The following is a 72,089-nucleotide window of genomic DNA, read 5'->3' on the forward strand; positions in this document are numbered from 1 at the left end:
GTCCCGATAGGTCGAAGCCCATAAATCCAATATTAGGGTTTTCCAAACCCTAATTAGGGTTTCCAACCCATCTTAGCCCAATAGGCCCATTAGCTAGGTCCTTAAGCCCATTAGGGTTTCCTAAGGTCAATTAGGGTCCATTAGACCCATTAGACACGTGTTTGGGCTTTAATGTCAATTAGGGCTTCATTAGGCCCAATAGGGTTTCACTAAGCCCATTAAGGCTTCTTCGGGCCCATTAGGGTTTTAGTCCCTTCTCCAAACATCCAAACCAAATCACAACATCAACGAGGCACACCGCCACCCGACACGGCGGCCGGTGGCGGCAGCCACCACCCTACGGTGGTTGTTTGAGTTTCTTTTCATTATTTTTAGCTAATTACACTTTACAATGCCTTAACCAAAAATAAACACACACTAACTACATTAAACACACACAATGGTGGTTCATGGCGGCTGCCACCACCTCACGGTGGTGGTGGTGGTGGCTATACTCGATTTTCCGGCCAAACTAACACCATACACACATATCCACCAAGGAAACAAAAGCACACCCATCCATACTTCCGTTTGAATCACCCAGCCACCCTCCTGGTGACATACGACGGCAGCAGCGGCCGTTTCACGGTGACAGCCACCATGGCCGGCTGCCATGGTGGTTCTCGCGACCCTAACACGACAGATCTCCCCCACAGCGCATTCACGTCGCAAACACAAGCCCTGAACCATGCCCTTATTCTCCGGTGATAGCAAGAACGCCACGAGCTCCCCCACCCACGAGGCGGCAGGCGACGAGGTAAATAGAAAAGAGTAAGATGAATAGCGATCTGGACAGCTACAACAGCCGTGGTGGTCGATTTGAGTCCTCATCCACAGTGGCGGCACCGGCGGGACAAGATTGCGACCTCGCCGATCTTCACAGCCACCAGCGGCGGTAGCTTGGCAGGGCTCGCGATTGCAACCATGGTTCAGAGGCGATTTGATGGGTCTTCCGCAAGTCACAGGTTCGTCGGCACTCGTCGGGGAAGCATCTCCGGTGATAGCAGCGGTGTCACGGCGGCTAGAAGGTGGCAGTCGAAGATTGAAGGTGGAGAGGGTGACGGCTCCTCAAAGAATGCTAGGGTTAGGGTTTCCCTTAAGCTATATACCCGACACCCATTAAACCTTTGCCATAATACCGAGATCAGTCCTCCCCCTTCTATTTTTCTTTCAAATAAGGTCCATATGTTACCCTTTTAACCCCCAGCATTATAATTCTTTACAATTCAGGTTCAATATTTACTAAACAACCCCTTAGCCCCCAAAATCCCTTCAAATGAAGTCCCAGAAGTTACCATTTAGTCCCTGCCTTCATAAATAATTTCGAATCCGATTCGAAACTTACACTTTTAACCCCGACTTCTAAAATAATAGCAATTAACTCCTCGAGACCAACACATTGCCATATAATTATTGATTTTTGGGCTACTATACTTTCATTAATTTCTTTATTTATTTATTTAAATAAACAGGCGTTACAATAACTATAATAAAAAATATGAATAGCCACCCATTCTTCCTCTGAAGTTTGACAATCTAATACATCTTCCACATAACAAATTTTAGCAGACCGGAAAGATTTTTTATTTCCGTGTCAAAAATAGTTCATATTACAATTCAATACTCTTATAAATATAAAATGAATTATAAATGTAATGACAACATACCTCACAATTTATTTTCGGAATAAGCGGAGTTTCCTTTGGCTTAACAATTTCCAAATCTTTCTCAAATCCATAAACCTCAACCGAGCGGAACACAAATGTAACATCCCAATTTTCAAGTCAAAAAATTTCTTTTTAATTAACCGACTTATAAAAACATTCACAAGAAAATACTTTGAAAACACATCATCTCATAAATAATGAATCATGTCTGAAAACCCAAGTCATAAAGTAATAACATATCAGAGTACAATCCCAGAAAATTCTATGCGGAAATCATGTGTGTGTGTGTGATGCGATGCTACGCCGCCGGCTCCTTCCCCTTAGACGAAGAGGTACCTGAAACCAAAACCGAAACCGTAAGCACAAAGCTTAGTGAGTTCCCCCATCATACCACATACCATACAATATCATCACTATCTTTCAACCGGTACTCATCATCGGTATCTTTCAACCGGTAACCATCGTCGGTATCTTTCAACCGGTAATCATCATCGATATTGTTCAACCGGTAACCGTCATCGGTATCTTTCAACCGGTAACCGTCATCGGTATCTTTCAACCGGTAACCATCGTCGGTATCTTTCAACCGGTAACTGGGGACTATTCCACCCCCTACCACTAGCATACAACAACAAGGTACAAACACACAGTCAGGCATATCCGGGTACTGACCTACCCTACGGCCCTCAGGGCCGCTGTCAGGGAACCTAATCCCTACAATACACGTAACATATCATGCAGATAATACTCGTGACCAAAGCACATAACCAACCCAAGATAATTATCACAAAGACAATCATCTTTCTAATACTCCTCTTTGGTGGGCCGGCATTGTGGCCTTAGACCTACCCCTACTGGAAGGTAACTCACCTCGTACAAGAAGCTGCTGATAATCTGTACGGGAAACCTCCGTCCACTGCTGCTCCAGAAATCCTCCGGCTACAATCCCCACAAACACTCAGTTAGAACTGATATCTACTCTTAGGGTAAAATGACCATTTTACCCCCAACCAAGTCCAAGTCAAAAGTCAACTTCTAGTTGACCGGACTCGCCGAGTTGGGCCGTCAACTCGTCGAGTCCCTTCCCTTTACTCGTCCTTATCCACGATTCTACTCGTCGAGTTTAGCGACGACTCGACGAGTTCCTCTCCGATATGAACATCGATTGAGCCTTCATCCGACTCGCCGAGTCTGATGAACACTCGTCGAGTTCATCTTCAACAGATAAACAAGTCCTGACTTCGACTCGCCGAGTTGTATGAACAACTCGTCGAGTTCATCTTCAACCATAAGAAGATTTCCTTGGACTCGCCGAGTCTGTTCTAGCACTCGTCGAGTCCCATGAACTCCAGGTCTAAAATTAAGTCCAATGCGTTGGGTCACTCTTTTATGTCTTGTTACAACCCTTATAACACCCAACTGAGCCCTTTTGACCCTCATCAGATATGGGACTCAAAGCCTTGGACTCGTCAAGTCCCAAGAACGGACTCGCCGAGTCAATGACATCCACACACTAAATCCTCGGTTTCTGAGGTACAACACTTGACCAAAAGGTAGATCTAAGCTCCTTCAATCGTTCTAGCACGTAAAGTTACAAACTTTATGTGCATGCATGGGACTTTAAGCTCAAAAGGACATAAAATAAGCTCTTATGATGCATGGGACCTTTCTTGGGTGTAAAAGCAACCCAAATCTGCCTTGTGACCCCTCCCAAGACTTAGATCCGAAGTCTTGACCCCCAACCATGTTTGCAATCATGGTTGGCTACCTCATATGGCTTAAAAAGCCCTAAATCTCCCCAAAAAGGGATTTATCAAATGAACAAGCAAGTTAGCAACTTTATACCTTATGATGGCTGAAGATGAAGCACAAACTCGAACCCTTCTAGTCTCCTCTTGTTTCCTCAAGCCTTTCTCCTTCCTTCTTAAGACTATCAACACCAAAATCCACCAAAATGGCTTAGATTGCTTCAACAACGGCTAGGGTTTTCTATAAAGGGTTTTTGGGAGCATAAAGGGGCGATGGAGGCTGTATAAGGTTGTTTAAATAGGGTGCAAACCCTCATATTAGGGTTTTGTCCATACAGAGCCTACTCATTGAGTCCGGGACCCGACTCGACGAGTCCATCACTTAAATCCCGCGTCTCATCCCGCTTCTACTCGGCGAATTGGTCCTTCAACTCGCCGAGTCCAAGGCCAAAAATGCAAAATACTTAAATAAAAATACATACCAAGAACCAGGTGCTACAAATCTCCCTCACTTATTTTAGACTTCGTCCTCGAAGTCTGCTGCTCGATCCTGGAACAGCTCTGGGTAATGCTCCATCATCTCATCCACCGGCTCCCAAGTCCATTCCGAGCCCTTCCGGTGCTGCCACTGCACCTGCACGAGCTTCACCCTCTTGTTCCTCAGATCCTTCGATTTCCGGTCGAGGATCGCCACTGGCCGCTCAATATAATTCAGGCTGTCATCGACCTGAATGTCCTCTAAGGGTACCACTGCTGAGTCGTCCACCAGACACTTCCGCAGCTGAGAGACATGGAAAGTGTTGTGGATCTGACTGAGTTCGGCTGGTAGATCCAATCTATAAGCCACCTTGCCCACCCGGGCTATAACCCTGACGGGTCCAATATACCTGGGACCCAACTTGCCCCGCTTCTTGAATCGGATAACGCCCTTCCATGACGACACCTTCAGAAGAACCATATCCCTGAACTGAAACTCCAGGTCCGATCGGCGCTTGTCGGCATAACTTTTATGCCGACTCTGAGCGGTCCGAAGCCTGCTCCAAACTTGCTGGATCCTCTCTGTCGTCTTGAGCACCACTTCGGTGCTCCCCATGACCCTCTGGCCCACCTCACCCCAACATATCGGGGTTCTTCACATCCTCCCGTATAACATCTCGAAGGGAGGACGGTCAATACTCGCATGATAGCTATTATTATACGAGAATTCCGCCAACGGAAGGTAGGTATCCCAGCTACCTTCGAAGTCTAAAACACATGCCCGCAGCATATCCTCTAATGTCTGGATGGTCCGCTCGCTCTGACCATCCGTCTGCGGGTGAAAGGCGGTGCTAAAATGCAGACGAGTACCCAGTTCGTCATGAAACTTCTTCCAAAACCTGGAAGTAAACCGAACATCTCTGTCTGAAATCACCGACACTGGCACCCCGTGTCGCGCCACCACCTCTCTGATATAAATGTCGGCCAGCTTCTCGGCCGAGATGCTCTCCTGAATCGGAATAAAATGAGCGCTCTTGGTCAATCGATCGACGATGACCCAAATCGAATCCACCCCTCGCGCGGTCCTAGGAAGCTTTGTGATAAAATCCATCGTAATATCCTCCCATTTCCACAGCGGGATATCCAACGGCTGTATCTTGTCGTGTGGCCTCTGGTGCTCGGCCTTGACCTTCATGCAGGTCAAGCACCGCTCCACGTACCATGCTACGTCCCGCTTCATACAGGGCCACCAATAATCAGGACGAAGATCTCTATACATCTTCGTCGCTCCGGGATGGATAGAAAATTTGGATTTGTGTGCCTCCTCCATCGGGATCTGGCTCACGCCTCCATGATAAGGGACCCACACCCTATGGTGAAGAGTCAATAACCCTCGGCTATCATAGTCGAAGGAGGAAACCTGCCCCACAATCCGCTCGCTCTACTGATGTTCCTCCTTCATGGCCTCCTGTTGGGCCTCCCGAATCTGCTCCAACAGCGGAGTTACCACCGTCATCCTCAGACAGATATCCCTGATCGGTGCTGCCTTGCGGCTAAGCGCGTTGGTCACCATATTAGCCTTTCCCGGGTCGTAGAGGATCTCACAATCAAAATCTTTTACCACATCAAGCCACCGACGCTGCCTCATATTCAGATTTGGCTGGTCCATGAGATACCTCAGGCTCTTGTGGTCCGTGTAAATCGTACAGCGAACCCCATAGAGGTAATGACGCCAAATCTTGAGGGCGAACACAACGGCCCCTAGCTCCAAATCATGTGTCGGGTAGTTCGCCTCGTGAGGCTTCAGCTGCCTCGAAGCGTAAGCAATAACATGCCCTCTCTGCATCAATACTGCGCCCAAGCCTGATATGGACGCATCACAGTACACGACGAGATCCTCCATGCCCTCTGGCAGGGCTAAGATTGGCGCCTCGCACAATCTCTGTCTCAGTGTCTCGAATGCAGCCTGCTGCTCAGGCCCCCAACGAAAGACCACGGCCTTCCTCGTTAGCCTGGTTAGGGGTAAGGCTATCTTGGAGAAATCCTGGATGAATCTCCGATAGTAGCCGGCTAATCCCAGGAAACTCCGAATCTCAGATGGAGACCTCGGAACCTCCCATCTCATCACGGCCTCCACTTTGGCCGGATCTACCGAAATCCCGTTCTGGTTGACAAGGTGCCCAAGAAACTGCACCTCGCGCAACCAGAACTCACACTTGGAGAACTTAGCATACAAGCTCTCCCTCCTCAAAGTCTCCAGAACCTCTCGCAGATGCTCCTCATGCTGCTCTCGCGTCTTGGAGTAAACCAAGATATCATCGATAAACACTATCACGGACCGGTCTAACATCGGTCTACACACGCGGTTCATGAGGTCCATGAACGCGGCAGGAGCGTTAGTGAGCCCGAAAGGCATCACCACGAACTCATAGTGGCCATAACGCGTCCGAAACGCCGTCTTCTGTACATCCTCCTCTCTGACCCTCATCTGATGATACCCTGAACGCAAATCAATCTTGGAGAACCAAGATGCTCCCCGTAGCTGGTCAAAGAGGTCATCAATCCTCGGGAGTGGGTAACGGTTCTTCACCGTTACCTTATTCAGCTCCCTATAGTCTATACACATCCGATGCGACCCGTCCTTTTTCTTCACGAACAGAATCGGGGCTCCCCAGGAGAACTACTCGGTCTAATGAATCCCTTGTCTAACAGCTCCTGCAGCTATGTAGACAACTCCTTCATCTCGGGAGGAGCCAACCGATACGGTGCCTTGGCTATCGGAGCCGCACCAGGGACTAGGTCGATCCTGAACTCCACCTGTCGCTCCGGAGGTATCCCAGGCAGCTCCTCGGGGAATACGTCCGCGAACTCTCGCACCACGGGCACATCGCCCACCGTCGCCCTACCCGCCTCCCGGGTATCCACAACATAGGCGACATAACCTGTGCAACCCTATTGGAGGTAACGCCTAGCTCTCGCTGCTGAACATAAAGCTGGTCCTCGCTGTGGCCTCTCGCCCTGAATCACCAGCTCTCCCCCACTTGGGGTCCTGATCCGCACCAACTGCTGCGCACAGTCAATCACTGCCCAATTGGGGCTCAGCCAATCCATACCGATAATAACCTTGTTCCCCCGCAAAGGTATGGGAACCAGATCTACCAGATAACGCTCCTGAAACAGTCGTAGGACGCAATCTCGGTAAACCTCCGACGCTCATACCGACCGGTCGTCCACAATCTCGACCTCTAGAGGGCAATCCAGCATGCCCGAAGACTCAGGAAACTTCTTGCTAAGCGCAAGAGAGACACATGATCGGGTGGCACCCGAATCAAACAATACCTGAACTGGGATACCGTTCACATGGAACGATCCTAAACAGTGCACATACATAACATATCAAGATCACAGCGCCATATCATAAAAGCATAAGAAAGGAACCATACCCGTCACTACATCAGGTGCAACGCGTGCCTCCTCGGCTGTCAACTGAAATGCTCGGCTCCGCACGACTGGAGCCTCTGTCTTGGCCTTCCGGTCATCTGCAACTCGCGTTGTCGCTGAGACCGGCGCCACTGCTGGCGCCGCTGCTGACGCTGCTGACAATCTCGGGCAGTTGGCCTTTTTATGGCCCCTCTGATTGCAATGGAAGCAAATCAGGTCTGTCATCTGTACCGCAGAAGTAGGGGTGGTACAATCTCTGCCAAAATGCCCAACCTTGCCGTACTTATAGCAGCCTGAACCCGGCCCAGTGCGGCAAGCTCCCTCGTGTGACCGACCGCATTTCCCACAGCGGTCCCGCCCAGATTGGTCTTTCGGCCTACCATCGGATCCCTTGGGCTTCTTCCCCAAAGCCCCCATCGTCAGTCCCTCCGCTGCCTTCCTTTTCCGGATGTGCTCCAGATCAATCTCCCTCTCCCTAGCCCTGGCAATCATGGAATCCAGGGTAGGGCAAGCTGAGAAACTGACATGCTCCCGGATGTCAGCTCGTAACATATCATGGTAGCGGGTCCTCCTCATGTCCTCATCACCCGCATACTGGGGCACCAACAATGACCTCTCCCGGAACTTGGCGGTGATCTCCGCCACAGTCTCCGTAGTATGTCTCATGTCCAAGAAATCCCTGGCCAGCTGCTGAAGCTCCACAGCTGCCGCAAACTCCACCCTGAATCTGGTCACAAAGTCTGACCAGGTCATAGCCTCAACAGCTGAGGCTCCCAATGAGTCACCAACAGACTCCCACCAATCTCTAGCTCTGTCTCTCAAACACCCTGCTGCATATCTCACCTTCGACCCCTTGGGGCAGAAGCTGGTCAGCTGCGCAGACTCGATGTCTGCGATCCATCTCCTAGCAGCAATGGGGTCTTTCACCCCATGAAAATCCAGCGCACCACTCCCACGGAAGTCCTTAAAGGACAGTGTGCGCGTACTCGTCTGGCTAGACGCCATATCACTCCTGAATTCTCGGAGGCGATCCTCCATCAGCTCAACAATCCCTTCCTTGATCGACCCGAAAATAACCAGCGTCGCATCAAGGATACCCCTCGTGATCTCGGACGCGATGAACTCGCGTAACCCATCATCAACCTGCTCGGATCCTGCACCCGAGCCCGATCCTGATCCTGATCCGGAACCTCCTGCTCCATGTCGTGTGGTCACCATGCTGAAAATACACGCATAAATGTCAGGATCATACATACTTCCGAGAGGCCTAACACACTCTCCAAGGTTCCCGATTCCATCTAGGCCCTCCTTGATTTGAGTACGGGTCCTATGCTTTCGGTAGTACGTGCCCATACTACCTTCCACATCTACCCGTACTTTCCCCAAGGATTGCTTCGACTTCACCAAGTTCCTTTTACCGATACCCTTTCCACTGACCTCATCCTAGGCTTCCCTAGGGCACTCTCCGACCTACCCTCCGCCATCAGCTGCACTAGGAGTCCCCACCACTTCCCCCTAACTAACTTGCGGATACTGTTACACATCCGTTTATTAGCTAGTTGAAAATGGCCAGAACCCCTATAGCACAAAGCAAGCAGCATTCGTGCATTGGGTAACCAATCAGGCATAACCTACACTGGCTATCCTACTGCTGACTAAACAGTCCTAGCATACAGCTCATACAACAGGCATATAAGGCATCCTCCTAGATCCTTAGCCCTAACTAGCATGCAATTCTCAGAATCATATATCAGGCACACAAGCCATCCTCCTAGATCCTTAGTCCTATTCTAGCATGCAGTTTTCTGAATCAAAACCATATAGCAAAACATATCAAGTATGGGTATCTTGGGGGAAAACTTACTTGAGCCCGGCCGGTCGCATGCATCACACACTTCGTCTTTCTTAAAATCCTTTCATTTAGATTTTAGAAAACTATTTTCCTTGTAAAAACCTTTTAGCCCCCTCAGTTTGAGTCCAGACACCCCCGAGGGTGTGTCCGAATCCCTCAAACCAGGGCTCTGATACCAACTTGTAACATCCCAATTTTAAAGTCCAAAAATTTCTTTTTAATTAACCGACTTATAAAAACATTCACAAGAAAATACTGTGAAAACACATCATCTCATAAATAATGAATCATGTATGAAAATCCAAGTCATAAAGTAATAACATATCAGAGTACAATCCCAGAAACTCCATGCGGAAATCATGTGTGTGTGTGATGCGATGCTACGCCGCCGGCTCCTTCCCCTTAGACGAAGAGGTACCTGAAACCAAAACTGAAACCGTAAGCACAAAGCTTAGAGAGTTCCCCCATCATACCACATACCATACAATATCATCGGTATCTTTCAACCGGCACTCATCATCGGTATCTTTCAACCGGTAACCATCGTCGGTATCTTTCAACCGGTAATCATCATCGGTATCGTTCAACCGGTAACCGTCATCGGTATCTTTCAACCGGTAATCGTCATCGGTATCTTTCAACCGGTAATCATCATCGGTATCTTTTAACCGGTAATCATCGTCGGTATCTTTCAACCGATAACTGGGGACTATTCCACCCCCTACCACTAGCATACAACAGCAAGGTACAAACACACAGTCAGGCATATCCGGGTACTGACCTACCCTACAACCCTAAGGGCCGCTGTCAGGGAACCTAATCCCTACAATACACGTAACATATCATGCAGATAATACTCGTGACCAAAACACATAACCAACCCAAGATAATTATCACAAAGACAATCATCTTTCTAATACTCCTCTTTGGTGGGCCGGCATTGTGGCCTTAGACCCACCCCTACTGGAAGGTAACTCACCTCGTACAAGAAGCTACTGATAATCTGTGCGGGAAACCTCCGTCCGCTGCTGCTCCGGAAATCCTCCGGCTACAATCCCCACAAACACTCGGTTAGAACTGATATCTACTCTTAGGGTAAAATGACCATTTTACCCCCAACCAAGTCCAAGTCAAAAGTCAACTTCTAGTTGACCGGACTCGCCGAGTTGGGCCGTCAACTCGTCGAGTCCCTTCCCTTTACTCGTCCTTATCCACGACTCTACTCGTCGAGTTTAGCAACGACTCGACGAGTTCCTCTCCGATATGAACATCGATTGAGCCTTCATCCGACTCACCGAGTCTGATGAACACTCGTCGAGTTCATCTTCAACAGATGAACAAGTCCTGACTTCGACTCGCCGAGTTGTATGAACAACTCGTCGAGTTCATCTTCAACCATAAGAAGATTGCCTTGGACTCGCCGAGTCTGTTCTAGAACTCGTCGAGTCCCATGAACTCCAGGTCTAAAATTAAGTCCAATGCGTTGGGTCACTCTTTTATGTCTTGTTACAACCCTTATAACACCCAACTGAGCCCTTTTGACCCTCAACAGATATGGGACTCAAAGCCTTGGACTCGTCGAATCCCAAGAACGGACTCGTCGAGTCGATGACATCCACACACTAAATCCTCGGTTTATGAGGTACAACACTTGACCAAAAGGTAGATCTAAGCTCCTTCAATCATTCTAGCACGTAAAGTTACAAACTTTACGTGTATTGATGGGACTTTGAGCTCAAAAGGACATAAAATAAGCTCTTATGATGCATGGGACCTTTCTTGGGTGTAAAAGCAACCCAAATCTGCCTTGTGACCCCTCCCAAGACCTAGATCTGAAGTCTTTAACCCCAACCATGTTTGCAATCATGGTTGGCTACCTCATATGGCTTAAAAAGCCCTAAATCTCCCCAAAAAGGGATTTATCAAATGAACAAGCAAGTTAGCAACTTTATACCTTCTGATGGCTGAAGATGAAGCATAAACTCGAACCCTTCTGGTCTCCTCTTGTTTCCTCAAGCCTTTCTCCTTCCTTCTTAAGACTATCAACACCAAAATGGCTTAGATTTCTTCAACAACGGCTAGGGTTTTCTATAGAGGGTTTTTGGGAGCATAAAGGGGCGATGGAGGCTGTATAAGGTTGTTTAAATAGGGTGCAAACCCTCAGATTAGGGTTTTGTCCATACAGAGCCTACTCGTCGAGTCCGGGACCCGACTCGACGAGTCCATCACTTAAATCTCGCGTCTCATCCCGCTTCTACTCGGCGAGTTGGTCCTTCAAATCGCCGAGTCCAAGGCCAAAAATGCAAAATACTTAAAGAAAAATACAGACAAAGAACCAGGTGCTACAACAAATCATCATAAAAAACACAATCTATTATAAAACACGATAAAAATCAATATAAGTATTTACCTTTTATCCAACGTTGAATGAACAGGTGATTATACGTCACAACTCAACTATTGATCCTGACTATATTCATTAGGTTTAACAATTGCAAAACTCCAACCGATCTAAAACAATATGACATCAAAAAACCACAAACTCAACAAAACAATTATAACAGTATAAAAGTGTATGCATATTGATATGTAGTATTAAATGAAATTCTCTTTTCTCACTTGATACATGCCATGGAAAAGAAAATGCCGCTGAACCAAATACTTAAAACTTGATATGTAGTGGAAAGATATATAAATACATATATCGAGTTTCTGAAATCGAATGATAGCAATTTCAAATGAAATATGAAAAAATATCAATAACCACCGTCTTTCAACACCACAAATGTATTGGATCTTGAAACTTATTGTAACAGTCCCCTGGTTAGGATAAAAATATAAACTAATTATCTTAGAAAAAACACCACAATTCTTCCTGAGAAGACACAATAGCCAACCCAATTCCCATAAATTCTTCCTGGCAAGCCATAATAGCCAGCCCAATTCGCAAAGATATGGGTATCAATTTACATATATTATAAACTAAGGAGAGCTTTGACCTCCAATTCCAAAAACAAGTCAACATATACTGTATTCATGTTTTTTGGATTCAAGTTTAAGGCAACAGTTAATGCTCTTGAAAAAAAAATTGGGACGACAAGCTACAGATTGGGTACAAGCCCAATCATAAAAGTATCTTAATATAAGTAATAAAGGTAAAATGACTAAAGTAACTTCATGTTGGATGAGATTTTATGGAGTCTGCAAATTTGGACCCAATATCATTGACAAACATGTAAAAAGAAACAACATAAATGATAGGACCAGTTATGGATGGCAAGTCCCCTGTAGAACTAGATAAGAGGGATAGATAAACCATCGATAATTGAAACAATTTTATGCTCTATTATCCAATGCAACTTACAATGTATTTAAAGGAAGGAGTGCACTAACTATGAATTGTAAACATGCACGGTTACTGGAATGAAGGAGCTAACATGATATTCCTAAGAAAAGGGAAACGTGGCAACATGCATAATGGAAAAAATAAAACATGAGAATTAGTCTAATGTATGATCAGATCGTGGGAATCACTTCATGGGTTCGTATCAATACTCTGACCCTGAAAAACGGCCCTGTCCTCAAGGCCGAATTTGTTTTGTGTCATTGAAGGCCAAGGTGGATTGGTCTCTGATTGAAGGAGGAGGAATTTCAGTGGGTTGCATTGGTGGCCACATTGATATTTGGCGGGACAATTATAACAAAGGCCTTCAGCCCAACGTTTTTGCATTTCTATGGGGGTCAGTTTCTTGATCGGAAGTGGTGGGGAAATGGGGGCAGGCAACAAATGTGGATTTGTTGGTGGCGTTTCAGAGTTCCCATCCGCAGGAAGAAGTGGAACACGGAGCTTGTCCTCAATGAGTTTGGCAAGACCATATGGTTGGTGAAGAGTAGGAGGGTTGTGTATAGCGATCTCGTTTTGGATGTCTGATCGGAGACTATAAATAAAGCAATTTCGAAGAGCTTCCGATGATAACCATTAACACAATTGTTGAGTTGTTCGAAAGCGACTTGATAGGATGCCGCCGTTGATGTTTGCTGCAGTTTGAAAATATTGGCTTGATGGTTTTCGTAGGAAGACGGACCGAAACGAAGTTCGAGTGCCCGACAAAATTCTAGCCATGTGGTCAATAACTGGTTGTCAGCGAGGTGTTTGTACCAGCTAAGAGCCTCCCCAGTGAAATAAAAAAATAGCCAAAGGAAGTCGTTGGCTGTTGGGCATTTGGTAGTAATCAAAATAGTTGTTGGCTTGGAAAAGCCAATCCAACAGGTTCAATCCATCAAAGGTAGGCAAACAGATTTTTGGGGGTCGACGTTGCTCGTTGTTATTATGGCGCGGAGGCGGTGCTGGCGGTGGTGGCGGTGGAGGAGGCGGTGCCTGGTTGTTGTTGTTGGCGGCGTGGATTTTGACAATGTTGTTCATAGTGTCGGATTGTTCAACGAGATGATTGGTGATGGTGTCTAGGCGGTGGTGAGGTGGATTAAAACCTGCAATTGATCATTGAGGGCGACATTAGGGTTGTCGGAGGTGGAGTCAGACTCGATTTTTAGAGGCATTGAGACGATGATGAAAGCACCAATGGATAGGACCAATTATGGATGGCAAGTCCCCTATAGAACTAGATAAGAGGGATAGATAAACCACTGATAATTGAAGCAATTTTCTGCTCTATTATCTAATGCAACTTACAATGTATTTAAAGGAAAGATTGCACTAACTATGAATTGTAAATGTGCACGGTTACTGGAATGAAAGAGTTAACATGATATTCTTAAGGGAAACGTGGCAACATGCATAATGGCAAAAATAAAACATGAGAATTAGTCTAATGTATGATCAGATCGTGGGTATCACTTCATGGGTTCGTATCAATAAATTACCCAAAAGTTAATGTAAAGAAAAAAAAGAACTTACCAATGGTGGTGGTGACAAAAAAACACAGAATTACAAGATCAAATCATCGAACAGTTGGCAGACGTTAACCAAACGAGAGAGAGAGAGAGAGAGAGAGAGAGAGAGAGAGAGAGAGAATCGTGACTTTTTGCCCTCCAAAAATTAAATTTCAATCATCATTGTTCCAAAGAAAAAAACAAAAAACAGAGCCAATGCATTCCAATCTTCCTTCGATGACCTTCAGGTCTATACATGAGGTTTGCAGTTCTAAAGATGGTGACATGAAGAAGAAGTTTGTGGTGGTGTTGGTTAAAAAACAAAATCGTGATGACTGGTTTGACGAATCTATGATGGTAAATGGTTATGGTCTAAGCCGATGTTAGTTATGGTTGTGAACTTGTGATGATGTTGAACGAAACATAAATGGCATGGGTGGTGAGACGTTCTTGTGATTTGAATTGCCAAGATAAAAGGATTTTAATTTGATGACAATTATTCAACTTTCCTAAATTATATGTTTTTAAATTTGATTATCTAATTAATTCTTCAATGGATTTTACTATAATACCCCTACGAAATGATTGGTTGAGAATAGGTCTTACATTCACACAATATATATACTTGAACCTCTCTCTCTCTCTCTCTCTCTCTCTCTCTCTATATATATATATATATATATATATATATATATATATATATATATATATATATATATATATATATATATATATATAAAAGGTTTTTTCTTATGAAAACTTTCAATATTTCACGTTTACGAAATAGTTACAAATTAATTTATTATCTGTTATAATCGGTAAAATAGAGTCTGAATGCAACATTTTACCTTCTTTTATGCATTTTTTATATAAAAAAATTAAAAAAATAAAAAAACAATTAATTTATGACCAGAACACCGAACAAAAATTTTGGGACTTGGCTGCACATTCCTTAAAAAAAAAAAATTAAGTTCCAGTCTCATTAGATAGAAAAGAAACATTAATCAGTCAAAGTACCTAATAAAAACATATTGTTCGAAGAAGATTTTAGGGATGAAACGTGGCCCACAATACAAACACGTTTTATGTGTCATTGTTTCTATTTTCTAGAGATTCTCTTTTTTGTTATGTTATTATGTGTCTTCATGTGGTAATTTTGAGGGAGGGCGTGCACCTTGTTTTATGCTCCTTGTTTCTCTTTTCTTTCAGTTACAACACCTCGTACAACTCTCACACGATAATGTTAAACCCACTCACACCATTACTCGAAGTCGGTTATAACTTATAACTGAGACAACATCATCGCATACATATATATTGTTCACTAAATTAAAAAAGAAATTAAAACAAAACAACATACACATTACTACTAATTAACAAGTTCTTAACCCTAAAATAAAACAACCTCAGTTCCCGATTCCAAGAAAGTCAATAAACGGTGGTGGTAGCGGTTGATTGGTGGTGGTCTGAATGGTAGTTAAATGACTGCTTGTTGCGGTGCTCAAGTTAATGTCATTGGGAGGATTAGTGAATGAGAGACGGACTTCCGCCATATAACCACCATCTGTCTCCATTGTTTCATTGCAGTAACCACCGGTTCCACCACTACCAACACCATCGGCCACCGCTAGTGACATCTTAATCTCTTCCCCACTACACACTGCAAAACAAAAGATAGTAAATATGATCAGGTACAAGTATATTAATATAACTTCAAACAATAATAACTTTTGCTAAAATGAGTTGTAAAAAAATGTTTTGGTCTTCCTTGTTTAGGATTTCATTTCAACTATTTTCCAATTTAATTTCAGTTTTAGTGTAAGCCAATTCATACCAATCTTTGGTAAAATAAATAAATAAATAAATAATCAATGTTATCTTTAAATATGATTTTATCTACCGAACATGCTAAAAATAGAAACATCATATTTAAATGGCTAGAAGAGCCATGAAAATAGAGATAGTAATAATTAAAATGACAAATACAAAATATCATCTTTTTTTGAAGCTGTGAGAAAATAATCATCGCGTTTAGTTAAAAAAAAAAGCTCAGCATTTAAAATATGAACAATTTCATAAAAAAAATTACAAAATTATTCATATTTTGCAAAAAGGTAGCTAGAAAATTAGTTTTACAAATTAAAATAATTCTACAAAATATTCATTTTTTTAGAATAAATCGGTGGTTCATCATAAATATATACAGATGATCAATTAATGATCATCCAATGTTATAAATACCTTTCGTTTTGATATGTTGATCAATATATATTTTTTAAAATATATCATTTTTTTCTAAAAAGTTATAATGAACATAATTTATAATGTGTCTAACCTGAATCGGGTGTATTCATGCATAACATACTTGTACCCTCGTTGATCACAGTTGATTTCCCCATGAGAGTGATGGTACTACCAGAACTGCCATTGGTACTATCACCTGAAACACAACGAAAAGAAGAAGAAGAAGAAACGCCAGCGATGTGTTTCCGTCGCCGGGATGTCAAAACGTGCCAGTGATTCTTGATTCCGTTATCGGTTCTTCCAGGAAAGAACTTAGCGATGTGAGACCACTGGTTGCCGAACACCATGTGAGCCGCCATTAACGTCTCATCTTCTTCTCTAGTGAACACTGTCGTCTTTATTTGTGGATCTAACTGATTCACCCATCGGAGCCTGCAACTCTTCCCTGAATTCAGCATTACATGGCGCAAATAATCAAAAAGAATAAAAACATATGTATACAATCGATGAATTATTTGAAAAAAAAAGTTCACCGCTTCTTCCAGGAAGTTGCTCCGATATCATATTCCAGTTTTTCGGCCCATGAAGAGCGACAAGCTCTTTTAATTTACGGTCCTCCGATGGCTTCCAATGGCCTTTCACGACGAACAGCCGACGTGAATCACTGTCTTCTCCATGTTGACTGTGGTAAACAAGATTAAAAATGTTGTCTTTAGTGTTTTAATCAAATACCCATGTGAAATTCTGGACAAATGTCGGTTCTTTTTGTATCTTTTCGCATACCTGTTTGGTTTTTCTGCACTCTTCGTCATTTTATCAAGAATACCAGGTTGAGAACTGCAGATTTTGAAAGTAAAATGTGATCTTCTTCTTATGGTTATTTGATCATAAACCCGATTTAGATTTTGAAAGAATTGATGCAAAGTTGAATCGAGATATTACCTTGGAGCAAACGACACTGGCATGGTGGTGGCTGTTCTTGGGGCGTTCGTGGTTCTTCTCCTATTAATAGAGAAAAAGTTCACACATACACACGCGCGAAGAGACTCATGAATTTTGGAGAGAGAATGTTCAAAAGATACGAATACACATGATGCATGGATATCGATATTCAGAAATTCTAAAAAGTTAATTTGTATGGGTGTTTAGGGTGGTAATTTGGTAAATTATGATGTGTTTCTGTCTCACACTATACCACACCACACGGTTTTAAGTAATATTAACAAGACATGATATGATGTTGTATTTTTTAACTAATACGAAAACGAACTGATTAAAAAACGAAAAACGCGACATAGCACAACAAAGACAACATATGATAAAAATTATTTTATTTAATTAATATTTAATCATACATAACACGACAAACACGAAAAACACAACAGAAAAATGTTAAATCGTGTCAATCTCGTGTCAAATTTTGAACACTAAAACGATACGATACGACGTCATGTCTTTTACACTTAACACAAACCTGACACGAACAAGAATTCGAATTTAAGTTTCGTTTCGTGTCGTGTCATCAGTTGTCACCTTTATGTGTGTTTTTATACACGAGTCTAAAAACAATAAAATGAGATAAAAGACTACGAGTGAGCTACCCACCGGCACCGGATCGGTCCTGGTTCGTACGTATTCGTCGAGTCAATTATCGGTTCTCATTAATACACATATCTGGTTCCGGTTTTTTACCGTTTTGGTTCCCATCAGTTCCAAATAAAAACGCTTTTGACCGATTCTTGATAATGTTGAATCCGTGGAATTCGTTAAATTATCATAACTCATTTGAATGTAGATTGATCTCTACAAAAGTCATTAACTAATTATTTTTTTCCTTAATAGGGGTTGTTATCCGCATGTTGCATTGAAAATGTCTGATTCTTTTAAAAGAAAAATTGTGACATGCATGAAAACGAATATATATATATATATATATATATATATATATATATATATATATATATATATATATATATATATATATAATACAAAAATATAATTTTGTAAGAAAAATATAATCTGTAAAAACAGAAAAATATTTAAAAATAAGATAGAAAAACCAAAGATGTAAAAAAGATAAACCTTAAAAAGACCATTAAACATGCAAATTAAAACAAATTCATACAAACTAAATTGCAAAATGGCATGTAAAAATAAAAAAATAAAACTACAAAAAAAATATTAAGAAAAACATAGTTGTAAAACTAATTTTTAGAAAAGGTTGAAAACAAAGTTAGTAGAAAGGTGGAAGAAATTTATATATATAAATAAAAGACCGAGAGCAAATTTGTGAAAAACTGAGAGTAAAAAACTATACAAAAAATTTTAAAAATGATCAAATTTGTAAATGTTGTCTAAAATTTCGGAAATACGTAACATATATTAAACAACCAAAACCATTTTCTTAAAAGTAACATAAATATCTATTGGGTTCAAATATCATAAAAACATAATCAAGGCTTAAGCGGAAGTCTCAAAATCATAAACAAGATGTGGATACAATCGTGTTGCGCCCTTTCTTTCTCACCGGAATAACATGAAAAATATTTAAATGTAACGAGTAAGACCAAAGCTCAGTGAGTGACCTAGTATACCATATATTCAACCACACATACAATGCATACCCTTATGAATGTTATAGTCGAACTATAGTGTCACACCAACATTCGAATGTTATAATCCAACTATAGTCTTTCATACTCATGCTATAGTCCACCATAGTCTTTCATACCAATATTATAGTCAAACCATAGTCTTTCATACAATTTATATAGTCCAATAGTTTTTCATACAAATGTTATAGTCCAACTATAGCCTTTCACCAACATACAAATGTTACAGTCTAACTATAGTCTAATAAACCACACAGACAATCTACCACATAAAGGATATATAATGTCATACATAGTATAATGAAAAAACTCATTTGAAGCTAGAATTCTGAGTCTCACGTGAAAGACTTCTCAAATGCACCAACTAGCACGAACCACCTAAATTTACCAATTAGAGATCAAACATCGATCCAAAACTCATGTCCCTCAAAGTTTGACCAAAAGTCAAACTGGTAAAATAGTCAACGATCGACGATCAAAAGTCAAAGATGAATGTGACAATGCATCACAAACAACCTCTGGTCGCATCGCGGCGACTAAAATCTAAAATAGTCACGAACCAGACCAAGCTTTACATCGCTACGTACCCAGCCTTGGTCGCATCATATATCTTGGGCAAAACAACAACTTCTTATTAACTGCTTAATATGTTAAGTCAATTGCTACAACTTTCCAAAAACCTTCTATGGAGGTACTTAATGGATAAAAATATAAACCTTATAACCATGCAAGCCCCTGACATGCTAAACACTGACCCTAGATCTAAAAATAAGCCAAAAAGGTTAAGGTTTTCTTGCATCATTCAAAGCGAGCATATGCATGCACTATTTTCACTACATTGAACCAAAACATCCCACCAACCTAGAGTTTTCCAAAATCCAAGGAAATCATACCAAAAAGGAACCAAAGTGATTAAAACTCTAGATTTATAAGCATAAAGTTATAAATATGTAAACTTGAACACTTAAAGAGGTTAAAGAGATTATCAGAAAGTTAAAACTCTCTGGATCTAGCTTCATTTGCACCAAAAACATCTAACTTCATCTTCAATCTTCACAAAAATGGCATCAAAGATCAAGAATCCTTGGAAGGAGGCTAGAGTTTCAAGCTCTAAGTTTTTTGGAGGATGGAAGCTAATAAGAGAGGAAACGGTAGAAGTTAGTGCCTTTAAATGAGGTATAAAACCCAAGACCTATGGATTTGAGTTGTGGCGGCGACGTGTCACAACCTACTTAAGGTCACATCACAACAAGCACCTGACCGCGTCAATAAGTCCAAAACACTTTCTTATTTTCCTTAATAATTAATAAATAAACATACATGGAATCAGGCATTACACAAGAATGATAATAAGCCATATACGGATCACATTCACCGGTTTCTAATTTCATCTGTGTAGGTTCACACACTAACAAGTCATCAGTGTTTTCTTGAAGAACCACCAAAGTCAAAAATGTTCATGGGTGCACATGATTGATCAACATGTTGTGTTTGGTGTCCATACATAAACAAGGATCAAATGTGTTGGTAACATCATAAACCTCGCAATTAACATGAGTCCTCATAATATCATCTTAACTCTAGTGGTGAAATTCAAGATTTTTTCCATTTTAGCATTCAATATTTATAATATATAATCCAGAAAGTTGAGAAAATTCATATTGGTTGGCAACATGTTTCGTAAATTTCATCTTAGCCAAACATCTCATTGGTTACATGTCTTTCATATATCTGTATTTGTTGTATGTTTTCAATATATGTCCTACACTCTCACTAAAACATATGATACATATTATAAGATAGAACCACAACACAATGTTTTTTTATGCCAGTACGTGTAACATGACTATACGTATATCAATATCATAATACCACATTCTAATTCATAGTAACAAAAGAATACAAAACAAATTAAACAATTAAAATTAGGATAATCCAAGAAAGAAAATATGTCAAGGGTGGTGACATTGTTTTAAAACTTAGCTTTTTGAAACGCCTAACGAATTCTCACCCAGGAAAAAAAGAGAGTAGGTAATAATATGTCTTAATAGTGAATCACAAGTCAAAATACATTTACATATACATTAATTTTTTATAAATAAATAGTATAACACCAAATTTGGTGTTATAATATTTATGTACATCGAAATAATGTAAAACTTTCATATGTTACTTTTAGTCTCTTAATTTTGATGTTTATTGAATTCTATTTTATAAAATATGAATAGGTATATATCCTAAATATACCTATTAATTATTATAATATTATCTTATATATGAGAATGATATTAATTAATTATAAATATAAATCTTAATCTTAATATTTCGAATTTATTTAAATATGTAATCCTAAATATATGTTTTTATTTAACAAATATTGTTTTTATATCATAACACATAATTTGAATTAATAATATATATAAATAATTAAATTGGTTATCATTTATAATAATATATATTTTACAAAGTTTATATATATATATATATATATATATATATATATATATATATATATATATATATATATATATCCCATAAAAAATGGATAAATGGTGAGGATGTAAAAAGGAATAGTAGTCATTTTAAATTGATGGGAGTTACAAGTTGTCAATTTAAATTAAAAAAGACACATTAATTTGAGAATTTAATATGCCCATTGGTTAAAAAATAAAAGATCATGAGTAAATTTGGACTACAACAATGACTAATTTCTTATAACTATCATTAATTCATTTTTAAATTAAATAAAATACATTTATTTGGGGCCCGACTATTTCTTTATAATTATTACTGGTTCATTTATAATTTGAATCATATTTATAAAACAATACAAAAATAAGCATGATTCAAACTAGTTAAAACTAAATCAAACTTCTACAAACCATAAAGGTTTTACGAAAACGGATCATGATTTAAACCGTACAAAAATGAAATACTTTTTTTTATTAATGAATCATATAAGAACTGAATCATGATGTACAATAGTGAACCAGTTCAAACTGTACAAAAATGAATCAGTTTTTTATTCATGATTCATATAAAAGTTGAATCATTGTTATAGAAATAACGAATCAAAAACACGAGTTTGTCTTCCTTTTATTGTGTCACTTAAGCTTTTATTGTGTCACTTAAGTTATACATGTTATAGAAATAATGAATCATGTGTATTTTAACTACTTAAGGCAATATTGTATTGGTTAGAAGGATTAAGTGAATAATTTTTTTTTTTTTTGCAAAATGAGTAAGCTAATGATGAATCAAACTGTTACAACATGAATAGGTAGAATTCAATATTAATTTGATCCGCTCATGATATATATAACAAAATATAAACAATGTGAAAAAATTAACTAACTTATATCATAAACAAATTGTTTTTATTGAGGCAATTATATTATAAAGTGATCATTAATGACCATTAAATTTGCAACTTTGAAAACTAATGAATGCTTTGTTTTTATAATTTGTATTATTATGTCATTTGAATTAGACATTAAATGTATTTATCTAAGTAAATAAATATAGATATTAAATTATTTTCATAATTGTATGTATATTAAATGATATCCATAATTATAATTATCTTTTTTTATGGAAACTAATTAAATTCGTCATTAATGTCAATAACATTTTTTAGAATGAATTCGTACCTAGGTTTTCATGTATAGATTCGTATTTTGTTTATGGACTCACTTACTTAAAATATAACAAATTTCCATAGAATATGAAGAACGAGAGTGTATTCTACTAGAATACACTCTTATTCTGTTAGAATATACTTTCATTCTTCTAGAATAAACTTTCATTCTACTATAAAAGACTCTCGTTCTCCATGTTCTAGGCAACTTTGTTGTATTTTGAGTAAGTAGGTCATGAAACAAAATATGAACACATACATAAAAAATTAAATGTGAATTTATTCTGAAAGAATATTATTGCTGATATTAATGACGAATTTACATAGTTTCCATAGAAAAAGAATTATAATTATGGATATCATTTAATATATATATATATATATATATATATATATATATATATATATATATATAATTATGGAAATCATTTAATATATGTCTTTATTTGATTAAATAATAATTTAATTTTTACTAAATTCTTATTAATGCATTCTAACACATAATAGATGTGAAAAACATTTGAACCTAGCTCTCTCTCTCTCTCTCTCTATATATATATATATATATATATATATATATATATATATATATATATATATATATATATATATATATATATATATATATAGAGAGAGAGAGAGAGAGAGAGAGAGAGAAAGAAATTCTTCTGAGAACTTAAAGATATGCAAGAACTCGAGAACTCTTAATTTGACCAACATTTTTCAAAGCAACACGACCAAACTACTTGAAATCCAACGTCTAAATCAAATGTAAGCTAAAAAAAATTGACGATTTTTTTGTTGAAATATCTATATATACATGTTTGTGTGTGTGTGTGTGTGTCTGTAAAATTGAATGAGAATTTGACAAGTGGCAAAAAAACATTTATTTATTAGAAAAGATATAATTTTTAATATAAAAATTATGTAAAAAATGATAAATATTAAAAATAAAATATTATTTATATCATTTTGATGTAAATAGATAAACCAAACCAAAAATGAACCATTTCAATTAGATATCACCTTATCTCATTTTAAATCCTAAAGTATACGAAATTAAATATCCTCCTATATTTTGTTCCTACAAATCCCCCTACCTTTTAAATATGTCATATTAGTATCCTAAAATATTATTAAATTTTATTAAATAAACATTAAATGTTACACATATCACCATTTAATTGGATAAGATGCTATATAGAAAAAAAATAGAAAGATATTTAATTTCATTCTGATGTGCATTTTCAAATATATTATACAATATATACCTAAAATAATATAATATTATTTCTTTTTCTGCATGCATATATATGTAAACATGGTAACGGTGTTCTAGTCTATGGTATGACTTGTGGTTGAGAAAAAGTACAAAAACCACACGATATGCATGAGCGTGGAGTACACATGCACCATCATTACCGACAAAAGCCGTTACAAATGTGGGATCAGCTAAACGGTGGATTCATGTAAGGCGAGTGGGATTCGATTTTTCAGGTCACACGTGTGGGTTGTGTATCACAATGACCACAGCCAACAGGCAAAACGCCTGCCTTAAAATCAGTAAAGCCCATGTCACCCCCCTCATGTGTTTCATCGACCTTGAACTCCATTTGACCACTTCAAACTCAATTTGAATTAGACTATATAATTTTACTAGTCCTTATAATATGATTTTGTTTCTAAAGATTGATTAGCTTGAAAATTTTATGAAAGTTAAATATTAGTGTTGGTTAAATAGTTAAACTTATGTGATATGAGCCATTTTAAATTTACAATAGTATTTTGTGTACAATAGCGAAGTCAATACACTAGCTTTATTATTATAATTATAAAATTTAAGATATACATTGTGATTTACTAAAAGGACGACTCTTAAATTCCTACCGCTATCAAAGTGGCCCACTTATGATCATTTTATATTTAAACGAAAAATGATTGATTTTCTTAAACATTAATTTTGAGATGATATGTCCTTAAATGAATATGGTAATACATTGTTCATATATTTAAAGATGGTAAAGCAATAATTTTTTGAGAATATCATATAACAATATGAAAATTAAATTATAATGTTGGTTAAACAGTTAAACGTATGTGATATGCGCCATTCCAAATTTACAAGATTATTTTGTGTAGTAAGCTTTATTTTTATAATTAGTTGTAAGACTTTGTATTATATGAGTTTATTTAAAAAAAAAAAAGTAAAATATAAAAGTCTAAATTTATGTAATTTGAATTAACATTATTTCTATATTTGTAATACATTATTCATAGGGTAAGACAACACTTTCTTGGAGTATCATAATATGATTTGTTTGTGATTTATTGTCCCCAACAATTTATGTAATTTGAATTAACACGGGTGTTTGATGAAAATTTAAGTATGCGATCCAATATAAGTTAGATGGTTGAAAGTGCACACTTATATATAAGGTGGGTTTGATCCCAAACACAACGAAAGGCAGGGGCAAGCCCCCCCCCCCCCCCCCCCCCCCTTATAGGGTCCAAATAGCATAGTTAACTCTAGGTGTATGGTTGTCCAAACTGCATGTGACATCTCCAACCCAAGCTGCTTATGGAAACTTTAGTCAGGTAGCTCGAGCTATTTGGGTAGTTTTCCAAAAGTGGTTTTCAACGACATATTATATAGTTTTAGTCAACCTTATCTAATTTTTAGATATATGAGTATGTGTACTCATATTTCACATGTTTTGGAACATAGCTAAGAAATCTAACATCCTATATAATCTCCAGAAACGAACTCACTGTTTTTGTGCCGAAGACATTTAGTGTTCCCTATAGATTATCCCAAGTTATATCTCTCACTAACCCATGCATTATATGAGAGAAATGTAAATACATAAAGTAACCATAAATGATTTGTGAGATATTGGATTCATTAATTACAAAAACTTTATTTCATATCCCTATTTTCTAACAATCATATTGATATTTTATATTGGTAACCATGGCTGAATTTGTTAAAGACGTGACTTCAAATTTTGGGAAGTTGGAAAATTTTGAAGAACATAGTTTTCATAAGATTGCAAAAAAGATGCATTTTATGTTAACAATATTGAAAGTTATATATGTGTTATCAACCCTTATGCCATGAATTATGGAAGGTGAGACACTAGAACAAGTAGGGGTGGTAAATGTGGGAACGATGATTACATATACAAATGAGAAGTACTGTGGAGTTTAATCATATATGTACATGAAGTGCCACGCCCCTTAGCTTTAAACTTATTTAAGACATGCACACTTTTAGTGTCACTTTTCTTCGTAGTGGAAACATATTTCCTCATCATGATTATTTGGAGGTATCTCAAAGTCAACCTTTCTTTTTCCCTTAACGTTAGGGTTGGATTAGATGCCCTAAGCTTGCCCTTACATTTACCGTTGGGGTAATTGGATTTCTTCTTCTTGACATTTCCCTCCCTAATAGCCAATACAGGAGCAGTGGAGCCGGAGTTCTAGGCTTAGCCATGTTAGTTTTAGCAGTCTTTAACATGTCATGCAACTCCATGTTGGTCTTTTTCAAGTTGTTCATATCAAAATTCAAGATGAATTGATGATATAAACTAGTCATGCAACTCCATGTTGGTCTTTTTCAAGTTGTTCATATCAAAATTCAAGATGAATTGATGATATGAACTAGTCAGCAAGTTGGCGATAATATTTGTAGCCAACTCCCGATTATATGAGTTAGTCAATGTATGATTTCGTTTTTAGCACATGTACACTGGTAATTGCTCCCTCGTGTACCTTACAACCCATCAGGGATTTGATTGTATCAAATCGCTCTTGTCTAGCTTGCTCTTGGAACATTTCCTTGAGCTGATTAGCCATGTCAAACGCCCCAAGGGTCTCGAAGTTCTTTTAAAGCATCAGGACAATGGTCGTCAACATTAGACACACCACCTCATTTGATTCCCTTATATGTTTTTCATATTCGTCTTTTACGGTTGTAGTTGCATTAGATGGAGGAGCCTCAGAAAGAGCTTCATCCAGGGCACATTCTTTCTTATTGTACATGAGAGTTATTCTCAACACACGAATTCAATCAAGTTAGTTCGACCCATTCAACTTATCCATTGAGAGGATTTGTAGTAGTGAAAATTTTGTATGAGTTTGTGTTTGGACACATTTATTAAAATAGAATTTAGCTAGTTTAATTAATCCGTAAAAAATAATTATCCAATTTAAAGTATTTTAATTAAGGTAGTGACCCATATTCACCTCTAGTTGTGAAAATGTATGTCATAATTAATCACACAAGAAACTATTTAGTAGACAATACTTTTTAGAAATTTTATCTCTATGAGATTCCTAGATTTGTCGGAATTCATTATCCTTTTGGTCAATGACATGTTTAATCCCTGCAATGCTCATCCTCGCTCGTGACCGGAATGTCGTAGATCACGCTTGGCTGGTAAACCGACAATGCAAAAACCGCATGACACTTGGTCCAAGATTCTTGAGTTATAACGAGTATCACATCACTATGGTTAAATTCAGACTGACGAGTTCGCTATGGCACTTCCCATGTCGAAAGACTATTAGTTAATTTTGTGATTTTTCATGGGTAGCATGAGCTTTGTATTTTTGTAAAAACATGTTTTTATTTTTTATTTAGTTAAAACATTTTCTCTTTTCCTTTTAGAAAATGGCCATTTTAAACATTTAAAATCCGATTTTATAAATATTATATATTGTTTGCAAAATCCATTTTTAAATTTTTAATAATTATTGTTTGTGTTTTTATTTTAAGCAACCATGGAACAAATAAAATAAACACAACACATATGTAAAGAAAATAATTGTAGCATTTTCCTCAATCCTATGCATTTTTCTTGTGAGCCAACACACGAAAATAATAATAATAATAATAATAATAATAAAACATGGTCATTTCTAGGGACACCACAATCGCATGGATGTTTGACTCCTACTTGTTTCATCATCAACTCTTGATGTACAATGGAACTCCATGAAACTCCAATATCCATTGTCCTCGTTTGGTGGTCTTCGGTCTTCTTTTATTATATTTACTATCACAGTACAATTTCCTAACTAATTTATTACGATGCACTTAAAATGAAATTTAGATTATAAAATTAATATCTAAAACCACACACAGGTCATTAATTTACAATTTTAAAATACCCAAATAAACATCACAAACCTAGGTCTAATCGAGGCAAAGTATATCAAATCCATAAAATTTAAAACAACACTTTTATACAATTAAAAGTTTATTTCAAAACTTTTGCGACAACATCAAAGTGTTACAAAGAAACCGATCAACAACAATATAGACTAAATAAATAGATTTAAAAGCGCTAAACCCCATCATCAGTCATCACTATTTCAACCCATTAATAAACTCCATTAGCATTAGCGACAGTTTTAATATTGTTCCTTTAAGCATGGTGTGTCATAAAACATGTTTTAAAACCATTTTTGATTAAGATCAAATACATATATTTTGACACTTATTCTTTGATCTTTGTTTATAAATTTTTATGTTATTAAAAATAAGTTAACGACCATTAAATTATATACACATTATATATAATTATTTTATAGTTTCCATGTTACAACCATGTAAATAACTCATATCTCACCAAATCCATTTAAACTTTTAGAAACCAATTTTTATTCGAAATGTGAAATATAATGTATATAGTTCAAACACGAGTTTCCCATTAGTGTGTACAAGTTACACCTCATTATTTTTACACAAAAAAATTGGCTACACTTTTGTTCAAAAAACATGAACTAGTGATTTTGATACCGTTGTTCGAATATGGTGACACTTTAAATTAAAATCCAACACACAGCAGAAGAAAACAAATAAAACCATATTCCACAATGACACAAGTTCCTAACTTTAATGCAACAAACTAGAACCCTAAGGAGAGGACATAATACTATACATTTCTTTATAGTTGAATTCCTCTAGTTTCTTAGATGATTGAGATCCGAAAATCAAACTCTTCTAATGTTAAAGTTGATGGTTTTCTTAGATTACAATTATAGTGCTAAATGCGGAAAACACTTAACAATTAAGATTGGGCACATGCAACCTAATAGGATTTATGTCTTCAATTAAAGGCAACATACTTTAAATTAATAAAACTATGATGAACCCTAGTAATTCCGAAAATCACAAAGTAGAGTTACATACCTTGAACTTGTTATAGCAAACAAGTTAGTTGTTTCATTCCTTGTAGACTTGAGAAACTAGCACCAAAGATTTAGTGCCTCTAATGGTTTGTAGTCAAACCCTAGCAACAAGAACATACAAGAGGACAGTGGAGAGGATGCAAAATTTCGACTCTTCTAAAGGAGGAGTAGTGGACGAAATCAAGGCACCCAAAGGGTCCTATTTGTACCTGATAGGATAACCCTGAATAAAATAATATTATTTAATTCTAGGTGGTTATCCAGTTTCCTTATCTTATAAGGAATATTCTAGATGCTCTTTTGGCATCACCAAAACCGTCCACCCTAGTGGAAGGTTCTAGAATTCCTTCTTGTTCAACTATTGAATAACTACAATTCAATCCTTACACCTTTAATTAATTTTAATTAACCCAGAGTTAAATCCAAATTAATTCTGACTAATTCTTATTAGTTATTACTATTACAAATTAATATATTAACTATATAATCTATTAACAAATTATTTATTGTTATTTATTAATCATATAATAAATCAATAAATCAACCTCTCCTTCTAAATCCCATGTTTTTATTAGTTACTAGTTCTGTGGGCAACCCAAAAAGGATTTTGCTTCTAATTACAAGTCATACCAATTTATTTATGGGCTTAGACACCTTAATCCAATAGTCTCCCACTTGGATAAGTCAATAACGACAATTACAAGTATAACCTTGAACGAAACAGCAAAATGTGCTTCCCAAGCCACTACCAAACTCTGATTCAAATCAAGCGTTGGCCCTAAGATAAGTGATCAACTATCCTTTCGTTCTTCAAGATATCGTATAGATATGAGGCATGGAATCCAATCAATCTCATGGTCCAAGATTCTATTTCCCGAATTCCCGATTTGTGATGACGTCATTAGACTACAAATTAAACACATCAGTTCATTCATGGCTGAGCCCAACACTATAATGTCAACACCAAATCACTGAGGAGCCCAAAAATATCGCTTTTCCTGTTAAGGCAAAAGGAACAAATAAACTTTGTATATATAACTGTGACCTTTATTCACCAAATCATACATAATACTGCGTTTTGTGACATCATGTTACTGATGCATTTTCGCAACATCAATGCATAACCGATTTATAAATCACAACTTATATATCTTCGTTCGAAGAATAGTAGATATTATCGTCTTAGAATTACTCGTGACTGAATCCATGAAGTAATCTCTAAGCGTGGGTTTATCCAATACTTAAAATCTCTATTTTCAAAGTATTCATGAATATTGTAGCAAACCCATGCAATGTCTAATCTCTATAGACAATCTACAATCGATTCATGACAATCTTAAATCACTACTAAATTACTCAGGAAGTTAAACATGCAAAAAGAAACACGAGAATAAATAATCAAAGAAGGCGATACAATACTCATATTATTCAATCACTAAAATCAATTACATTTATTTTGTTACAATGTTCCAAAACTATCAACTAAATACTAAAACTAATATCATTTCTCAAGCCAATGCTCCTAGCATGATGGTCGTGTTTGACCTTGCTCAGAGCCTTTGTCAAAGGATCTGCAGTATTATCTTTTGATGACACCCGTTTCACCAGGAGATGCCCTTCTTCAACCTTATGTCTGATGTAATGGTACTTTATATCGATATGTTTAGATCTGACATGATCCTTTGGTTCTTTGGTCAAAGCAACCACCCTTCATTATCGCAGAATAGTTCCAATGGCTCTTGAATGGTCAGGACTACTCTAAGATCTCTGATGATATTCTTCAACCAAGCCGCTTCCTTCGATGCTTCACTCGCTGCTATGTACTATGACTCACAAGTAGATTCAACTACCATCGACTGCTTGGAACTTTTCCAAGTTACTTTTCCACCATTCAACAAGAATACCCAGCCAGATTGAGAACAAAAGTTATAACGATCTGTTTGAAAGATGGTGTCACTATAACCAGTCACTCTCAATGTATCATTACCACCAAGAATTAAGAACATGTCTTTTTTCTTCGTAAATACTTAAGTATGTTCTTCACTGAAGTCCAATGGGCTCTGTCAGGATTTACCTGAAAGCGACTAACCATGCTCAAGGCATAATCCACATCAGGGCAAGTACATGTCATAGCATACATGATCGATCCTATAACCAAAGCATATAGGACTTGACTATTGTCATCTATTTCTTCTTCAGTGTTGGGACTTTGAGTCTTACTCAATTTAACAGTACAATGAATGGGTAAATCCCCTTTCTTGAAGTTCTCCATAATAAAACGCTTCAATATTTTGTCCAAGTATGTACTCTAGCTAAGACCAATAAGGCATCTCTTTCTATCCCACAAAATTCTTATCCCAAGAATACAGGTTGTTTCCCCTAGATCCTTCATAGTGAAACACTTCCCAAGCCAAGATTTCACTTCTTTCAAAGTTGGAAATGTCTTTTCCTATAAGGAGTATGTTATCAACATAAAATACTAGGAAATTTACTATACTCCTACTAGCTTTGACATACACACATGACTCATCCTCACTCCTAGAGAATCCAAATTCTTTGACTTTCTCGTGGAAGCAAAGATTCCAGCTGCGAGATGCTTGTTTCAACCCATAAATGGATTTCTCAAGCCTGCACACTATATCTGGATATTTGGCATGTACAAAACCTTCTGGTTGACTCATATAGACGTCTTCAGTTAACTTCCCGTTTAGGAAAGAGGTTTAACATTTATTTGCCATACCTCATAATCATAAAAGCCAACAATATCAAGCATTATCTTCATAGAATTTATCTTATCTACTGGTGAGAAGGTCTCATCATAGCTAATCCATGGGGTTTGAGTAAATCCCTTCGCAACCAGCCTAGCTTTGAAAGTGTGTACCTTTCCATCCATGTCGGTCTTCTTCTTGAAGATCCATTTGCAGCCTACTGTATTGCGACTAGGTTCTTGATCAACCAAGTTCCACACTTGGTTATCATCCATGGACTAGATCTCACTATCCATAACCTCTTTCCATATGGCAGTTTCAAGGCCTGCCATTGATTCCTTGTAGTTAGCATGTTCTTCCAAATTTACCAGTGTTCTATCACTGATAAACGCGTCCCCATCAGTAGTAATATGGAAGCCATAACACTGAGGTGGCATGCTAACCCTGCTGGACCAAAAAAGATGTAATGAATTGTTAATGGGCTCAACAAGACTCTCATCCTCTTGTTGAGAGCTAGTGTTTTCTAAGGTTCCTTCATTAGATGACTCTGGAATTTCTTCCAGATCAATAGCACTCCCACTGTCCTCTTTGAAAATGAGTTCTCTCTCACGAAAGACTCCTCTTCGAGCTACAATGACCACGTTTTCACTAGGTCTGTAGAACAAGTATCCAAAGGACTTTTGTGGGTATCAAATGAATATACACCTCTTGGCTCTGGGTTCGAGTTTGTCATGAGTCTCTCATCTTACGAGAGCTTAACAACCCCATACCTTGATATGTGTGAGTGAGGGTACTTTCCCCGTTCACATCTCATGAGGTGTTTTGGCAACCTTCTGAGTGGGAACAAGATTTATGATATGAGCAACTGTTTCTAAAGCATACCCCCATAAACATATTAGAAGAGAATCTCGAATCATCATGGAACGAACCATATCAAGTAGGGTTCGATTACGCCTCTCAGTCACACCATTAAGTTGTGGTGTTCTTGGAGCAGTCAATTGTGAAACAATTCTACATTCCTTGAGATAGTCGTAAAACTCGATACTAGGATACTCTCCACCCCTGTCAGATCGAATTATATTTATCTTCCTATCCAATTGATTCTCTACCTCATGCTTGAACTCTTTAAACTTTTCAAAAGTATCTTATTTATGTTTCATTAAGTAGATATACCCATATCTGCTATAATCATCGATAAACGTCACGGAGTATCGATTTGCATCCCTTGTAGCAAATCTGAATGGCCCACAGACATCAATATGGATGAGGTCCAACAATCCTTCACGTCTTTCACATGTTCCAGTGAAAGGTGATTTTGTCATCTTGCAAAAGACAAGACTCGCATTCATCATATGGCCTTAAGTCAAATGATTCCAAAACTCCATCCTTTTGGAGTTGGGCGATGTGTTACTTGTTAATGTGCCCAAGACGGCAATGCCACAATAATACTTTGTCTACATTATTAGACGAATCAATATGGAATACACTATTTCCTAAGTTATCAACACATGTAAAAGTTTCATACACAACATTACAAGGTAAAGCTTCAAACATACAAACACCATTTTTATAAACCATAATCGAACCATTGTCATTATCAACTGAATATCAAAAACATTTTCTTAACAATACATGAAATGAAATAATGTTTCGTGTCATTTCTGATGAATAACAACAATTAATCAAATCTATCCTAACACCACTATCTAGCACAAGCTCGTACGTCCCAATCTTGGTGACGGGTGAAGAACGCCTATTCCCCATGATTAGGTTGAGCTTCCCATGCTCCACTTCCTCAATTTTGCTTAAACCCTACAAATTTGAACAAATGTGAAAACCACATCCCATATCAAGGACCCAAAAATGAGAAAATTGTATGTAACACCCGCAAATTCGGGCTACTCGGTTAAAATAGAATAAGCGTTAAAAATGAAATCTTAATAGAATGTTATTTTGGATAAATAATCTTAACAAAAGTTATTTTATATGTGACAAGGATTCCATGCATAAAAAAGTATATCGATTAAACTGACATGACTCTACGTATCGCAAAAATTAAATTTTAGATAGATTACTTTTTAGCCTAAGTGATCTAAAAGAAAGTCGTAGTATTTGAAAAACCGAGAGCATGCATGTAGTGCGAGCATAGAAATTGAAATTCTAATCGGTTGATTGGTAGCTAAAACAATCTAAATGAGAATTGAAGAACTCGTAAATATGAATCCATTGATATAAAGACAGTCGAGAATGGATTTCGTATAAATAAGTTATGAATTCCGCACAGACTTTAACAGTCTAAATCGGTCTAAATATGAATTTTAATTAGATTGAGAATTAGCGGTTGAAACCTTAATGAAAGTTGTAGAGATCATCGAAAGGATTCCAGGGTTATAAAGAAAGTTGAAAACAGAGCTCGTATGCGGAAGTTATGGCCGTCCGAAGATTTCAGGAAAATACTTGTGTTGATGACGTGGCAACACCAGAGTGCGCCATGTGGCTCGGTCGCCAGTCGACCCTCTCACGAGACATGGTAACGTGGAACAACGAGAAGCTGACATGTGGATCACTAAAATCACGACATGTGGATTGTTTCTAGAAGGAATGTCGTGGAAGGACCAGAGCTCGACACGTGTCAGAAAGCCAAAGGAGCCATCCAGGAAAATAAGAGCTTTTGGCTTCGAAGTCCTGTCCTCATGTTTTCGCAGTTTTCTCTTAAAGCTTTATCGCGTCAAAGGATGAGCTAAAGGTGTTAGGCAAAGCTCTTGTAACATCCCAAAAATACTAAGTAAAAATTTTCTTTAAGTCAACCAAAACAATCATTCGTTCATTCCAAAATCCAATCAGAGTATAAGGGAAATGTATCAAAAGTCATCAGAGTACAAAACAAATCATAGAGTGCGGAACACTGGTAGATGCAATGCAATCACGTTGAGCTCTTCCCCAGAATAACATACATCAAACACAATGGGTTCAACCCAACATACATTGCTTCTGGCCCAACCCATGCAATTCGGGCCCAAAGCCTGTGGATTAGGGTTTTCTCCAAAAACAGATGCCATATTGTGGCATCCATGGCTACGCTGTGGCGGGTCATTAAAATCCTGCGATCATAAAAAGTACTGCCATGTTGTGGTGAAGCTCCACCACACCATGGCCACCCAAAATGAAGGTTTAAAAATTAGAAATTAACTCATACTTAAAACGGTTGTTACAACTCTCCCCCACTTGAATCGGACTTTGTCCTCGAAGTTTGTTGCTGCAAATATCTCGGGATAGTGCTCTCTCATCTCCTCCTCGTGTTCCCATGTCCATTTGAAACCCTTATGGTGTTGTCATTGCACCTTCACCAACTCCACTACCTTGTTGCACAAGGCTTTGGTCTTCCTATCAAGAATCACCACTGGTCTCTCCATGTAGTTTAAATTCTCATCCACCTGAATATCCTCCAATGGAACTACTACGGAATCATCAACCAAACACTTCCGCAACCGAGAGACGTGGAAAGTGTTGTGGATCTTACTAAGCTCTTCGGGTAAATACAAATGGTACGCAACCCTGGCCACCCGAGCGATAACCCTGAAAGGACCAATATATCTGGGAGCCAAATTACCCTGCTTCCTAAAGCAGATGACACCTTTCCAGGGTGACACCTTCAAAACTACCATGTCACCAACCTGAAACTCAAGATCGGAATGTCGCTGATCTGTGTAGCTCTTCTGACAGTTCTACGCGATCTGAAGCCTTCCACTCACCTAATGAATCAACTTAATGGTCTTGATTACTACCTCAGTACTCCCCATAACCCGATGTATGACCTCGCCCCAACAAACCGGGGTCCGACATTTCCTCCCATAAAGCATCTTGAAGGGAGGTCGGTCAATACTGGCATGATAACTGTTGTTGTAGGAGAGCTCGGACAAGGGAAGATATATATATATATATATATATATATATATATATATATATATATATATTCTAACTCCCACCAAAGTCCAACACACATACCCGAAGCATATCCTCAAGTGTATGAATCGCCCGCTCGCTCTGCTCATTAATATAGGGATGATAAGATGTACTGAAGTGTAGCCGAGTACCCAATTCCTCATGGAATCTCTTACAGAACCTGAAAGTGAAACGAAAATCCCTATCCGAGACCACTAACATTGGAACCCCATGATGTGCCTCAATTTCACGGATGTAAATATCTGCCAATTTCTCCACAAAGTTGCTCTCCATAATAGGAATAAAATTTGCACTATTGGTCAAGCGATCCACGATGATCCAAATCGAATCTGCCCCCTGCGTTGTATGAAGTAACTTCGTGATGAAGTCCATGGTGACCTCCTCCCATTTCCACATGGGAATGGGTAATGGTTGCATTTTGCCATGAGGTCTCTGGTGTTCGGCCTTGACTTTCCGGCAAGTCAAGCACCGCTCTACAAACCACGTTATCTCCCTCTTCATGAAAGGCCACCACTAAATCAATCTTAAATCTCTATACATCTTTGTGGCCTCTGGAAGGATCGAAAACTTGGACTTATGAGCCTCCTCCAGCAGTGTCTATCTAACCCCACCAACAATCGAAACCCAAACCCTCCTATAGTGAGTCAACAACCCTCGGATATCCTTGAAAAATTACGGAATATGACCCTTGATCCTTTCCTCCTTACAATTTTCCTTTTTCAACCCTTCTACTTGAGCCTCTTTGATCAAATCCAATAGTGAAGAAACAATAACCATCCTCAAACACATATCTATGATAGGTGCACTAGTTTCCTTGCGGCTAAAGGCATCGACTACGACATTGGCCTTCCTAAGGTGGTATAAAATCTCGCAATCGTAGTCCTTTACTACATCAAGCCACCTACGTTGCCTCATATTCAGATTCGGCTGATCCATCAAGTACCTCAAGCTCTTGTGATCTGTATAGATGGTACAGCGGACCCCATAAAAGTAATGATGCCAAATATTGAGGGCAAAAACTGCAGCTCCCAGCTCCAGATCATGCATAGGGTAATTCGACTCTTGAGGCTTCAGCTGCCTCGACGCATAAGCAATCACATGACCCCGCTGCATAAGCACTACACCCAATCTCATTATCGAAGCATCACAGTAAACCACAAAGTCGACAACCACCTCATGTAGGGTCAGAATCGGAGCCTCGTAAAATCTCTGTCTCAGAGTCTCAAATGTCGCTTGCTGCTCAGGCCCCCAACGAAAGGTAACTGTCTTCTTCGTCAATCTGGACAACAGAACTACGATCCTAGGGAAATTCACAATAAACCTTCGGTAATACCCTGCTAAGCTAAGGAAACTTTGAATCTCAGATGGAGACCGCGGAATATCCCACTACATCACGACCTCGATTTTGGCTGGATCGACCAAAATACCCTTTTGATTAACAAAGTGCCCCAAGAACTGCGCCTCGTGCAACCAGAACTCACATTTGGAGAATTTGGTGTAAAGAATATCCCTCCTTAAAGTCTCCAGAACCTCTCGCAAGTGGTCCTCATGTTGTTCCTTGGTCTTAGAATAGACCAAGATACCATCGATTAAGACAGTCACTGACCGATCCAACATCGACCTACAAACCCTGTTCATGAGACCCTTGAACGATATTGGCGCAACGGTGAGCTCTAAATGCATCACCACAAACTCGTAATGACCATATCGATTTTTAAAATATGTCTTCTGAACATCCTCATCCCGAACCCTCATCTGATGGTAGCCTAAACTCAAATCAAACTTGGAAAACCAAGATGTACCCTTCAATTGATCGAACAAATCATAAATCCTCGAGAGTGGATAACGGTTATTCACCATTAACTTGTTCAACTCCCGGTCGTTGATGCACATCCTATGGGAACCATCCTTCTTCTTCATAAATAGTATTGGTGCTCCGCAGGGTGAACTACTCGGCCTGATAAATCCATTGTCTAACAGCTCTTGCAACTATGTAGACAACTCTTGCATCTCAGGTGGTTCTAACCGATAAGGTTACTTAGCTATCGGAGTCGCACCTGGTACTAAATCGATCTGAAACTCGACTTGCCTCACCAGAGGCAATCCAGGAAAATCCTCAGGAAATAAATTAGGATACTCCATCAACTGTTTTCTTTACCTCCTCCCGAGTATCCAACACATAAGCCACAAAACCAGAACAACCCTGTTGAAGATACCTCCTAGCTCTCGTAGGTGAATAAAGAACTGGCCCATGCTGTGTAACCTAGCCCTGAATAACCAGTTCTCCCCCACTTGGGTTTCGAACTCTCACTAACTGATGCTTGATGCCAGTCATAGCCCCATTGGGGATCAACTAGTCCATACCCACAATCACATTCGTCTCACGTAACGGAATGGGAACCAATTCAATTGAATATATCACACCAAATACCTCCAATATACAAACCCAATGAACCATGGAGACCCTTATCGGACGATTATCAACAATCTCAACCTCCAAAGGGCAACCAAGCTCACCAGGAGCATCGTCAAACCTCTTGTTGAGTGCAAGAGACATGAATGACCTGGTAGCACCCGAATCGAAAAGAACCAGTACAGGAAATCCATTCACTAAGAACGTCCCTAAACATTCCAACATGAACATAAGCCTAACAAGGAAAAGAATGAGAATAATAAATAGAGACCATAACTGTAACCATATCAGGAGTTGCACGCACCTCCTCCGCCGTCAGCTGAAAAGTCATGCTCTTCACCACAGGGGCCGCCACCTTGCTCTCACGGCCATCTGTGATCCTCAGTGTAGCTGGAGCAGGTGTCGCCACCGCCCCTCTCGTCAACCTCAGGCAACCGGCCTTCTCATGGCCCATCTGATTGCAATGGAAGTATATCAGACCCGATACCTGGGGATAATCCCTGATGACATGACCAATCTTGCTACACTTGATGTAGCTATCCCCTTTCTCTTGGCAAATCCCCTCATGCACTCTCCTATATCCACCACATCTTCCCTAGCCTGAATGGCCTCTAGGTCGCCAATCAGAAGACTTGAGTCTCTTTACAGGACCCCCAACGGTCTACACCTGCTCCGACTTCCTCTTCCAGAGGTGTTCCAAGTCTATCTCCCGTCCGAGCTCTGGCTATCATATCCTCCAATGTCCGACGAGCTGAAAAGCTAACAAACTCCTAGATATCCGCTCTCAACATGTCATGGTATCGAGTTTTCTTCATTTCCTATTATGCGGCATACTTTGGAACTAGTAAAGCTCTCTCCCAAAACTTGGCAGTGATCTCTGCCACAGTCTCAGTCGTCTGGCGCGGGTCCTGGAACTCCCTCGCCAGCTGTTGCACCTCGACATCCGGTGCAAACTCTTCTCGAAATTTGGTCACAAAATCAGGCCATGTCATGGCCTCAATAGCGGGTGCTCCCACAGCATAACCAACCTCCTCCCACCAATCACGAGCTCGCTCCCTCAAACATCCCGCAGCGAACCTCACCTTCGACCCCTCGGGGTAGAAGCTCGTCATCTGGGCACACTCCATGTCAGCTATCCAATGATTGGCGATAACGGGGTCCTACACCCCAAAGAACTCTAGTGCTCCATATCCCCGAAAATCCTTAAACGTGAGGGTATATGCTCGATACCGCCCGACGGAAAACTCAGCTCAAAAGCTCCAAAAGCGCTCCTCCAACATCTCAACAATCTCTTCCTTGATCGTCTCGAACATCAAAGGGGTCGCATCAAGGATACCTCGCGTAATCTCTAACGCGATGAATCGTGTAAACCCTTATCAATTGGTTCGGCACCAAAGCCCGAACCGGAACCAGATCCTGAACCTCTTGCGCTACCACATGTCATCAGTATACTGAAATACAACACACACACAATCAGTATACACACGAAGAAGCTCACACTCTAGTAGTTTCTTAGAATCATCATGACTTTCCTTGACTCGGGTGCAGATCTTGTGCTTTTAGTAGTACATGCCCAATACTACCTTCAACACCTAATGGTACCTTCCTGAATAATCATCCATAATCCTCTAAGCCACCTCCTTAATCACTTTCTGAAAACCCCGCTAACTGCACACACAACAAACTACTATATTTCCTAAACTCTCTTAGGAATCCTTAACACACTTGCTCCCACACTACCAGGAATTTCTACCAACACTTTCAGTTGCCTTATGCATGAAAATTATACATAAAATGAGATCACATAGACTATCGAATAAATGATTCCACCATAAGCCTACAACAAACAAGGAACAGGAAATAAGGCCAAACCAGTCATTCTAAGGCTATATGATCCTAATCGTATAATATTTTTAAAGCATACACTTAGCAATTAACTGAACTCATATAAATCCCAAGTAATACATAGCATTCAATATCCCTAGGCTATAAGGCATCACACAAACCAGACAAATCTAGCATACAATTCCTGAAGGTATCCTTAGCCCTACTCTATCATGCAATCCACATAGAATTTTATATAACAACACATATGGTATTTTGGGAAAACTTACTTGAGCTCAGCTGATTGCATGCATCTGTCACAACCCGAAAATTTTTATTGGATTAGGTCAAACACATCAACTTAAGGTCAAACTTATAGGCTTCTAGACCGAGTACACATAAGGGTTGCGTGTTAGGAAGTGAACCACGTAAGAACCAAGAGCCTAGAACAACATTTGAGCCATAAAACCTCAATAAGTGAGGTTCACGGCCAAGGACCATGTTCACGGCCGTGAACCCCTCTTAGGCCGTGAACTCATGGTATATAGATGAGTTTTAGCCACTTTTCCTTCACTTCTTCTTCTCTTGGCCGCAATCACTCCATTCTCTCTCAAGTATCATAGTTCAAGAACACCATTTTTCACTCTTAAACACCCCCTTTCCTTTGCTACTCCATAGAAGCTTACTAGGAACTTCACACACCCACCAAAACACCAAGATCTTCAAGAGTTCTTCATCATTCCGGCCGTGATCATCAAGTGGGCCGTGAACCCTTCATGTGTTCATCCTTTGGGCCGTGAACCACATGTGGGTTGTGAACAACTCATCAATTTGGGTCGTGAACTCCATTGGGACGTGAACCATTCAACCCCAGCCGTGAACCATCCTTCCTTTGGGCCGTGAACACCCTATCAACCTCCTATCTTGCTTCAAACACTCCTTTGGTGAGTTATTATTGCATCCTAGGTTGTTTCCCAATCTCCTTTGTAGTTAGATTCACTAATTAGATGCCAATACGTATCATTATATGTCATTTAGGACTCGTTTGTGTCTCGGGACTTCATTCGTGGAACTTATCATCCTTACTCGAATCTTCAATTGAATTACCCACATAATGTGAGTTCATACCCCTATAATCTATTTTTTAAATGTTTTTAAATGCTTTTAAGGGCGGGAATACAAGCTTAACACAATAGTATTGTGTAAATATTTACCTGTGATAACCATCACATTAAAGGATTTCTTATGCTTTTGTAAGTGATCAAATCAATCCAAAAACTCTTTTAAAAAGATGTTAGTTTGTTGTTATAAAACTCCATTTTTAAAGTACATGTTTAATTCAGTAGCTACTTGAGTCTTTTCTACAAATCAGGAATAGTTCAAGCAAACATACTAGTAAACTATAATAGGTATAGTTTAGGGATTCAGTACATACTATATTCTAGAACGGAGGAACAATACATGATTCACGTACTTATACCTTACACTCCCAGTAACCTAGGAAGGGAACGTATCATTAACTCATTGTTTAAAACAAAATATGATAATACACATGGTATAAGGATATATATGGGGTACATTTACAAAGTACCAGGTTATATATGGGGTACATCTACAAAGTACGGGAGTTATATATGGGGTACATCTATAAAGTACATGATTTTATTTAAAAAGGGTACATCTACAAACTACCGGACAATAATAAATAAAACATAGCAATATATAAAACTCACAACAGTATCGACTGAGGCGTTTAGAGTACAGGATTTCAATACTTCTAGTAGTCTTCCTAACCAATAAAACAGCGCCGCATAACTTTCCTAGTAACATGAACATTCAGTAAAAAGGGGGCCTATAATGCTAACTTTATGATTCCTTAGTGGATACATTAGGGATATATATTAATAGGATCCAACAGGCAGTAAGATGTGTGCTTTCCGCTTCATTTCCTGTTCCTTGTTTGGTTGTGGGCTTAGAGTAGATTCACACAGTCTACTATCTATTCGATCTTAGCTATATATATATATATATATATATATATATATATATATATATATATATATATATATATATATATATATATATATATATATATATATATATTGTATACACCAAGTAATCATAGGGAGTAACAGGTATGGGTCAGGTCATAGCATACAAATTCAGTATACCGCTTTCTAGTACAAAAAGATACTTTTCGGCTAGATCATTAAGTAAGTGAAACTAGAAACTTATCTATAAAAGGTTTGATTCGAATTATTAAACCGGTATAACTTAAAAACCTTTAGTGTTTAATTCTATAATACCTTAGTTTACACATCAGGTTTATATATAATTAATATCCGACAGGCAGTTGGATGTGTGTTTTCCGCCTTACTTCCTGTTCCTTGTTTAGTTGTGGTCTTAGTGCAGATTCACACATTTAACTGTCCGTTCGATATTAGATTATATATAACTAGTATAAACTAAGTGATTATAGAATGAACTATTGTGGTTACCATCTTACTAAAAGGAAATATATGATTTTCTTAAGGAATGTTTTCTTCAAATATAAAAGAACTATTACAGTTAACTCCGTAAGTACCAAATGAATACGCCAGGGTTATATACAATGAAGATCTAGCAAACAATGGGATGTGTGACTTCCGCCTCCTTCCCTGTTCCTTGTTTGGTTGTGGGCTTAGGGCAGATTCACCCTATCGATTGTCTGTTTACTCTAAATTATATATAACTTGTATCCATTTAGTACTCATAGAAGGAATTGTAGAGTCATTTTTACTTATCATTCATCACATCAGAAAATATAGGATTTTCTGGAGGAACAGGCGAACTTTTCAAAAGAACTTCTAGTTTACTTTTCATAACTAAAATACTTATGAACTCACCAGCTTAAATGCTGATCTACTCTTTCAAAATAATTTGTATTCTCAGGAAACTAGTAGACAGGTACACGCACTGGGATTCAGAAGATGGAGTATAGTAGCTTCATGTCTTGTTTTGTTATTTACTTTTGGAGTCAATCTTTTGTGAATCACATACTTTGTAAACACGTTAATATTAATGCAATGTTTGTTTATTACTTTGATTACTATGATGCATGTGTTGTGATACTAAACATGACGTCCTCCGCCCCCGAACGTTTCCGCCGTTCCGGTTTGGGGGTGTGACAGATTGGTATCAGAGCATTGTTTATACTGAACTAAGTATATCAACCTATAAAAGATATACAACTATAAATGCAATGGGGACGAAGTGCGCTAACTAAAAGTATATTTTAAAATATAACAATATTTTATAAAAGTATACATACCTGCTTATACATATATACATACTAGAACAAGTATCACAAGAAGAACATAATAGAAGTATTTAAAGGTTGGACACTGCTGTCAAACCTGGACAGTTATGTAATCATATCTGGGATCAATATAGCCTGATCAACTATATTTATTTGAGATATGACCAACATGTGTTTGGGAGTGATGTGGTGTTGCAACAGTCTTAAAAGTTACCTAACTCTATACGCAAGGGATTTCTAGATCAGAACATAAAGTTAAAATACTATAGGAGTATTTTATGATACTGTAAGATAACAACAAGTTTAAAACTTACCAAGTTCATTACATTAAAATACTATAGGAGTATTTTAGGCACTATAAATAACTTATGTGATAATTTAAAAGACCCTTCTGGTAGGTCTATAATTCCGGAGTGTATACTCCCAAGGTTTTATATAATTGAGATTTTATAGACTTAGAATTTGTGATCTATGCTCTACTTCCTGTTCCTTGTTTGGTTGTGGTTTTAGATTGGGGTCACTTATTCGAAGTTCTATTTAATCTTAAATTATATACAACTTGTATACACTGCGCAATTATAGGAGGACCTGGTAAGGATCACCCCATAATGTTTCACTTAATCTCATAGATTCTTAAGACACTTCCATTCTCGCACGACAAACCCAGATAGATGTAACCACTCCATCATAGCAGTCAACAGAGGAGTCAAGGAGGAACAAGAGGAGGTTCATGAGGAGATTTCCCAAGGAGGGATCAGCCAAAGAAACCAAACGTCCTATGCGTCAAACTAATAAATAATAACCAAAAATGACTTAGTGAGCTAGTGAATACACTACTTACACTATGTGTTAGGATTATTTCTTTTTCGTGCAGCCAATAACCGTTATTCAATTCACAGAAATTCATTCGAGGATAGCCACTTCAAATTCATAAAGTTTATTTTATATAGACTTCCGTCATGAATCATTTCAGAACCTTACGAAAGTCAAAACATGATACACTAGGAAACATGGATAAATTAGTTTAAAAATCACTCGTACAATACCTACTTCTACTCACTACCATGGACATATCTCAGAAATGTTGACAGAAACATTGAGAATAGTCCAACAAAGCGTGAAAATGTTTAGTACATTTAAGTTGATGGAATAAAACTATCAATGACCATCATTACTCATGAAATCATTTCTCGCCATGCAATAGAATAATGTCTTCACAAGGAGGAAACCAAGCAACAGGCGAGGCACCAATTCTGCAGATAGACTCCGCTACATTTCAGGCTGCGGTCACAGCTGCTATGACAGCTGTCATGGCACAGTTCAATACTGATAACGCCAGTGGAAGCGGAAGTGTGCCGGTTATGCTAATCACAATAATAATCAAGGGAACCCGCGAGTGTCTGCTGACAAGGACACCCCAGACCACAAACCTAAGAACAAGAAACGAAAGTTCTGGGACAAAAAGGGGAAAAAGTCGGCTCAAGGTTCTACCAAGAGACGACAGCCCGTGACTACCCCCTGCGGTCACAACAGCATTCACAACATCTGGCACTTCATCTGCCACTACAACCCCCGTCAACCGATATGTTGGAAATCTTCCAAGGTGCGACAAATGCACCTACCACCACAACGGAGCTTGCTGAGAGATGCAGTGCATGAATTGCCGCAGGAAGGGGCACACTGCCCGTTTCTACAGGGCGCCGGCACGACCAATCTCTCAAGTAAACCAGGCTTGTTTCAAGTGCGTCGAATCTGGACACTTCAAGAGGGAATGTCCAATAGAGAGAAATGACGAAGGAGCTCGCTTCTGTAGAACTCCAACTCAACACATCACTTCAACCACCGATGCTGGTATAGTTCAAGTATGCCATGCATGTGGTGAAATGGGACATGTCAAGAGAGACTGTCCAACAGATAGAAATGACGAAGGAAAAGGAGGAATCTAACGACACGAATAAGGGAGCAACGAGGAACCCCTCTTTTGAGATTTTTGGTACGTCTTCTAAATAAAATTACTTTAAAGATTTAAATTATATTTCATATTAAGATTAAAACTTGGGGAAAATTTAAAAAGTAGTTATAAATTATTTATCCGAACAAGTCACAACATTCATAAGAGAACTAAAGATCCGTTCAGGAGAGCTATGATGGCTTAGTATGTACATCAGGGTTGTGCATAGCTAAGATTTTGCAGGCTTAGAGTGAGTGATTCTGCCTCATTTTCTGTTCCTTGTATGGTTGTGGATTTAGGGCAGAGTCACTCAGTCGACCGTCTTATTCATCTTAATTATACATAACTTGTATATGTCAGGCGATCATAGAGGTACCGAGGAGGATCATAATATAAAGTATCGACACTAGTTATCAAAGCACTTTCACTGTTAGTACTCGCTCATCGCGGTACGATTTATGGTGGTGGTTTTATCAAGGAGAAAACTTAAAGCACTAGAAAGTCTTCACATAATACATTGTCGAGCACACTAGGGAGACACCATCATATAACAAACGTTTCTTTCAAATCGGCCTAACATTTGTTTCTGTAAAGAGTCCATTGTCGTCATTCGTCATGGATTGGCGTGGTCCTCACCATACCAAGTTCATGTGTTACAAAAATCCATCGCCTTAACCGACCGATTAACGAAACCCTTTTCATTCGTAACGACAGCCCGAACCAGACCTCAGAATCGTCTCCTTCATATTCTTGACCCCGAAGTACTCATGCGAAGAGTACCTTGCCCTCCGAAACCTTTCTGATGTATACTCAACAGACCTTCCCGAACTACTACTCGTCCAACAGATCAAGTTCAAGCACAGAAGCTAAGGACGAATACAGCCCAACTATCACGATTAAGTGTATACGCGAGGGTGGTATATAATTATGATTATGAAGATTTAGTATGTGTGTTTCCGACCTATCTCCTGTTCCTTGTTTGGTTATGGACCTGGGGTAGAGTCGCACATCCGACCGTCTTACTAATCTTAATTATATACAACTTGTATACACGAGGTACTAATAGATGGAGCAGGTATGAATCCTATCATGAACTCCAGGGCGATGTTGCCCAGGTCTACGAGTGGCTATTCTACCACTCAGAGGAGCACGACCCCAAGAGTATTGCTGAGAAAGCTAATTTTGGGACGAAATTCCATCTAACGGGGGGAAAATGTCACAACCCGAAAAATTTTATTGGATCAGGTCAAACACATCAACTTAAGGTCAAACTTATAGGCTTAAAGACCGAGTATACGTAAGGGTTGCGTGTTAGGAAGTGAACCACGTAAGAACCAAGAGCCTAGAACAACATTTAAGCCATAAAACCTCAACAAGTGAGGTTCACGGCCAAGGACCATGTTCACGGTGGTGAAACCCTCTTAGGTCGTGAACTCATGGTATATAGATGAGTTTTAGCCACTTTTCCTTCACTTCTTCTTCTCTTGGCCGCAATCACTCCATTCTCTCTCAAGTATCATAGTTCAAGAACACCATCTTTCACTCTTAAACATCCCCTTTCCTTTGCTACTCCATAAAAGCTTACTAGGAACTTCAAACACCCACCAAAACACCAAGATCTTCAAGAGTTCTTCATCATTTGGGCCGTAATCATCAAGTGGTCCGTGAAGCCTTCATGTGTTCATCCTTTGGGTCGTGAACCACATGTTGGTTGTGAACAACTCATCAATTTGGGCCGTCAACTCCATTGGGTCGTGAACCATTCAGGCCCAGCCGTGAACTATCCTTCCTTTGGGCCGTGAACACCCTATCAGCCTCCTATCTTGCTTCAAACACTCCTTTGGTGAGTTATTCTTGCATCCTAGCTTATTTCCCAATCTCGTTTGTAGTTAGATTTACTAATTACATGCCAATATGTATCATTATATGTCATTTAGGACTCGTTTGTGTCTCGGGACTTCATTCGTGGAACTTATCATCCTTACTCAAATCTTCAATTAAATTACCCACATAAGGTGAGTTCATACCCCTATAATCTATCTTTTAAATGTTTTTAAATGCTTTTAAGGGCGGGAATACAAGCTTAACACAATAGTATTGTGTAAATATTTACCTGTGATAACCATCACATTAAAGGATTTCTTATGCTTTTGTAAGTGATCAAATCAATCCAAAAACTCTTTTAAAAAGATGTTAGTTTGTTGTTATAAAACTCCATTTTTAAAGTACATGTTTAATTCAATAGCTACTTGAGTCTTTTCTACAAATCAGGAATAGTTCAAGCAAACATACTAGTAAACTATAATAGGTATAGTTTAGGGATTCAGTACATACTATATTCTAGAACGGAGGAACAATACATGATTCACGTACTTATACCTTACACTCCCAGTAACCTAGGAAGGGAACGTATCATTAACTCATTGTTTAAAACAAAATATGATAATACACATGGTATAAGGATATATATGGGATACATTTACAAAGTACCAGGTTATATATGGGGTACATCTACAAAGTATGGGAGTTATATATGGGGTACATCTATAAAGTACAGGATTTTATTTAAAAAGGGTACATCTACAAACTACCGGACAATAATAAATAAAACATAGCAATATATAAAACTCACAATAGTATCGACTGAGGCGTTTAGAGTACAGGATTTCAATACTTCTAGTAGTCTTCCTAACCAATAAAACAGCGCCGCATAACTTTCCTAGTAACATGAACATTCAGTAAAAAGGGGGCCTATAATGCTAACTTTATGATTCCTTAATGGATACATTAGGGATATATATTAATAGGACCTGACAGGCAGTAGGATGTGTGATTTGCGCTTCATTTCCTATTCCTTGTTTGGTTGTGGGCTTAGAGTAGATTCACTCAGTCTACTATCTATTCGATCTTATATATATATATATATATATATATATATATATATATATATACATATATATATATATATATATATATATATATATATATATATATATATATATATATATATATATCTTGTATACACCAAGTAATCATAGGGAGTAACAGGTATGGGTCAGGTCATAGCATACAAGTTCAGTATACTGCATTCTAGTACAAAAATATACTTTTCGGCTAGATCATTAAGTAAGTGAAACTAGAAACTTATCTATAAAAGGTTTGATTCGAATTATTAAACCGGTATAACTTAAAAACCTTTAGTGTTTAATTCTATAATACCTTAGTTTACACATCAGGTTTATATATAATTAATATCCGACAGGCAGTTGGATGTGTGTTTTCCGCCTTACTTCCTGTTCCTTGTTTAGTTGTGGTCTTAGTGCAGATTCACACATTTAACTGTCCGTTCGATATTAGATTATATATAACTAGTATAAACTAAGTGATTATAGAAGGAAATATTGTGGTTACCATCTTACTAAAAGGAAATATATGATTTTCTTAAGGAATGTTTTCTTCAAATATAAAAGAACTATTACAGTTAACTCCGTAAGTACCAAATGAATACGCCAGGGTTATATACAATGAAGATCTAGCAAACAATGGGATGTGTGACTTCTGCCTCATTCCCTGTTCCTTGTTTGGTTGTGGGCTTAGGGCAGATTCACCCAATCGATTGTTTGTTTACTCTAAATTATATATAACTTGTATCCATTTAGTACTCATAGAAGGAATTGTAGAGTCATTTTTACTTATCATTCATCACATCAGAAAATATAGGATTTTCTGGAGGAACAGGCGAACTTTTCAAAAGAACTTCTAGTTTACTTTTCATAACTAAAATACTTATGAACAGTGAAGAGACTCGCCTTTCAGACGATAATCTGTTGCAACTACTCTCACAACCAAAATACAGATGCTATACACCACCTATATAGTCACACAAGGTAAACCCTTATCCCTCCATCTAAAATTAGGAGTTTGACCAAAAGTCAACTCAAGTCAAAAGTCAATGGTCAAAGTCAGCGGTCAAAGTTGACTTTAGTCGACCGCCACGTTGTGGCCATCCATTACCACGTCGTTGCCCATAAACGACAATACTTATGGGAATTTTACAGACGCCACATTTTGGCGATCTAAGGCCACACCGTAGGCACTAGGTTCTTAACAACTTTATGGGTTAAGTCGTTTTCTTTGATTCTAAGAGCTCCAAAGACCAGATCAGGTCCTTCGTATGGTCTAGATGAATAAAGTTTACAACTTTATCCCTTATGACCCTCCAACAGGTCAAGATATCAAACCCTAGGTCCAAACAAGGGAAAACATAACATGGACTTAATCATTAAGCACTAAATCTTGAAATTTCCTTGTCCATAAGCTCCAGAAGATTTTCTAGCACCAACACTAAATCTGTGATTTATAGACATGCATGTCTAATGCATGTATTAAACTCATGTTAGGGAAAAATAAGGGTTTGATGACCAAGATTACATGCATGACAAAAAAACTCATTCTTACTTCAGATCTAAGGCACTAAACACCCCAAATGTCCTAGAGATTTAAAAAATTGAAAATTTTATGTTACTTAACCACCCCAACCCACCAAGACATGAAGAATAAGGGACAAATCGGGATATAGCATCTTATCAACATAAATATTAAGTCTTGGACACACACCAAGGTCCATAAGAAAAGCTAGAAGATGAGGATGATTCTTGCAAGGTGAACCACCACTCCAAAAGGCTTCATTCTCCTTCAATGATCACAAAAGTACCAAAAACGAGCTCACAATATGTAAAGGTGGCTATAGTTAGGATTTTTGAGCGTGGGAGGGTGATGGAATTTGAATGATGACAAAACCCTAGCCATAATGTCCTTTAAATAGGGCCCAAAGCCTAAGGATTAAGGTTTTCTCCAAAAGCAGATGCCACGCTGTGGCACCCATGGTCATGCTGTGGCAGGTCATTATAATCCTAAGATCATAAAAAGTACCGCCACGCCGTGGTGAAGCTCCACCATGACATGGTTACCCAAAATAAAGGTTTAAAAATTAGAAATTAACTCATACCTGAAACGAGTGTTACAACTTTACAGAGATCACTAGTTATTCACCTAACTTAAGGGAGTGCATAGTTACTTTCAACTTACACATAGATAATAGTATTTTAATTTCTTAAATTCTATGTGAGTTTTTTTTTTGTGTTTAATATATTTGTACGATATGATATGGTTATTACTTGATCTAATTGTATATTAAAATTAATAATATGATTGGGTAGTAAAGGGATGTGTAAAATAATAAATGATGGGGTATATTAGGGTTGTATGAGATAGTAGTTGTGAGAGTTATGTGAAATAATTAGCTGTGACTTTCCGTGTCTATCCAAAGTACTATTATACTGACGTGCATATCCAAAGTATTGTTGTACTGTTGTGCTTACCCAAAGTACTATCGTACTGTCGTGCATACCCTAAGTATTATTTGTACTATCGTGTTGTGTCCAAGGTTTTATCAAAATGTTGTTCCTAATCATTTATGAAAAATATAGATGACTACTGTCAAAGATCCTTTACAAAAGATCTCTCGAGACCATCATTCTAGGATTAGGAAGTGAGAATAACGGGAATGGGGTAATTGGGTTATTTGAATGCTGAAGAATATATGATTAAAGAATATAGTATTGTGGCTTGAAAACCCTATGTGCTCACTATGTTTCCCAACTTGACCCATTCAGTTTCTTTGTATCACATGTAACGATACGAAGGTACTGATAGATAATGTAATTATCTGTTGGGAGATTTAAAGATTTTGTAGGCTGCAAGAATATTGATGTAAGGCCTATTTATGCTTATGTTTTGTATCAATTACGACATCCCAAAGTTTTTAATAATCAACTAAAAACATTTTCTTCAAAAATACTTTTTATGGGACGAAATTATGTAAGTATAAATGATCACTCTGAGTTGAAATAAGCATAAAGAAAAAGTTTTAAAAAGGCCGTAAATTTGGGGATGTCACATTGTGTGTTATTGATATGAATAGTTTATGTACCTGATGAGGAGCTAGATGGCTTGATCTTCCCCTCTTTCAGCTCTTGAAGGTACCTTGGGCGGTTTCTTCTCCAATGCCATTTCTCGCCACAATGGAAGGAAATGGCCTCCGTTGGGTCACTAACAGCTGGAACATCAAAGTTGGGCTTCGAATTGGACCCACTACCAGATGCTCCAGTACGGGCCTTCCCTTACCAGTTGGATTGGGAGGGATCCTTCTTCTTCTTTCCTTTGTTATGTCCAATAGCCAGGATAGGAGCACTTATAGCAGAAGGGACATGATTTTTCTTCATCCCTAATTCAACAGTCTGCAACAAGTTGTGGATTTGGGTCAATGTCGTCTCCATGTTGTTCAAATAATAAGTTAATATGAACTGATCATAACTAGAAGTGAAAGAGTTAAGGACCATACCAATGGCCAATTCTTGACCAAACGTCACATTGAGCTTTTCCAACCACTCCATGTATCTTTGCATTCTTTTCTCTTGAGCGTAAACAGATTCTCCTTCTGTCAACTTGCACGCCATAAAAGACTTGACCACTTCATAGCGTTCTTGCCTAGCCATCTTGTGAAACTTTTCAGCAAGGTCGACGCATATCTCATAGGGCCAGTAGTCCTCATAGAACTTATGGAGTTCTGGCGTCATGGTAGCAACGATGATGCAAGCAACGTTCGTGGGGTCATCAGAATGCTTATTGAAAGCAACTGTTTCTCCAGGAGTAGCAATGGATTGATCGATTTCAACAAGAGGCTTTTCGAGAACATATTCCTTGTTCTCGTATCGAAGAGTCACCTTCAAATTTCTCATCCAGTGCATATAGTTTGGACCAGTGAGTTTCTCTTTTGACAGAGTCGATAAGAGATTGAAGTTAGAGCTTTGCATGGAGTTTTGAGTAGCAGTATATTCATCGTTTCCAGTCATCTATAAGAGAGAGATAGTTTTAGTTAGTTGATATAAATCCTAAATATTTTAACTCAAATTAATAGTCAAGGCTAGGATCTAAAATACAATTCACAATTAAAAAGAGGGATGTTGTAATCTAATTGCAAATTTATCAAGGTAGGTAAAACAATTCACCAATTTCAATCCGATATCAAATTCCTAGATCATTTGAGATTCATTGAATCATATCAATGACATGTTTAATTTCATATTATTCTCTTCAATTTGTGACTGGGATACCGAGGATCAGAAACAAGATGTAAAAAACCATGCAAACCCGCTTGACAACCTCGATGTCTTTTATCATCTTGAATAAATGTGCTGGTAAACCACAACACTCCATTAATAATGATAATTTACGATTTGTACCACCATTCGACTTTATAGTCCTAAATTAGTGTGTCGGTTAGTCACGCATGCTCCACTAACATCTTATAAAGAACGATGTGCGTTTTTTTATGGATTCGCATACATTTCACATTTTTCCTAAAGTAGCTAGAGTGAGATTTTAAAAAAGGTTCTAGTACTTTTATTGCATTATACTTTTAATGTGATTATGTCCTATCAAACTCATGCAGTTAAAGACCCTCCACCACATAGGAGAGCGGTAGGTGAAAAGGACACTCATTCAACGGTTAATTTATAGGTTGTTTCCTTATACTCACTTTATAGCATGATGTCATAAATGAGACTTACTAGCGATTCAACTGAATTTTCTTACACATAGAGTAGTTAACCTTATAATACACACACACACACACACACACATATATATATATATATATATATATATATATATATATATAGGTGCATTTTAAAACATTTAAAAAAACGAGGTTTAAAATTAATTATCTAGATTAATTGATTATTTAAATAAACATTTAAACATTTAAAATTAATTATTTAATCAATCAATTAATTAATCATTTAAACCTTTTTATGGGTGGATTTAATTTTTATCTTTTAATTAATCATTTAATTAAACTAGGTATTATATCAATAGAGATAATTCATAATTAATCATTATCTTTTCTAAAGTTATCTCCTAATATTTAGGGATTTTATTTAATCATCCATAACATGCAAAATAGGATTTTAACAAATTTCTACGCATACAATTATCAAAGAACAATCACATAAGTCAAATTAGACAAGAAATCCTGAAATTTTGGATATGAGTGTCGCTCACGTTGTGACAGATACACTGTCACGTCGCGAGTTCAGTTTTTGAGAAAAAGTTTTGTTCGATTCACAAATGTGCATTTAATGAAAGACACACCAAGTAGCTCTGATACCACTAGTGGTTTTCTTATATTACAATTATAATGTTCAGTGCGGAAAACACTTAACAATTAAGATTGGACACATGCAACCTAATAGGATCTATGTCTTCAATCAAAGGCAACATAGTTTAAATTAACAAAAGTATGATGAACCCTAGTAATTTCGAAAATCACAAAGTAGAGTTACATACCTTAAACTTGTTATAGCAAACAAGTTAGTTGTTTCCTTCCTTGTAAACTTGAGAAGCTAGCACCAAAGTTTTAGTGCTTCTCATGATTTATACTCATGCCCTAGCAACAATATTACACAAGAAGAGAGATGAGAGGATGCCAAAATTTTGGCTCTTCTAAAGGAGGAGTGGTAGACGAAATCAAGGCACCCAAGGGGTCATATTTATACCTGATATGATAGCCCTGGATACCTTAATCCTGAATAAAATAATATTAGTTAATTCCAGGTGGTTATCCAGTTTCCTTATCTTAGAAGGAATATTTCAGATGCTCTTTAGGCATCAACACAACTGTCCACCCTAGTGGAATATTCTGGAATTCCTTCGTGTTCAACTATTGAACAATTATAGTCAGTCCTTACACCTTTAATTAATTCTAATTAACCCACAATTAAATCCTAATTAATTCTGACTAATTCTTAATTAATTATTACTATTTCAAATTAATATATTAACTACATAATATATTAACAAAATATTTATTGCTATTTATTAATCATATAATAGATCAATAAATCAACCTCTCTTTCCAAATGTCACCCTTTTATCAGTTACTAGTTATGAGGGCAATCCAAAAAAGATTTTGCTTCTAATTACAAGTCATATCAATTTAGTTATGGGCTTAGACACCTTAATCCAACAGAAGCACCCCAAGACAATGATCTAACAAGAATGACAACTCCTTGATTTTCCTTGTAGCAAAAAATTGAATCCTCCTTTCGTGAATGAGGGTTGCGGAGAGTACAAAAAAAATCGAGAGGGAGAGTGGATGGAAAGAAAAAAGATGGTTGGTTCCAATAGGTGGGACGGGTATGGTTAAAGAGTGTCACAATTATACTCTTACCAATAATCCATAAATCCCTTGATTATGGGATAATGACTTACCAAAATAAAATAAGGATAGTTACACTCAAATCCTCTAATTCCTTTAGTTTGTAGTTAATATAGCACTTAATAGTTAATTAACAAACTAGTCTCTCATTCTTCTCTTCTATCATATTATGCCTAATTTATAGGCATGTCAATCGGGTTGGATCCAGGTTGGCGGGTCACAGGTTGTCGGGTTAGAAAACATAAACTCAACCCAACCCATATAATATATGGGTTTGTGGGTCAAGGGTTGGCGGGTTGGAAACCTCAACCCAACCCATATAACCCGTTTAAATATATGGGTTCGCGGGTTCACAGGTTAGTCGGTCGAACTCAACCCTCATAACCTGTTTAATAAATAAGCAACATATTTTTTTTAAATGAGGTTTTTTCAACACATTTTTAGAATTTTCTCCCGTCGGTTGGTGGTGTGTGAGCTGAGTAGCAAACAAGTCTACGGCAGGTGGGCTAGTAGGCAACTGGCGAATCGGCGATGAGCGGGTGACGGGGTGAGGAGCGGCCGCCGACTAGTGACGGTCTGGTGGATGTGTTCTTCGTTTGTGACTTGTGAGTATGTGTGTTTTCTTTTTTATTAGGGCACCGCAAAAAACTAGCCACATACGATTATACAAATATTGAACGAATACAATGATATGAAATATTATGAATACGGAAGAAAATTAGATTTCATTAATAATTAAGTATATCTATTTTTTTAAATGTAATATATATATATATATATATATATATATATATATATATATATATATATATATATATATATATATATAGGTTGGCGGGTAAAAAATCTGACACAAACCCGCTTATTTTTGAAGTGGGTCGGTGTTTAGTTACGAGTTGGATCGAGAGTTGCTATCGCCTATTTTGAAACCCGTATGTAGTGACTTGTGTGATTTCAATTATACTACTTTTTGGATAAAAAAAAGTATGGCTTTACCTTTATTAATGATGAAACTGGGTTTTCCTTGTAGCAAAAAATTTAATCATCCTTTGGTGATGGAGGGTTGCCGAGAGCACAAAAAAAATCGAGAGGGAGAGTGGATGGAAAGAAAAAAGATGGCTGGTCCCAATAGGTGGGACGGTTATGGTTAAAGAGTTTCACAATTATACTCTTACCAATAATCTATAAATCCATTGATTATGGGATAATGACTTACCAAAATGAAATAAGGATAGTTACACTCAAATCCTCTAATTCCTTTAGTTTGTAGTTAATATAGCACTTAATAGTGAATTAACAAACTAGTCCCTCATTCGTCTCTTCTATCATATTATGCCTAATATATTATGCCTAATTTATAGGCATGGCAATCGAGTTGGATTCAGGTTGGCGGGTCACAGGTTGTCGGGTTGGCGGGTTAGAAAACATAAACTCAATGCAACCCATATAATATATGGGTTGGTGGGTCACGGGTTGGCACGTTGGAAACCTCAACCCAACGCAACCCATATAACCCGTTTAAATATATGGGTTCGCGGGTTCACAGGTTAGTGGGTCGAACCCAACCCTCATAACCCGTTTAATAAATAAGCAACATATATTTTTTTTAAATGAGGTTTTTTCAACACATTTTTAGACTTTTCTCCCGTCGGTTGGTGGTGTGTGAGCTGAGTAGCTAACAAGTCTACGACAGGCGGGCTAGTAGGCAACCGACGAATCGACGATGAGCGGGTGATGGGGTGAGGAGCGGCCGCCGGCTAGTGGCGGTCTGGTGGATGTGTTCTTCGTTTGTGACTCGTGAGTATGTGTGTTTTCTTTTTTAATTAGGGCGCCGCAAAAAACTAGCCACATACGATTATACAAATATGGAAGGAATACAATGATATGAAATATTACGAATACGGATGAAAATTAGATTTTATTAATAATTAAGTATATCTATTTTTTTAAATGTAATATATATATATATATATATATATATATATATATATATATATATATATATATATATATATATATATATATATATATATAAGGGTTGGCCGGTCAAAAATCTCAACCCAAACCCGCTTATTTTCGACGTGGGTCAGTGTCGAGTTACGTGTTGGATCGAGAGTTGCTATCGCCTATTTTGAAACTCGTGTGTAGTGACTTGTGTGATTTCAATTATACTACTTTTTGGATAAAAAAAAGGTATGGTTTTAGCTTTATTAATGATGAATCTGGGTTTTCCTTGTAGCAAAAAGTTGAATCCTCCTTTAGTGAAGGAGGGTTGCCGAGAGCACAAAAAAATTCGAGAGGGAGAGTGGATGGAAAGAAAAAAGATGGTTGGTTCCAATAGGTGGGACGAGTATGGTTAAAGAGTGTGACAATTATACTCTTACCAATAATCTACAAATCCGTTGATTATGGGATAATGACTTACCAAAATAAAATAAGGATAGTTACACTCAAATCCTCTAATTCCTTTAGTTTGTAGTTAATATAGCACTTAATAGTGAATTAACAAACTAGTCTCTCATTCTTCTCTTCTATCATATTATGCCTAATTTATAGGCATGGCAATTGGGTTGGATTCAGGTTGGCGGGTCACAGGTTGTCGGGTTGGCGGGATAGAAAACATAAACTCAACCCAACCCATATAATATATGGGTTGGTGGGTCACGGGTTGGCGGGTTGGAAACCTCAACCCAACCCAACCCATATAACCCGTTTAAATATATGGGTTCGCGGGTTCACAGGTTAGTGGGTCGAACCCAACCCTCATAACCTGTTTAATAAATAAGCAACATATTTTTTTTAAATGAGGTTTTTTCAACACATTTTTAGACTTTTCTCCCGTCGGTCAGTGATGTGTGAGCTGAGTAGCCGACAAGTCTACGACAGGTGGGCTTGTAGGCAACCGGCGAATCGGCGATGAGCGGGTGACGGGGTGAGGAGCGGTCGCCGGCTAGTGGCGGTCTGGAGGATGTGTTCTTCGTTTGTGACTCGTGAGTATGTATGTTTTCTTTTTTATTAGGGCACCGCAAAAAACTAGCCACATACGATTATACAAATATGGAAGGAATATAATGATATGAAATATTATGAATACGGAAGAAAATTAGATTTCATTAATAATTAAGTATATATATATACATATATATATATATATATATATATATATATATATATGTAACATTCTGTTTATTTAATAAATAAATAGATAAAAAATTGATGAACGAATAGTCGCCCTAAAACCAATAATATTTAGCGGAGAGTGGTTTCGGGGAGCCAAATGTTACATTTTAGACTTTCGGGGGTCAAAGTGTAATTTTAGGATGTATTTTGTAAAGATTTTTAGAAGTTAGGGTGCGTTTGGTAGGATTGGGACTTACATTGAAAAGATATTGAAGTGTTGAGGGCTGCTTGGTAATTATTAGGATTAATTATGAAAGGAATTATGGAAGGAAGGGCTAAAGGGTAACTTTTGGAGTTAAATTGAAAATAAATGTTGTGGGGAGGGACCAAATGTGTTAATAATGTTGGATTAGGTGTCTAAGCCCATAACTATTATTGGTATGTATTCGACCCGAGAGTAGCATGGTCCATTTGGGTTGCATATCATCAGGACAATTTGTTAGGATGGACTTTTGAGAGAAGAGGTTATATATGATTTATTAATATATTATAAGTTCTAATATATTAATATGAAATCATATGTTTTAATTAGTATTGATCAAGAATTAATTTGGAATTAATTTAGTGATCAAAAGAGACTAATTAAAAACTATGGGGACTAATTATGGTAATTAGTTATATTTATATGTGTTGGGCTTATGATCCATGTTGGACCAAGTTTATGTATGGATACATAAAGAGTTGGGCCACATGAACCATGGATCATAAAATCCATGGATATGGGTTTGGGTTATACCCATGACTCTTAGAATTCAACACATATAAATACATATGTTATGACCTAAAACCGCCACCCCTAGTCACCCTTAGTGTGTGTGCATGTTCTTGGAGTTCGTGAAGGTTTTAGAGTGCATGGAGATTCTCTCTCAAGTCCTACCTTTGTCCTTGATGTGTTGTGACTTCATTTGAGGCTTCCACACTATTGGGGCTAAGTTCTTAAGGCCAAATACATCAAGACTTCTAGCCACACAAAAAGGTATGTTACACTATCTAGTATTTTATGTAGTTTGTATGACAATTGCATGCTAGCTATAGGTTCAATACCTTGGAAACCATTTGCATGTATAATTAGTGAAAACATAGATCCAAGGTATTTAGGGTTGTATGTGCACCATAGGATGTTGTATTATACCAAAACCCAACAGTGGTATCAGAGCCAAGGCTTGTTTTCATGTTATACTTGCTGAAATGGCTGAAAAATCGAAAATTTTGGTTGTCTGAGCACTGGACTCGCCGAGTCCATGAAGAAATTCATCCAACTCGTCGAGTTGGTTCGTGCACTCGACGAGTAGGACCCCCTAACAGTATATTTTCGACTTTTAAGGTTGGAATTGGACTAGAAACATTACCCTAAGCTGTTTTTGGTCTTGTTAACCTGTTTTTGATGTGGTAATGTTCATGCTAAACCAATTTCAAAGATAGTTGTCAATAGATTCATGTTTTGTACTAGTTTAATGGTTAGGCTAATTTCATGAAAAAGTTTGATTTGAATTGTCTTGTTCTTTTGAGTTAGTCTAGATTAATAGAAAAGTTATGTGATAATTTGTTTTCAATCCATATTAATCTTAAAGTTGCTCATAAAATGTGTTTTTGTAACTTGTCCTCAAGTTATATGAAAAGTCACATTTATGATTCTTTAAAACTCATAATATTTCCATAAGTTAGGAAAAATGAAGAGTCTTATTTTCTTGAATGATTTTAAAGTCTTCCATAACTTGTCCTCAAGTTATGGAACTTGAAGAGTTTATTCATTAAACTACTTTAAACTCATAGGTTATGAAAATGAAGAGTTTATTTTTCCTTAAATGTTTTTTAAAGTCTTCCATAACTTGTCCTCAAGTTATGGAACTTGAAGAGTTTTCATTAAAACTACTTTAAATTCATAAGTTATGGAATTGAAAAGGGTTTTTGAATTGTTCAAAACTTGCCCTCAAGTTTTGGAATTTGTAAAGTTTCCCCCCATGAATACTTTAGTTCCAAGTTAAACCCTTAGAATTTTAATAGTTTAAAATTCAACCCTTATACTATTATAATATTATAGGTTTAATATTTATATATATGTATAAGAGTAAAAGTCAGTCTTACCGTTAGTAGGCCTCATTCACGAAGCCGGTCTATAAAGGGGGTATAAGGTTACTGCCTATAAAATGGCAGTTTAATGGGTGCCCACTCTCACCCACCGCTTCCTTGACTGGTGGAGGGTCGTTAGCCGAACGGGTTTGACAGGACTATAATTCTCCCTTCATTAAAAGTATTAATGATAAATACTAAGTAACTAAACACTTATAAATTCCCAATCTTAGTTACTTAGGAAAATGTGAATTTGGTGCTAACCCATGAAATTTACACTTTGTACCTTACCAAGTCGTTAGTGGAGCGTGTGTGGTTAACCGGCACACGAACATGGACTAGTAAGAGTGGCGAAGGGTAACTTAATGTTTATCATAGATCGGTGGAGCGTGTGTGGTTAACCGGCACATCGATTAGGTGATAATATTAAGGGTACCAAGTGAATTTGCATGGTTATTCACACCTTGTTTTGTGATCCTCGGCATCCCAGTCACAAAATCTGAGAGGGCACAATCGAGATTGAAACATGCCATTGAAAAGTTCAATGAATCTCAAAAGATCTAGGAGTTTCAAAACCAATTAAAACCTAATAAATTATTTCGTTTTTCATGGTGGAAATTGGTGAATCGTCATTCGCCTACCTTCAAATATTTTATAGCTTGGATTACGGCATCCCTCTTCCAAGTTGTAAAATATTGTGTTGGGTCCTAGCCTTAATATTTCATATTGGGTGTTATATTAAGGACTTAAATCAACTAACTTGAATATCTCCCATTGTATATGTCCAGTTTAGACATCTATGATCTTCCCAAATCTCTTGGAATTTCACTTCCTCCACCCCCTCCAATTATTCTCCCTAACCCACAAGTTCAAGGTCACTCAAGCCCTATTGGCAAGCAAGGTTTATGTGTGATCATATCTTGGAGATGAAGTCACGTATTGACAAGCCGGGAGAGTTGGGTGTCAAAGTCTTGAGAAAGTTGGATGTTCAATCACTTTCTAAGTCATATAGTGAGTTCCTTTGGGACTACTATGTGACAGACCATGACTTGACCCTTAATGATCTTACCTATTTGCTTGGTGCTGCTGAGTCAGCAATGATTTTGAGCACTGGTAAAAGCAAATTTGATTAGAAGATCGACTTCCCAAACCTTCTATTGCCAAAGGAAGGGGCATTGGTTGCGAAGCTGGCCAAATTTACCTGATAGTCTGTAAGGATGGTAAAGTCAAAAGTTTTGACTCTACTTCAGGTAAAGTCTATTATCTAACTCTATTAAGTTCCTATTTGGAGATTCTTATTACATGGTGTGACTAGATCACATTTTGATGTTTTAAGAATCAAAGTGAAGAGGAAGATTAAAGGAAGAATTTTGAGCTGTTACTTAAAGAGTTGTGATAGATTGCTTAGGAATACATAACAACATAGTTTTTCACATGCATTTGCATTGTAAGGATAAGTTTTTCCGCAAAGTTCTAAAATAAAAGAAAAGTTTTTTATTTTAAAATATCCTTACAGTGGCATTTGTGAGAAATTGTTGTCTATATGTTTCCATTGATAGCAATATTGGAAAATGGATTTGATTCTTTCGACTGTGGTAGTGTCATAATTTACCAAATAAGGAAAGATCCTCATCACCCAAGTTTCAGTTGGGTAGAAACTTGGAATCATGCAAGTTGTTTGATGAATGAGAATTTTCATCTTTGGGAAATTAAGACTAATTCATTGTTCACATGTATATGTGAGTCAAGTGAAAGGATCAGGGGATCGGGTACACTTGAGTGTGCATTGGTCAGGTCCACCACAAAGAATGATGAGACTATTCGTCATGATTTACTAAAGCTTAGTAAATATGGTTATACTTACATGTTTAAGTATAATTCTGAAACATTGGAAAAGTATCAATGTTAGGCAGAACGAATAAGAAGAATCAAATAAGGCAGGAAGATAAAAGTTTCTCCAATCTGAAAAGATGGGAGAGTACTTGAGTATCTTGTTTTATGATTATCTTAGTGATTATGAAACCATATCACAATTGATTCTCTAAGGACATCTTAGTGCATTTGTTTGGCTAAGAAGAGAAATCGTGGATTGTTGAAATGGTTAAAATCAAAAAGATGAATCATACTTCGTTCGATAACAAGTCTTAGAGTCATACTCCAAGATTGTAACTCGAGTGACATATCTTAAGGAAGGTTTGTAACACTTGTCAAGTGTAAGAGTAAAATGTGTTTCTACTCTTGTACATTTGAGATTGGTAAGTTGTGATGTTTTGGGTTAAACAGAGACCAACTAAGGCCAATTATGTGAAGTGTTAGTCTTGATAAGAATCCGCACTGACCCTTGATAAGAAATGGTTCTTGACAAGAGAGTCTTATATGTCAAGAGGACAGTGGGAGTCTTAAAGCTCTTGAAAGTTCCAAGAACTAATCAAGAATAAAAACCTGAAGTTCTTCACTAGCACACGACTTGAGGTTTATAGCCTATCGTGTTGACAATTCTGTGCCTATTCCAGTTAAAGTTGGCTTTGCATAGGAGTTCTGAGAGTTCTCAATTGGTTGCATAACAACTTGAAAGCAATGGCAGGCCCTTGTGCTGCCAGTTGGCAAGAAATTAAGATTGCACAAGTTCGGTCCATATGAGTTTGGATTTGTCACCAACCTTGTCTTGTGATTATGGTTTGACAAATTCACATGGATAGGAACACATACACCATAAAAATCTAAGTGTCATAAGGTTTCTCTTCGATTCATGAAAATGATGGTAAGGAAACACTTTCACTAAGTAGATTTTAGGTAGATAGCAATTGTGATATTTGCATTCTCAAAGTCGTTAGTGGAGCGTGTGTGGTTAAACAACACACTAACATGGACTTGTGAGAAATGGCAATGGTCTAAACAATTAAGACTATGATTACGACATCCCTTTTCATAGTTCTAAAATTGTTTAGACACACATATGAGCTATCTAAGGAAAGGTGTATGAATTTGATAAATTCTTATCAAAGCATCTTGTATCAGAAAACTGAACTTTGTTAAGGAAGTCAATAAAGTATTGATTTCTAGAAGTCCAGCGGATTTCTGAGTACATGTCAAAGCTAGTGGGAACATAAGTGTTGTGCTGATAATTATCATGTTAGTGGGAGCATGATTATTATGTTCAGTATTGCAAGCTAGCAATGTTAATTATAGAAAACAAAAGTTTCAATTCGTGAAGTTGCAGGGGTTAAAAAGTTGTTTTGCTATAATTAAGGGAGAGGAAATTATACTTCACTTCAATTCTAAAAGCTTAGATTGAGATTTTAATCATCTTTAGTCAAGGATATATATACGAATTTTATGTTGGAATGGCCAAACATAAGGAAATTCTATATATATTGCGTTCTCAAACTTCGATTATGATTACGACATCCTCTTCATAGTCAAATTTTGAAAACATGGCAAAAAAAATATTGTAGCAAAAGACTGTCTATGATCACGTCTTTATGTGAGACATCATGAATCGTGTCCCACATGCTTCGGATATAGGATCGATTGCATGTGCTATAATATTCATCCTTTCTAAATTTTCCAAATGCTCAGGGCATTAAGAAGGGAAAAGTCTAGAATTGGATATGACTAAAATGATTAAGCAGTTGTCGAGGACAATCTAAGGTTTACCAAAGATTGGTTGCTTATGGACAGTTGGAAGTATATTGTTAATTCTGGTAGGACCATATTAACATATTCTGAAAAGAGGTAACTCTTGTTCAGAAGTGATAGTCAAAATGGGAATCTGGAAAGGTTTCCATAGGTGGAAGTTGTTCTTCAAATCTGTGTAAGATTAGAAAACTTAATGCAAGAAGGATGTTCAAAGGAATGTACTTTGAATGTGAGACTTCATTTCCATGGAATTGATCTCCATTGGAATACTCTGTAATGTCTGTTGACAAGTCTTTGTGACTTTGTGCATAGTCATTACGAGAGGATCAATGCATATAAGTTTAGAATCTACCAGATTTCGTTAAATGGTAGGAATTTGGAATTCTTACATTTACGATAAAGATTTGGGATTGTGAAATGAGCATCATTGGAATCATGTTCAATTGATCTACTTCACAAAGTAAAGATCATAGATAAACATAGTGTGCATACTTGGTGTATGGCATGACTAGTGTTTAGAAAACCATAGTTTACATGCTTGGAGCATGGGACAACTATTGTTTTAATTCAAGTATAAAGTTGATTATTTGAAACATTATACAATGAATAATGAGTAATCAATATGGTGTTTAAATAAAAGATGTTCTATTTACTCTCAAAGGTGCTTGGGACCATAGAGTGATTAGTATTATTCTTGTGTTTCACTTTGCATGTTTTGACTTCCAGAATAGGTAGGTTATTCTTCCCGAATGACTAAGTTATTCAAACCATCCACAGTCGATAATACGTTGGAAGTAGGTATTAAGGCAAGACTGTCATGAATCGGGTTTGTAGATGTCCAAGGTAGTGAACATAGCAAAAGTTGCTGCAACATTCATGTGTGCTCCTAGAATGAGATTCGAGTATTGGATTAAACCCACGCTCATTTGACTCACTTCATGGATTTTATCACGAGTGATCATGAGACGATAATATCTTATATTCTTCAAACCTATAGATATGACTTGTTGCCTATGAGTTGATTATACATTGATTGCACGTAAACGCATTTGGTAACTCGATGTTATAAAACGTGCCTTTGTGTATGATTCAACAAGTAGTAGAACAAGCATATGAGTCGAAGTTTATCCATTCCTTTTACCCTTAAAGGGATAAAAGCGATATCTGTGGGCCCCTCGATGATTTGGTGATGACAAAACGTAAGTGCTCGGCCGGGCCTGGACTGATTTGATTTGTTCAATTAGTCAGTCGTCATAAATCGGAAATCGGGAAACAACAAATGGACAGAGAGAATGATTATAATCCATGTCTCAGTCCATATGATATCTAGAATGGAGGAATATATGATCCCTTATCTAATGGACGTGTCATTGATTTGTTCAGAGTTCGACAGCGGCTTTAAGAGCTACGATTGCTAGTCGGGTTTTGGAGTCATACGCAATAATAGTTTTAGACTTATCCAAGTGGGAGACTGTTGGATTAGGTGTCTAAGCCCATAACTATTATTGGTATGTATTCGACCCGAGAGTAGCATGGTCCATTTGGGTTGCATATCATCAGGACAATTTGTTAGGATGGACTTTTGAGAGAAGAGGTTATATATGATTTATTAATATATTATAAGTTCTAATATATTAATATGAAATCATATGTTTTAATTAGTATTGATCAATAATTAATTTGGAATTAATTTAGTGATCAAAAGAGACTAATTAAAAACTATGGGGACTAATTATGGTAATTAGTTATATTTATATGTGTTGGGCTTATGATCCATGTTGGACCAAGTTTATGTATGGATACATAAAGAGTTGGGCCACATGAACCATGGATCATAAAATCCATGGATATGGGTTTGGGTTATACCCATGACTCTTAGAATTCAACACATATAAATACAAATGTTATGACCTAAAACCGCCACCCCTAGTCACCCTTAGTGTGTGTGTGCATGTTCTTGGAGTTCATGAAGGTTTTAGAGTGCATGGAGATTCTCTCTCAAGTCCTACCTTTGTCCTTGATGTGTTGTGACTTCATTTGAGGCTTCCACACTATTGGGGCTAAGTTCTTAAGGCCAAATACATCAAGACTTCCAGCCATACAAAAAGGTATGTTACACTATCTAGTATTTTATGTAGTTTGTATGACAATTGCATGCTAGCTATAGGTTCAATACCTTGGAAACCATTTGCATGTATAATTAGTGAAAACATAGATCCAAGGTATTTAGGGTTGTATGTGCACCATAGGATGTTGTATTATACCAAAACCCAACAAATAATGCATGAGTTTTGAATGAAGCGGGACTTAAACCCGTCATTCCTTCCATCTCGTTTTGAATGCCGCCATCACCATGTGAAGCATCTTCAGCCGCCACTTTTGTGGAGACCTTCAGCCGCCGCTAACAATTTGGTCGAATCCTAGCACCACCGAGCATCCACAGGCGGCCTTGTTGCCGACATTATCGAAGATCGACGGAAAACGGGAAGACGCCACTTCAGTTGGAAATCGGAAAAGCAAGGTCGAAGTCCCCGTTGCTGCAGCCGTGTGGCTCGCTATCACCGTCGCTGCCTTGCGGCTGGTCCGCTCCATCAAATGTTCTCCGACCGCCGCATGTTGCCTCGAGGGTGGCTATGTTTGGTGCGTGTTCAGTGGATTCGTGGAGGTATGTGGGTACGTTTCAGTGTAGATTGATGGGTGTTGATGGCCGGAACACTAGTGGACCACCATGACAGCCAAGCATGGTGGCCGCCGCCGCTTTTATGTACTTCTGTCGCCTCTTTCCGCCACCAGCCACCGTAGGAGGTGGCTGTGTGCATGTGTATGGGTGTGTATGTCTATTATCTGTGTTGCTACTGGGTTGTGGTTGTAGTATGAACGATATTTTCGCCGGAAAGCAACCGCCACCACCGTGAGGTGGTGGCTGCCATTTCTTTTGTCGCCACCAGCCGCCATGGGAGGGTGGCTGTGTGCGTGATGTAGCGTGTGTGGGCCTAGTTCACGAGATTAATGTTGTATGGATGTTCTTGGACAGGAAAAAACGGAGAGAACTCGTCACCACCACCTGCTGCCGTCGTTCCGCCGCCTACTGTCGTCGCTCCGCCACTGTTGGCCACCATCTCGGGTGGTTGTGGGCTTTCGGGTGCGTTTGGATTGATGTTTGGAGTGCTTTTGGTGTTGTGTTGGTCCAAGAACAGCCACCACCACCACCGTGAGGTGGTGGCTGCCACCATGTGCCGCCATGTGTGTGTGTTTATCTGTTTATCTTAGCGAGCGGGTGTGTGTTTATTTGAGACTTTAGCATTGTAAATTGTAACAAAAAAATAGAATAAAGGAAAGAAACTCAAAAACCACCACCGGCCGCCGTGTCGAGTGGCGGTGTGCCTTGTTTGGATTGTGAATCGTTTGGAATGTTTGGACAAGGGACTAAAACCCTAATGGGCCTAATAAGCCCTAATGGGCCCAATAAAGCCCTAGTTGACCTAAAAAGCCCAAACATGTGACTAATGGGCCTAGTGGAATCCTAATGGGCCTAATAAACCTTAATTGGTCAAAAGACCTAGTTCTTGGGCCTATTGGGCTAAGATGGGATTGGAAACCCTAATTTTGAGAATTAATCGGGACACACACGCGGGAATTATTTGATAACTTGGAATATTAAATAATAATCATTGGCAAAAATTAATCTAAGCAATATTGGACTTAATGGATTAAGTCCTTAGTGGATTAAGTCGTTAATGGGTTAAGTTGGAAACGTAACCCTAATCATCAATTTATGTGAAACCCTAATTTCACTTGGGCCTTAAGTTGGGCCTTTCTATTGGGCCTTGATGATTGGGTTATTAAAGGGCCATCCAAGATCAAGCAAATGGACTAGAATAATTAATGGGCTTTGAGGTAAGGCCCGTATGGAAGTTGGGCCCAATTTGGAAAATTAGGCCATACATGGGCCGTATTTTGGGCCTTAATGGTTATATGATTTTGGGCCTTAGAATAAGATCATGTATAGGCTTGGGCCCAATTTGGAAAATTGGGCCATGTGTCGGGCTTTGTTTCCTAGTTGACCTCGGGCCTAAGGATTAGGGCCTTGGGCTTGAATAAGCCAAGCTTGGGGTAATGTAGTAATTATCCAAAGTATGTACTTATGGTTATGTAGTGGAACCCAATTATTAATTGGGTGTTATTTGGTGTTGGCAGTGCGGGAATCTGTCATCCAGCAGCTGGAGTTGAGTCTGCGGGACTTCAGCAGTGTGGGATTGAGTCTTCGGGACTTCAGCAGTGTCAGGTGAGTCTCCTCACCATACCTATGGGTCTAAGGCACCAAGGCCGGCCTATTTTATGATATGTGATACACTAGTTGAAGTTGTATTATGTGGCATGTTAGTTGGTTATGTGATAGGGAGTATGCTAGTGATTATGTGGTATGCTAATTGATTTTGTGGTACGTGATATGCTAGTGGTCTTTGTGATACTTGCATGGAAGACCTCGGGGGGTTCCCGGGGCACTTAGGTGTAAGACCTTGGAGGGTTTCCTTGGCATCCTAGGTCAAGACCTCGGGGGGGTTCCCGAGGCACTTAGGTGTAAGACCTTGGAGGGTTTCCTTGGCATCCTAGGTCAAAGACCTCGGGGGGTTCCCGAGGCATTGGGCTAAGACCATGTGGGGGTTCCCATGGCTCCCGGTGTAAGACCCTGGAGGGTTTCTAGGGCTTCCCTATATGTTTATATGCATGGCTGGTGTAATTGATATGATTTGCGTGAGTATGTGAATAAGACATTAGAGGGTTTCCATGGCATCTTTATATGTGTATATGCATGCTTATGCGATTGTTACGGTTTATGTAGCTGTTATAGCTGATATGGATTATGTGGTTATTTGGATTGTGTGGGGTATGCTTTGGGGAACTCACTAAGCTTCGTGCTTACGGTTTACAGTTTTGGTTTCAGGTTTTACGTTTCAAAGGAAAGCAGCCGGCTCGATCGCATCACATCACACTATGATTTTCCGCACATGAGATCTTTGGGATGACACTCTGATATTGTTTTATGATAACATGTTCTGATTATTTTTACCTTGCTTTCGACATGACATGATATTATGGATGTTTTATTATACTGTTGGTTTTATAATAGCCTATTTAAAAATGAAATTTTTACCCTTGATTTTTGGGTCGTTACAATATAAGGGTTGGCGGGTCAAAAATCTCAACCCCAACCCGCTTATTTTCGAGGTGGGTCAGTGTCGAGTTACGGGTTGGATCGAGAGTTGCTATCGCCTATTTTGAAACTCGTGTGTTGTGACTTGTGTGATTTCAATTATACTACTTTTTGGATTAAAAAAAGCATGGTTTTACCTTTATTAATGATGAAACTGGGTTTTCCTTGTAGCAAAAAATTTAATCCTCCTTTGATGAAGGAGGGTTGCCGAGAGCACAAAAAAAATCGAGAGGGAGAGTGGATGGAAAGAAAAAAGATGGTTGGTTCCAATAGGTGGGACGGGTATGGTTAAAGAGTGTCACAATTATACTCTTACCAATAATCTATAAATCCCTTGATTATGGGATAATGACTTACCAATATAAAATAAGGATACTTACACTCAAATCCTCTAATTCCTTTAGTTTGTAGTTAATATAGCACTTAATAGTGAATTAACAAACTAGTCTCTCATTCTTCTCTTCTATCATATTATGCCTAATTTATAGGCATGTCAATCGGGTTGGATTCAGGTTGGCGGGTCATAGGTTGTCAGGTTGGCGGGTTAGAAAACATAAACCCAACCCAACCCATATAATATATGGGTTGGTGGGTTACGGGTTGGCGGGTTGGAAACCTCAACTCAACCCAACTCATATAACCCGTTTAAATATATGGGTTTGCGGGTTCACATGTTAGTGGGTCAAACCCAACCCTCATAACCTGTTTAATAAATAAGCAACATATATTTTTTTTAAATGAGGTTTTTTCAACACATTTTTAGACTTTTCTCCCGTCGGTTGGTGGTGTGTGAGCTGAGTAGCCGACAAGTCTACGACAGGTGGGCTAGTAGGCAACCGGCAAATCGGCGATGAGCGGGTGACGGGGTGAGGAGCGGCCGCCGGCTAGTGGCGGTCTGGTGGATGTGTTCTTCGTTTATGACTCGTGAGTATGTGTGTTTTCTTTTTTATTAGGGCACCGCAAAAAACTAGCCACATACGATTATACAAATATGGAAGGAATACAATGATATGAAATATTACGAATACGGAAGAAAACCAGATTTCATTAATAATTAAGTATTTCTATTTTTCTAAATGTAATATATATATATATATATATATATATATATATATATATATATATATATATATATATATATATATATATATATAAGGGTTGGCGGGTCAAAAATCTCAACCCAAACCCGCTTATTTTCGAGGTGGGTCAGTATCAAGTTACGGGTTGAATCAAGAGTTGCTATCGCCTATTTTGAAACCCATGTGTAGTTATCTGTGTGATTTCAATTACACTACTTTTTGGATAAAAAAAGTATAGTTTTACCCCTATTAATGATGAAACTGGGTTTTATTATGTATATCTTTTACATGCAATAAATAAGGCATTGAAAAAAATTGGATATAAAAAAGCAAAGGTTGACTTACAATTGAGTAATTCAATTAAATATCTTAGAATTGATCACAGAGATAATTATATGGATCTACAATACTTTTAGTTGGTTGGAATCGTCATCATCATACACACCACAACAAAATGAAATTGTCGAACGCAAAAAATCAAGTTTTAAAGGATATGATAAATTCAATGTTTTCTTACTTGGGATTGAGTAAGATATTTTTGGAAGATACCATGTAAACATCTTGTTATGTTCTTAATAATGTTCCCATATGAGTTTTGGTTTAAGAAATCCCAAAAATTGAAGTATTGTGTTTATACATGTACATGCATTACAACTAGCCCTTGGCCACAAGAAATTGTTGTCTCTACCTCCACCATGATTAAAGAATAAAACCCTAAACACATCATATGTAACCAAAATGAACAAATTTATTAAACTTTTGAAAACAAAATGTTGTAAATGTTGATAAAAAAGAAAAACCAAGAAACGTAAAACATATTTTAGGGTTGAGGTGTTGGTGCTACAGAATCAGGTGAAGGCAAAATAAATCCAGATCGTTTGTTGGTGTTTGGACCCGCATCTTCATAATCCAACTCTATCATCACTCTTGTTGTTCCTTCACTTTCCTGCTCATTATTCAATATTTAACCCAATTAATTACATTTTATTCGACCCATTTTGCTCATATTTTATGTGGTTATGTGTACAAGTTACTTAAAATATCAAATGACGTATATTATATATGCAAATACCTTAGGCTTATGGGATCGGGTTATGAACAAATCGCAGCCCATTGGATGAAATCACAGCCAATTAAGGCCCATATATGATTTCAGCCCATTTATTTTAATGGTTAGATTGTTATTTCTTAATTAATATTTTTTGGAAAATAATTAGTGAACTTGGTTAGACTTTTTTTTTTCGAAAAAAAAAAAAACTAATCATTATCTTTTTTATTATCGAAAGCCAAAATTCCGTAGGACTACTTAAAATTTTTGAAAACATTATTGTAATGTTACAAGTTGCCAAGTCTATTGAACTTGGAATGTCACAAAAGAATCTCTGAAGTTTCCATTTCACCAAACATTAATTGGAAAAACTGATTAAATTCCTATTATTTTAATTATAAAGAATTATTGATGTCATTAGTCTTAATATCCATGGGATTAGTTATTTATCAGAACACTGTCATTTCTATTCATAACATGCGATGATGCCTAAAAGAAGGTAACAATCATTTTCCTATAAAAGCATTTGAACATAATCATTTTAAAAACCAATGTCGTTCATATTTTATTCTTTTGGTAATTATAGTGTTTAGCTTTTTATCAATTTCATTTATCATATGATTATTATCCCTTTGAGCCAAATATATCACAGCAAAAACGATAAAATATCTACACACTGACTCAATTTTATCAAGCATTGAGCTATTTACTCAGATTTCTGTATATACACAGCAAAAATCTCTATAACAATTAGAAAAGGAGGGAAAAATGAAATGAATACCTCAATCGGAGAGGGAGGAGACGCAAAACTATCGCCAATCGTTGTAGATTTCATCAGTTCTCTACTAAACCCTAATCGACATACGGAAATCAAATTTACAGCGACAAAAGCTATAGATCCTGTTTAAATCATACAATTTGAGAAGACAATAGGCTTACCAGTTGACAATAACAGAAACAGAATAGCGATAATGGCGAAAGCATTGCGAGAAGACGATGGAGACATTTTCCGAAGCTTCTTCTTCAGTTCTTCAGCGATTAGTCTATGAATCGATGTTTGTAATTCGAAGCGATAATTTAGAAAGGAGTGATTATAAGCAATCGCCATGAAAACAGATCCAGAGTATTTATAGGAGGCGGTTTGGGTGTGGGGGTGTGTGTGTGTGATAAAGGTGGCCAGGGTGCACTTGCGTTGACAAATTGGAAGTAATAAATTATGCAACATCAATCTCAAAATCAAAGCATAAATTTATCGTTAAACTTTTAAATAATATATTATAATAAATGGTTATAGAATCTATGTATTAAAATAATGATATTCATTTTTAATAAAGCAGTTTACACAAATATTTTTTTTAAATAAGTCAAAACAATTGAGTCAAACTTGGTTGAGGGGTAGCACCTTTGTCGACAATCTTTTAGTTTTTTAAAAAATTAATATGATTTATATATTTCAAAAATAACATTATTATAATAATAATCTAACCGGTCTATTAAAACAATTTATCAAGTATTGTGTATATGAACTAAAGGTAGCGTAACATTATCGAAAATTTGTATATAATAATTAAATTCGCAGAAAACAAAGTTCCAAAATATACAAAGAAGTGTTTTTCAGA

At 37.7% G+C, this 72,089-nt stretch overlaps 3 protein-coding genes across 3 annotated transcripts; all 3 read right to left on the minus strand.

Moving 5' to 3' along the window:
* Positions 1 to 15,520: 15,520 nt before the first annotated feature.
* Positions 15,521 to 17,323, minus strand: LOC145107060 (uncharacterized). Its single transcript, XM_079043938.1, has 5 exons — positions 17,301 to 17,323; positions 17,142 to 17,195; positions 16,892 to 17,040; positions 16,450 to 16,803; positions 15,521 to 15,774 (listed from the first exon to the last, which is right to left on the minus strand). Exons 1-5 carry the CDS (start codon positions 17,321 to 17,323, stop codon positions 15,521 to 15,523), a joined length of 834 nt encoding a protein of 277 aa, XP_078900064.1.
* Positions 17,324 to 51,141: 33,818 nt separating this feature from the next.
* Positions 51,142 to 51,873, minus strand: LOC145107061 (uncharacterized). The gene has a single exon (XM_079043939.1). It carries the CDS (start codon positions 51,871 to 51,873, stop codon positions 51,142 to 51,144), a length of 732 nt encoding a protein of 243 aa, XP_078900065.1.
* Positions 51,874 to 70,030: 18,157 nt separating this feature from the next.
* Positions 70,031 to 71,644, minus strand: LOC145169493 (uncharacterized). Its single transcript, XM_079088044.1, has 3 exons — positions 71,410 to 71,644; positions 71,252 to 71,322; positions 70,031 to 70,368 (listed from the first exon to the last, which is right to left on the minus strand). Exons 1-3 carry the CDS (start codon positions 71,576 to 71,578, stop codon positions 70,243 to 70,245), a joined length of 366 nt encoding a protein of 121 aa, XP_078944170.1. The 5' UTR covers positions 71,579 to 71,644; the 3' UTR covers positions 70,031 to 70,242.
* Between the last annotated feature and the right edge of the window lie 445 nt (positions 71,645 to 72,089).

Source organism: Lactuca virosa, chromosome 4, assembly GCF_052849685.1.
Source record: "Lactuca virosa cultivar CGN04683 chromosome 4, Lactuca_virosa_CGN04683_v6, whole genome shotgun sequence".
NCBI lineage: Eukaryota > Viridiplantae > Streptophyta > Magnoliopsida > Asterales > Asteraceae > Lactuca > Lactuca virosa.

Coding starts and splice junctions, on each gene's coding strand:
- LOC145107060 (XM_079043938.1), bottom strand. CDS start 17,323: ATGCCAGTGTCGTTTGCTCCAAG. Junction 17,041..17,141: donor AGTGCAGAAAAACCAAACAG/GTATGCGAAAAG, acceptor TGTTTACCACAG/TCAACATGGAGAAGACAGTG. Junction 16,804..16,891: donor GCAACTTCCTGGAAGAAGCG/GTGAACTTTTTT, acceptor TGCTGAATTCAG/GGAAGAGTTGCAGGCTCCGA.
- LOC145107061 (XM_079043939.1), bottom strand. CDS start 51,873: ATGACTGGAAACGATGAATATACTGCTACTCAAAACTCCATGCAAAGC.
- LOC145169493 (XM_079088044.1), bottom strand. CDS start 71,578: ATGGCGATTGCTTATAATCACTCCTTTCTAAATTATCGCTTCGAATTA. Junction 71,323..71,409: donor GTTTCTGTTATTGTCAACTG/GTAAGCCTATTG, acceptor TATGTCGATTAG/GGTTTAGTAGAGAACTGATG. Junction 70,369..71,251: donor CTCCTCCCTCTCCGATTGAG/GTATTCATTTCA, acceptor AATAATGAGCAG/GAAAGTGAAGGAACAACAAG.